Below are 72,089 nucleotides of genomic sequence, written 5' to 3'. Positions count from 1 at the left end.
GAGACTCATGACTGCTTCTTTGTGTTGCTCGTTGAGAATCTTATACATGTCCCTCTTCTCAATAAGCTCCTTGACCTCGGCCCCGAGCTGGTTAACCTTAGCCCGGTACCGGAGAAAAGTCTCATGATGAAGTACCGAGGCCTGTAAAAATATAAAAGACAATAGGCATAAGAGAGATCAAAACTCAGTCTGAAGATGGAAAAGTGTAATGACGCCTTACCCAGTTTAGCGTCTGTTGCGCTTCGTTGAACAAGCACGATGCATCCACCTCATTACTCTTCGCCCTGACTTCTTCGGTTACCAGGCACCGGAGGTAGCTAGCTACTCCAACGGGGGCGGAAAGAACCCGGGCATCCTCTGGGATAGTGATGATAAATGACCGTTTACGGCCGGGGTCCATGCTCGGGGTGGGGAACCGGTTGATTAATTTTAGGCTCGCGTTTGGCCCGCCGACCTCCGAGGATGAGCCTTTCCTTGGCACCTCTAAATAACCCAACCCGGAGAAGTCTTCCAGAGTAGTAGAGTTCATACCTTCAAAAATGGAATGGAGGGGATCATCCGTACCATGGGCCCCTTCGTTGGATCGCTCCTTCATCGCTCAGGCTTTGTCAAACATAGACTCTGTGAATGAAGGCGACCCCAAAATTTCTATGACATCAAGTGGAGCAGAACCGGTATCTCAAGAGATCTCGGCCCCCACCTCTGCACCATCCTCCTGAACCTGGGGGTGTTAGTCTCTATTGTTTTCCCCTTGACTGCCGCCTGCTCTTCGGGGAAAGATAGCTCGCGGTCCACAAAATATCGTTTTCCTCGGGCTCATCCCAGAGCCGAAAAAGCGAGTATGAGTCGGGCTCTCGGGAGCTGGAGCTCTCCTTCGACTTGCGGACTAACCGTCTCCTCGGTTTTTTCTTCTTTGAGATCGGGGAACTTGGAGCCCTCTCTCTCTCTTCTTCTCTCCTGCTGTAGCCCCGAGTTGTCCCGAAGCGGAGGGATCAACTGACAGGTCCTCTCCCCCTACTTAAGGCGTAAGCTCAAAGGTCTTAGGCAAATGTGCAAAAAAAAGAGGGAATGAGAACATGATGTTGAAATGGGGGGCCTACTGTTACTTATTCGGGAAAGAAATCTTACCGTGGGAACGGGCCTCCCAGTGGCCCTTTGAGAGTTTGTGTCACGAGCACTCAGAGTAAGGCATCTATGAGCAAATTCCCTCGATCCACTCCTTGAGCCGATGAATGGCGTTTGGGACTCGAGTAAGGGGTGCATCACCATAAATACCGATGAGGAAAAGGGAATTAAAACGTAAAAACGACATCTAAATGAAAGTGTACTTACGTTATAGATTTCACTTCTCAGGGAATGGCCTAACTTCGGTAGGGATCAGGTCTGTGGTCCTCACCTGGACAAAACGTCCATGCCAGCCCCGGTCCTCACCAATGCTCGAAAATGGGACTTTGCTAGCCCGGTGTACGAGCTTTATCAGTCCCCCCTCCCCCGGAAGATTCGAGGACTGTACATGCAGAGTACATGATCGATGTTGAACAAACAGGAGTCGACTTTGTTCACAAACAATCGTAGGATTATTATGATCCTCTATAGTGACGGATGGATCTAACCGAGGCATATGTCATACCTCCTACATAAGTCCAGTATGACCGGGTCCACCGGTCCCAGTGTGAAGGGGTAAGTTTAAACACTCAAATACCCCTCTGCATGGGTAATAATGTTGTCGTTGGGCCAGGGGATTACTATGTCCTTACCCACCCAGCCACAGTCCTTTCAAACCACAGGAAGGACGGCCTCGGTGATGGAGCAAATGTACCTCGATACCGCCTCGCAACGACCTTGTACCGATGAGGGCTTTTCGACCTAAAAGTCGTCCGCGACTGAATACCCCCCGGGGACAAACATTTTCAAGGGAGGCTCGGCTGCCGGTTCATCAGCAGCCACGCCCAGAGCGGGTCTCTCAAGAAAAACTACGTCGGGAGTGGTCTCCTCGACTTCGATGGTCAGTCGTGAAGAAAAAGAAGCACCTTTTTGGGTAACAGTCTTGGAAGTCTTCGCCATTGATATCTAGAAAAATATTTGAAAGTGTGAAGGAAGATTGGGAGATGAAAGGTAAAAGCTTGATGGAAAATCAAGCACGATGGCTTGGGTAGAAGATAAATAAAAGCTTGCAACTTGTTGAAAAGTCTTGAAGAACGAAGGTAAAAATGTTGGAATATGAAGAAAGGCAGTGGTATCCTGAAGGTTCGAATGTAGAAGTTTGGCCAAAAGTAAAAAATGAACGAAGGATGGAGCATTTATAGAGGCTTTGCGTCATTTCGCATCCAGGGTTTGCCTGTCGATGGTCGACACGCGTTCGAAGTCATTATGATGCGACTGACAGGACGTTTCGGGTTCTTTGTCATTTCTATCACGGCATATTGAAGAAGGAATCGAAAGGCTCATGTCGTTTCTTGTCATTTCCGTAAACTTACCCTCCGAGAAACGAGGACACTATCTGTATACGGGTGAAACTGGGCCAATGGGATACCTCAGTTTCCAATAAGGTGAATGGAGAAAGAGGCATGATGACAAGGGACAGGAATCGAGGCAAGGATCCCCTCGAGCTGAGATCCGGGAAAAGCTCCCGAACCCGGGAGTATCGGGGCCATTACCCCGGGTTCGATTCGAATCCAAAAGGCATCAAAAAGCACTACCAAGCAATCGAGCACGACCAACAATAGGTCGTGATATCTGTGACCAGCCAGATATCACGGCATAGATCTCGGCACGTATCAACAGAAATCCGGTGATTGGTTATATGGATATCTGGCACATATCTCAGCCGGATATCCGTGAACAGTCTTGGAAGTCTTCGTCATTGATATCTGGAAAAAAGTTTGAAAATGTGAAGGAAGATTGGGAAATGAAGGGCAAAAGCTTGATGGAAAATCAAGCACGATGGCTTGGGTAGAAGATAAATAAAAGCTTGCAACTTGTTGAAAAATCTTGAAGAACGAAGGTAAAAATGTTGGAATATAAAGAAAGGTAGTGGTATCCTGAAGGTTCGAAGGTAGAAGTTTGGCCAAAAGTTAAAAATGAACGAAGGAGGGAGTATTTATAGAGGCTTTGCATCGTTTCGCATCCAGGGACTGCCTGCCGATAGCTGACACGCATTTGAAGTCATTATGACGCGACTGACGGGACGTTTCGGGTTCTTTGTCGTTTCTCTCATGGCGTATTGGAGAAGGAATCGAAGGGCTCATGTCGTTTCTCGTCGTTTCCGTAAATTACCCTCCGAGAAACGAAGGGACTATCTGTATACAGGTGAAACCGGGCCAATGGGACGTCTCGATTTCAAATAAGGTGAATGGAGCAAGAGGCGTGATGACAAGGGACCGGAATCGAGGCAAGGATCCCCTCGAGCTGAGATCCGGGCAAAGCGCCCGAATTCGGGAGTATCGGGGTCATGACCCCGGTTTCGATTTGAATACCAAAGGCATTGGAGAGCACTACCAGGCAATCGAACACGACCAACAATAGGCCGTGATATCCGTGACTAGCCGGATATCACGACGTGGATCTTGGCACGTATCGGCAGTAATCCGGTGATTAGTTAAACGAAAGATTTTTACCTTTTATGGAATTATATTTAGAGTAGAACTCCCCTACTATATAAAGGGAGGTCTGATTATTCATTAAGGACACTGTAACACGCATATCAAGGTTATATACTATTATTTTCTTTGTTATTCAAAGTTTTCACTGTTGTTCATCAGTGCTCACTTATTGTGAGTTCGGGATCGAGGGCAGATATTTCATTAAGGCTGTTATTGATTCCGGAACCTCCCCCCTTAAGTGGTTTGACAATTTATTACGTCATCTATCTGTTTAATCTAACGCAATTTATCGTTTGTATTGAATTAATCCGCGTATCCTTAAAACCACTTACAAATTTAATTGTTATCCATTTTTTAGGGTAAACAAATATTCTTTACATTATCATGTTGTGAATTTTTATGCTTATTGGTTCATCTAGCATGTTAGGTTAGACATCATCACGACCTTGATGGGATTTTGGATCGTGACATCTCACCACTACTTTGTCATTAACGATCAATGATACTCACTGATTACTCCCGTATTCATTCAATTTTCCTACACTCTATGTGCAGATAGTGATCCGGATACCAGTGGAGTGCGTGAGTGAGCTTTCAACATTGACTTTAGACTCAACGTTGAGTTGCCAACCTCGTTCGCAGTGGCTTGATGTTTTTATTCTATTTATGTTCTATTTAGACAACTTACGTATCAGTTTTTTGGGCAGATATTGTATTTTTTCTTTTTAGATGCTCCTGATTAGTTTATACCAGGTCTTAAAATTATTTTGGTTTCTTTCGCATTGTATCGGATTTATGAATTTATTTATCTATATTATTCCATTGTTTATATTATTTTATCTATTTTAAAAAGTGATTGTGCTCTTTGGTGTTTTCGTTCGCTCGATCGAGATCTTGGGTGCCAATCACGACTTGGGCAAATTTAGTGGTGACATACATACTATTAGAGGTCTAGCTACGTGGATGAGACGTTATTCTTTTTTTGGGTTATGTATTAAATCTTTTTGACTCAGCATATGTCTAATGATATAGTAGAAACTATGTTTATGGAAATGTTTTGATTTTTTGATGATTTATTTTAAATGTATCATGCATGAAATCAATAGAATGATGTCTGATTTATTCAAGGCTTGTTGACGACATTGGGTGTCATTCACAGCTACACCGAAATTAGGTCATGACATTTGGAGTAGTAGAATAACCTCTAATGAAAAAATCTTAAATATCAGTTTATTTGATGTTCTTTGCCAACTTGAAAATTCAAGCAAAATCCAAAGATTTTAAAATTAATTTTGTTAATACTAATATTTAGGTATAGTAATTAACTCAAAAATATATTTACAACTTACAGTGATTGACCGAGAGAAGCCTTGGTTCAGATAAAGGAGAGAGAATAAGCCCTAGCTCAAAATTTAATTTTTTTTGGAAAATTACCATTTATGTCCTCTCATAAGTAAGTTATTATAAAAATTGGCCAATTTACAAAATATTATCAATATTAACCAAATACCACCAATATTAGCCAATTAGCTATTTGTAGCTAAAAAAGGTCAATTTTTTATTTTTTTGTGTGGGTATTATTGGAATAGATTGGGTACATCTTAAGAAGTTTGAATCTCAGTTTTTGATGATTTGGTAGAGTTTTGAGGTGGTTTGAATTGAAAATTCGAAGTAGAAGATGAACATGAAAAAAGATGATATGTGTATCATTTGTGTATCACATATGTATCATATATGTATCAAATGTGTATCACATGTATATCCATGTATACGCGTATATGAGATACATGCATGATACATGTTTGATATATGTGTCGCAGAAGATTTTTAAACTCGATTTTATCTCCGAACTTTGATACAGTCCAAATCACCTCCAATCTTGCTCAAATTGTGTTTATTGCCTCATCTATATATTTTCAACGAATTCCAACCATACCCCTTGGAAAAAAATCCCTTTTTGCCTAATTCTTTTAATATTTTATATCATTGATAATGAATTTTGACTACAAACTAGTCTAACTCGCCTTCAAACTTCGTCAAATTACCCCAACAGTGCCCATTGAAAAAAAATCTTCTTTTTTTTTTTTTTTATGTTATATATCATTGGTAATTTTTGGATATTTTCGGTAGCATGACTAAAATGACTAGTAGTTGATAAATAGTGTCTTTTTTTGTACATTCCCTGTAAAATTCCCTTTGTTTTTCTCTCCTAGCTAATGTATATTTATACGCTCAGGTGCCTAGGAGGGGAGCTCCCATTGCGAGGTACGCGTGCCCACTTCTAGATTTTTTAGCTTTCTCGTGCGAGGGGCCTCGCTGACCTCTTCTCCTTTCTGCTACACCTGGGACATTCCATGTAACATAGAGTGCGATGCGCAAGCCACAATGAGAGGTCCTGAGAGTTATTAGTGATCTCGTTTATTTCAGTCATGGTATCTCAACTTAAATTATTAGTGAGAGGTCCTTAGAATGGTTTTCTTAACCGATGTCCAAGCACAAAGCTCAATAAGATCTCAATATACATGAAACATCAAAGTTCCCAAATTGCTGTAATTTTTTCCTCCATCCTCTCTTTTGTTATGTAGGAAGGTGACAGTACGATATAGCATTTTATGAAGTTTCTCAAATTTATTACAATATCTGGATCACCATTTAAGACCTAACCAGGTTTTCCACCTGACTTTCAGATTTTTATGCTCTCACCACTGTCATACAAGACATTTATGTTTGGTGCTTCCCTATGATCTCATCAAAACTATTTTTCATAGACACGTGATCATACCCAACTATACCTTGTAAGAAGGACTAAGTGGTCGCTGTAAATATAACCTGGTTCAAGTCCGGAGTCGAATCCCATAGGGAACTAACCTATTTACTACAACCTTAAATAATGCTAATGATAAGCTCAGACAACTTTCAGATGCAATAGTTTTATGAATAATCAGTGGAATTTATTTAGCCAAGGAAAAATGACAATAAAATTAGCACTAATCAAGACTAAAATTGAATTCAAGAGTAAAAGGATATAGGGCTATTGATTTCCCCAATTGCCGGATTAATTCTCAACTCTTTAGCTATAATCTCGCTGTAATACTCTATGAGGATTATGAGTTTCGTGCTACCGTAATTACCTTTCGATCAATTACGATAATTTACTAGAAGCATTCTTTCGAACTACTCTAGTTAACAATTTATGCAACTCAGAATCATCCCACCAAACCTTCGTTATTTCTAACGCCACTTTTAAATTCAAGTAATTAATCTCTTAACTTCCCCAAAAGTGGTGTTGTTCAACAACAATCTAACCAAGTGTTCTTTTTCAAGCAACACAAGGTGAATAGACACAATTAATCGAGGGCCCTTTCAATTAACCACAATACAATAGGTAATTGAACAATCATAGAACAAACACGGCTCAATTATAACAAAATAGAGTCAAGACTTCATCCAATAATTGGTTACATCAACCCTAGATAACAGATTTAGCTACTCATGCTAATGGAAAATAAATCACTAAAATAATTCATAATCAACAAATAGAAGTATCAAGAAGAAGATGAAAACTCTTAGGAATTTTGCCGTCTTCTCCCCCTCGTTCTTGCCTCTAAAATCTTCTAAAAACAGCTCTCTCCCACTTCTGGGCAAGTTTAGGTTTCATATAGGTTTAGGTTAGTCGCCTAGAAAATTACATAATTAACCCTGCGTGTTTAGCTTTCGTCCGCCCGTCCGCGACTGCGGATTCGACCGCGGATCCGGCCTCGGATTTGGACTGCCTCACTGCCTTGAGTTCGCGGCCCACTCCGTAGCCACGCACCTGGAGGGGTCGTTTTGCTTGCTTTTCTTGCTCCTTTTCGACCTGGCTAACCTTCGATTGCCCTTTCACATTCCATGTTGACTCCAAAATACTCGTTAGCTCCCTCCTAGCTCGGAGTAGCTCCTGCAAAGCATCAAATTCTTAATTAGAGCATTTTGTTATCTTTTAGCATTCAAATATCAATAAAGTGCGGCTAAATTAGAGTGTAAATAGTTTCGAAATTGCATGAATATAGCCTACTATCAACACCCCACACTTAAACCATTGCTCTTCCCCGAACAATCAAACCACACTCTAAGAGGCTTAATTTTACTGAGCGACTTCCCTACTCGTCACACCAAGAATATTTCACATAAATTGAGTACATTAGTGCAACATTTACACCTCAAGAGTTGACTCCCTCTAGCCACGCAATGTTCCTAACTGGCTTACTTACTCTATATCAAAGGTCCAGACTTACCTCTCCTTCATGAATCAAGTGCATGCTCACAACAAAAGAGACTCATTTCATAATCAGTAAAATTCACACACACTGAGAAACTTTAAAAGGAACAGAACCCTCAGAAATGACATTCTTGTGCCACAGAAAATGCACTATAGGCTTGCTCGTAGTGTACGACTCTACTAATTGAGCTCACTCAGTCTAGGATCAAATAGGACTTTATTTGGATATAATGTTGGTTATAGGTTGGGTAGGATATATTTGGATATATAATAATGACTATACCTCCCTAAGCACTTTAATACATTTATTTTACAATCAAGTCCACACCTAAGTTAAACCAATATTTTTATTTTTTTTTAACACCACATATACCACCCCCACACTTCTTCTTTGAGCACAATCACCTTAAAAGCCACCAAAGATTTATTACCAATCAACATCATATAGTATTAACAATGTTCTTCTCTTCTTCTTTTTTTTTCAAGTGGCCTTTTCCAACAAGATTTACCTTTCTCCTTATTTCCTAGTTCCACTCAAAAGCTCCATAAACTACCCCACACTTTATCCTTTATAAATTCATAGTATTTTCAGTGCTTACGAGAGGTAAAGGATTCAAAAAGATAGTCAATTCAAACAAGGGATAGGGCTTGTAATGTGGTTGCCAAGGAAACAGGATTACAAGCTCAACAGGGTTAACTATGGTACATAGCAAATAGGTGGGTGGAGTATGTATATATATGGTTCAACAAAGAAATGCCTATATCACTTTCCAGACTAAACAAGACTACCCATTTTGCTTTGCAGACACACAGGGCAAGTTCTAGGTGTTAAATGTCGTGCACAGAATATAACAAGCCTCCCATACACATGGCATATGATTCATTCCAGATTAGATCATCAAACACTCAGATCAGGGTATTTCAGCCAAATTAAGAATATACATTTTAAGGCCTTCTTACAAGAGTCAACAAATGAGCCTAAGCGTCACACTAAAGTAATCGCTATATTCAAGGCATTACGAAATCAAACAAGGGTTCCTATTTTAATTCTGCCCATAGCCCATAAGTTCCTAACTAAAAAAAATAAAAAGCTAACTACACCCGGTTCAAACAAAACCCGCCCTTCATCGCCCTCTTTCGACGCATTAGAATCATCACTATGAGCTGCTCCTGGTGCCACCGGGTCTTTCCCGATGGTCACTTTGTCTGCCCGGAACTTTGCTTCTTTCTTTACCATGCCATCCGCATTTGGGTACTCAGTCACCCTTGCTGCCCGGCACAATCTAGTGATCGGAGAGGGGAAAAAGAACCCATACCTCTTCTGTGTTGAACGGACGAACATCTCAAACTGAAGAACCTCGGCCACATCGAAGTCATGGCCATTCACGAAGCACCATATCAAGGCTGCTCTTGGACCATTTACCTCTGTGGTGTTTTGGGGCGGCAGTAAGCGACTGTTGATGATGTACAACCAGTATTTTCCTTCAAAAGTGAGTGAGGAAGAGTATAGCTTCGATCCCGGCACAACCCACACTACCTCTTTGTCTGGTGCACAGATAGTTCTAAAAAATCTTGTTCCATGTGATGGGTTCTCTCCTGTAAGTATCATAGAAATCCTCCTCCCCATTGAATTCAGGCAATCGATACACTCTCCTGATGGCTTCTAACGAGGAATCCACCCTCGTGTGTCGCACAGTGCATATTCTATCCTTATGTTCGGGGCAGTTAGCATAGAACTCCCGAACAAGCATCAAGTTACCCTCCTCCGGCTCTTCGAAAAAGATGTCCAATTTGTGCCTGATCAACCCCCGATACATATTAGGGCATTCATCCTGGAGGGACGCCCTGTCAATACCCCTTTCCGGTACAGGTTTTTTAGTGGCCTTCAAACTGAAACGGTCTTGGCAGCTCTGGAGACAAAGCTGGTACGATCAAACTGAGCTTCACTGGTCTGTGCCCGTCCCCGAGATGAGCCTCCATGACCACTTGATGAGGCCCCGGTAGTGCGTATCTTCCTTGAGGGTTGCATTTTACCTACAAAATAAATACTACTATCAGTGGGTAGAGGAATATGTGTCCCGATGGCGGTTACTCAGACTTCACTCGTACAATTGGTCACAATTTATCTTCAACACTCATTAAGGCAAATCAACAAACAGGTAGTGTGCATATGTACCCCCAAGTCACCCAAAGACCCAATCAAACCCAACAATGGCTTCCTACAAATCAATCACTTCAAATAGCCTCCATATACCACATATAAACCACAATCCAAATTCCAAACAAAAGTACCTATGATTTTACTACCCTATACAGAAAAGGAAAATAAAATTAAAACAAAAATACTAAGAAAGAGGAATAAAATCATGTACTTGCTTGGAGATCTTGAGAATAACGGAGGTTGGAGATCGGTTGAGTGGAGAAGAGAAGGAAGGAGAAGAGTCTTATGTTAAAAGGAAAATATGGGGGAAAGGAAGGGTTTGGGTTCTTGAGGTTAGGGAGGGCAGAAGAGAAGTGGTGGGGAGTGAAGGGTTTGGGGTGTTGAAGTTAGGGAGGGAAGAAGAGAAGTGGGGGGGGGGAAGTGGGGATGAGGGGTTTGGGTTAAGGAAAAGAAGGGGGTGGGGGATTAAAATAAAAAAACTTACCTGGACAATCCTGGGCTTCCGCGGTCGCGGATTCTGAGCAGAGGGGGTCCAAAAATCAGCAGCCGCGGACGGGGGGCAGAACACAGGCCTAAATCCGCGGCCACGGATCTCTGTCTCCAGCCAATTTTTGTGTTTGCCTCATTTGTTTACCTAGTCTTGGGTTAATTTCGACCCCTGAATCCTTCCGATGCACGTGATCTTTGCCCTGCACACTAGTAGGTCGGTCAAAGTCGTTCAAAATCAATTACAACAAACAAATTAAGAAAAATAATGGGTTGCCTCCCAAAAAGCGCCTAAGTTAACGGCACGACGATTTACAACAAACCATGGGTTGCCTCCTAGGAAGCGCCTGATTTAACATCGCGGCACGACGCATGCTTTCATTATCACTCCTCATTCGTGTACTGGGGCTCTTCCAAAGTTATTACTACTCTATCCCATTTCTCTTCGACCATTCCAAGGTAATGTTTCAATCTTTGCCCATTTACCGTGAACTTGTTTGTCCCATCTTCGGATTCAATATCCACAGCTCCGCTTGAGAACACTTGCACCACTCTCAAGGGTCCTGACCATCTGGACTTCAACTTACCCGGAAATAACCTCAATCTCGAGTTGTATAACAACACTAGATCTCCGGGCTTGAAGTTCCGATCTAAGATGTGCTTATCATGGATCATTTTCATCTTTTCTTTGTATAATCTGGCATTTTCAAAAGCATGGAACCTGAATTCCTCGAGCTCTTATAACTCAGTGACTCTGTTGGTGCCTGCGGTCTCTATATCCAGATTCAGCTACCGCAGTGCCCAAAGTGCTTTATGTTCGAGCTCTACCGGAAGGTGGCATGCATTTCCAAACACCAACTTGTACAGTGACATACCAATTGGAGTTTTGAATGTTGTGCGGTATGCCCATAATGCATCATCCAGCTTCTTCGCCCAATCGGTCCTTGTTGCATTCATTGTCTTTGTCAGGACACTTTTAATTTCTCTATTGGACACTTTAACTTGCCCGCTTGTCTGTGGGTGGTACGGTGTGGCTGCTTTGTGGCGAACTCCATACTTTTCCAACAGACGTGCGAACGCTCTATTGCAAAAATGGGTTCCACCATCACTGATTATAGCTCTCAGGGTGCCAAAACGTGTGAAGATGTTTTTCTTTAGGAAACTTGTTACCCCTTTTACATCATTGGTTGGGAGAGCCACTACTTCGACCCACTTGGAGACATAGTCAACCACTACCAATATATATTTGTTACCATACGAGCTGACGAACGGCCCTATAAAGTCGATCCCCCACATGTTAAAAACCTCCACCTCTTGAATTGTTGTTATCGACATCTCGTGACGGCGAGATATGTTGCATGTCCTTTGGCATTCATCACAACTTTTGACCCAAGCATGGGCATCCTTGAACAGAGTAGGCCAATACAATCCCGATTCCAACACTTTTGTTGTTGTCCGAATTCCTCCAAAGTGTCCACCATATGGTGAAGCATGGCAAGCCTGCAAAACAGAAGGTTGATCTTTCTCGGGGATACACCTCCGGATCATGTTATCTACACATATTTTAAACAATAGAGGTTCGTCCCAATAAAAGGCTCTACATTCGCGAAAGAACTTTTTCTTTTGAATTGAGGAGAGTTCATAAGGTACAATACCGCTTGCTAAATAGTTAGCAATATCAACATACCAGGGCGTCTCCTCCATTGTCACAGCAAGTAGCTGTTCATCCGGGAATGTCTCTGTTATGTATTCAACATCCATTCTCTTTTCAGCTCCTTCCTATCTTGAGAGGTAGTCTATCACTTAATTGTCTGTCCCCTTTCTGTCACGAATTTCCAGATCGAATTCTTGTAGCAAAAGAACCCAGCGAATCAAGCGTGGCTTTGACTCCTTCTTTGCTATCAAGTACCTAATTGTTGCATGGTCAGTATAAAAAATAACTTTTGAACCAATTAAGTACGACCTAAATTTGTTGAAGGAAAACACTATAGCCAGCATTTCCTTTTCCGTTACAGTGTAATTGAGTTGTGCACCGCTGAGCATCCTGCTTGCATAGTAAATCGGGTGCATCATCTTGTCTTTTCGCTGCCCCAAGACTGCTCCTATAGCATAATCACCGGCGTCACACATGAGCTCGAATGGTTGCTCCCAGTTGGGTGCAACAATGATGGGTGTTGTTATCAGTCTCTTCTTCAGCTCCTCAAATGCCAACCTGCAATCATTAGAAAACACAAAGGGCTGATCCATTTCAAGAAGTTTACATAAAGGCTTAGCAATTTTGGAAAAATCTTTTATGAATCGCCTGTAGAACCCGACGTGCCCAAGGAAACTTCTCACTACCTTGACCGAAGTGGGCGGTGGAAATTTCTCAATCACATCAACTTTAGCATGGTCGACCTCAATTCCCTTACTAGACACTCGATGCCCCAAAACTATTCCTTTTTGTACCATAAAATAGCATTTTTCCTAATTCAGCACCAAATTTGTCTCCACACATCTTTTCAGCATTCTTCTTAAATTGTGAAGACAATCTTCGAATGAATCCCCCACCACGGAGAAATCATCCATAAACACCTCCATAATATCCTCCACGATGTCAGTGAAAATGGCTAACATGCACCGCTGGAATGTAGCCGGTGCATTGCAAAGTCCAAAGGGCATTCTCCGAAAGGCAAAGATGCATATGGACAAGTGAAGGATGTTTTCTCTCTGTCTTCCGGGGCTATTGAGATCTGGTTATACCCCGAATATCCATCCAAGAAACAAAAGTGGGACCGCCCAGCTAACCTGTCCAACATCGTCAATGAAAGGCAATGGGAAATGGTCCTTTCGAGTGGCTATGTTCAGTTTCCGATAGTCCATCCAAATCTGCCACCCCGTGACTGTACGAGTCGAGATCAACTCGTTATTCTCATTTTGTATGACCGTCATTCCTCCCTTTTTTGGCACACATTGGACAGGACTGACCCAGTGGCTATTAGAGATGGGGAAGATGATACTCGCATCCAGCCACTTGATCACTTCCTTCTTTACTACTTCCTTCATATTTGGGTTCAGATGTCGTTGATGTTCCCAGGAAGGTTTGTGCCCCTCTTCCAGAAGAATCTTGTGCATGCAAAAGGCTGGGCTGATACCCTGTATGTCTGCCATGGTCTAACCAATAGCAGTCTTACATTCTTGCAATACCTTCAATAGTTGCTCTACCTGCACAGCTAGCAAACCAGATGATATAATAACAGGCAAAGTAGAATTAGGCCCCGGGGGTAAGTTGTGATACCATATCATTGCTCCTTTGGATAGGGTTTTCCCGAACATTTTTAGTAAAACCGACTCGATTTCGTCATCTTCTAAGTCATTTCCCTTGATGGCACACGTGTAGGACATCACGTGCTCATTTGGATTTGTGGTTCCATTATACTTCAAAATTTCGGGCATACGAAACTTTCTTCGGGATTGGCTTCCGTGCCACACTCGAAGGGAAAGACTTTTGGACAAATTTCTTGGAATTCAGACCTTTCAATATTGGGGGCGCTCCTGGGATTTGATCGACTCTAGAGTAATAGGTCTCTACTTTTTTGTCGTTGGCCTCAATTTTCTTCTCCCCCGATTCCACCCGCTTTATCAGTTCCTCAAGACTTTTTATTATTTCGGGGTTGGTCCCGGGCTCAGCTTCACCCCGCCTTTCTGTGGCTTGCTCATTTCTTCGAGTGTTTTTCGGAGATGGTTCGGGCTTAACTCAGCTGGGGGCACAACTTTAATTCTGTAGCTATGCTATCGCCGCCTATTGGGCATGTAACATTTTGAAGATCACCCGCAGATTGATCCCGTCGCCTTCACCTTCGGGCGTACCTCGAGTCGTAGGTCGGGCTCCTCTGCGAACGCTGTTCTCAGGGTCGGTCGACAGGTTGGCATCAATGTCCACATGTGAGTTGGCGTCAACTGGGTCTACAACTGGGACTCTATTGGGTTCAGCAGGGGGCACTTGTTGCTATGCACTAGATTGTTGTTTTTGCTGTGATGGCCAGATTCAGCGTCAACGTTCAAGTGAGCAGACTGAGAGTTTGACATTTTTTGGTTGACCTGAAATTAAAATCTCAAAGAACAAGTGTAAAATAGATTGTGTTATGGATATTTGTATCAAATTACCACTATTATTCTTAGCCCCACGATGGGCGCCAAACTGTTTACCCTTAAAAATGGATAACAATTGAATTTATATGCGGTTTTAAGGATATGTGGACTAATTCAATACAAGTGATTAATAATGTTAGATGAGCAAATTAAAGATAGAATAAATAGCCAAATCAGTAGTAGTATCAAGTCCAGGCTCGGTTATGAGCTTAACAATTAGCCTGCCATCGGTTCGGAGCCAAATACTTATGATAAACTATGAGCAAAATTAAGGACTTGGAATCACTTTTAGGAGCAAGAAAAACAAATATTATATTGCTTTGATATGCATGTTACAATGTGTCTACTGAATAATAATCTTTCCCTTTATATAGTAAGGGAGTTTTACCCTAGGTACAATTCTAAAAAAGGTAAAAAATCTTCCTTTTCGCTAATCATTGATCTGCTGCCGATACACACCGTGATATCCGGTTGGGCACGGATATCACATCCCTTTATTAATCGTGCGCGGTCGTTTGGTAATGCTTTTCGAGGTCTTGGAACTCATGTGCGGTTGTTTGGTTTGGTTTTCTATTAACTCTTCCGTTTGCCTTTCCAGGGACTAAACTTTCCCAAGAAGCTACATGCTTCACAAACATCATATGTAGTAACTATTTATTACTACATACTCATTAGGTAATCAACAAATTAAATTACTGGGTTGTTACTATAGGTAATTCAAAAAAGAAACAACCTCAACCCTGCTTGATGGTGTGTTTTCATGCTCCCTTTTTTGGAGAAAGTCTGATCCCTCTTGATAGAGCCATTCTGGTATGCATCAAATTTACCTCTTGTACGTGTAAGGTCCGATCCAATAGAGTGGAGAGCACCAAAAGTGGATAAATCTCTATGGTTCTTTCCTAGTATCCATAAAATAATATTAGATTTTATGATTTAATCTTGGTGATATGTATTGAAGTAACTAAAAATAAACATTATCAAAATACAAACAATTGGAATTACCTGATTCATGCATGTGCACATACTAACCATTTATCATAGTTAAAGAATGAGTTAAAACAATGGAAGTGCAAGACACTGTTAAACTTATATCTAATTTAAGACTATTACCATAACATCTTTTGCAAACTCCAGAGATGGAGTACAGATGAAGCTCAAACTGAACTTTAATAGTGAGATTCTAGAAGATTCTATAAGATAGAAAAAAAAAAGGAGAAGAGGAGCTATGTTATTTCGTAAAGTGAAAGCCCAAGTTCTTTTTATTACTTTATAATATTATATATACTAGACCTATGCACATGTGTGACTATGCTAGCTGTCAACAAATAATCAACAACTAATTCCTAATAGCCTTGAAAAGATTTGAGACCCTGCTAACTCTAACTAACTATTTTTGTGTGTAATACAAATGGATATATGTCCAGATTTATATTTGGAGGTACGTAGGTTAATTTGGTGCATTTTGGCAAAAAATGGAAAGTTAAAAGTTTGGAAGGTTGAGAAGTTTGACCGGGAGTTGACTTTGTTGATATCGGGCTTAGATTGCGATTCCGAGAGTTGGATTAGCTCCGTTATGTCATCTGGGACTTGCATGCAAAAGTGAAGGTTATTCCGGGTTGATTTGATATGATTCGACACGAGTTGTAGAAGTTGAAAGTTCATAAGTTCATTAAGTTCGAATTGAGGTGCGATTCATAGTTTTGATGTTGTTTGATGTGATTTGTGTCATGACCCAAAATCCAACTAGTCGTGATGGAACCTAACCCAACCCGCTAGGTAAGCCAATTAACAGCTATCCAATCTAATGAGATTTGTTGAGATAAATGAATGATAAAATAATTGAACCTTTATATATTTACCAAGGACTGGTAGTACAAATCATGAGCTTCTGAGATTTAGAATTTACAAAGCTGATATGAATTAAAGTACATCACATGTTTGAAATATACATGAACCGATTAATATTTTAAAACTACCAAGATCAAGAGGCAGCTATGACCGGAACGCATGTACATCTTCAAATCCAGCTCCCACTGTGCATATCAACATCAACATCCAACATCTGCACGCAAGGTGCAGAAGTGCAGTATGAGTACAACTGACCACATATACTCAATAAGTAACAAACCTAACCTTAGGTTGAAAGTAGTGACGAGCTGGGACAAAGGTCAGAGTCCGACACCAATAAACAGTAACAGTTCGTAACAAAATAATAACAATAGTACAAGAAATAACCATAGATATGATGCTCAGCTCGTTCACATTTACGGAAAATAGTCATGCTTTTCAAGTATAACAGTAAAACTCAAATCTTTTACCGAAATCACCAAAACATGAATAAGTTTGTAAAATTGTAATTTTTCTCAAAACTTTCAATAGGTAAATGTTTCATTTTCAAATGGCATGAGGAAAATACATGTCTATGCCTACATGTCAATGTGTATGTGAAGTCATGAATGACGCAATATCGTACAGCGTGAGGAAAATGCATCTATATACCTGTATGTCAAGTGTGTATGTCGAATGCAATGCAACTCAGTGAAAAACCCATATGCATACTCTCAGAGTATCAATTCACTCAGTCCGCCCAGTCACTTACTCCTCCCAATCACTAAGTCTTCACAGCATCTCAGTCCTCACAGTCACTCAGTCCTCCCAATCATCGGCACTCGCACTCGGCACTCGCACTCAGTAGGTACCTGCGCTCATTGTGGGTGTACAGACTCCGGAGAGGATCATTCAACCCAAGCTCTATGATAAGCCAATCATGGCATTAATCAATAAACATGTTACGGCATGCAGCCCGACCCGATAAATATCATTCACAAACAGGCCCTCGGCCTCATTCAGTCATCAATCTCTCCAGTCTCTCGGGCTCACAATGTCATGAAAAAACAAATCAGTTATCTACTAAAAAATAGGCTGGATAATAAATTTTTTAAAAACGGGTCAAATATGTATAAGAACCATATTATTCATTTAGATAATGGATAACCAATGAGTTTAACTTTTACATTTGTAAAGTCTCAAATTGGAGGTTCCTTAAGTTTGGAAGACTAGGAATTCTTCCAAAAATGATCATATTCAAAAATGCATGGATAATATGATTACTTAAGTTTGGGACAAGGGCGGCTCAATGGTAAAGCCACTCAAGCAAATGCTTGAGGCCCCACATCTAGGGGGGCCCCAAAATTTTCTGATACTGTATTATATAGTTATATCTGTATTTGATGATTTTTAAAAAAAATAAATCAGTATATAAAAAAAAGTATATTTTTCATAAATAAGGGAACTATGAGACCAATAGAGATAATTTGGGAATAAGAATAGTTACTTAAGTGTGAATATATGTCTTGCCTCCTTTATATATTATCATTATTATCACATGGCCCACGTTACTTTTATTACTTTCTCTTTAAACTGATTTTTACTTAATCTTTTATATTCCTTTCCAAACTTATAAGTCCACTGTCTCATAAATATTCTGTCAAATATGATAGTAGAAAGTAATTGCAAACTCTTTTTTTGTCAAGCTTTCCCGGAATTGCACCAAAACTATTGAAACGGCAAAAGTAATATATCAAGTTATCCATGACTATTTGTTAAACCAGGTTCAATTGTTCTATACTTTTCTTATTACTTTGCATCTAAATTTTTTTTTATATCTTTTGTTTGTAAGTATATTTATTAGCTTTTTAAATTTATTAGAATTTCAATATGTCAACAAGAAAATATGAATCCCCATATTTAAAAAGGCCAAAAAAAGGAGAGAAGAATTGAAACTTTAATACAATCCCAAAAAATAGGAAGAATTTATGGTAGATAAACAAATCATTAATATAATTGAGGTAGAAGAGAATTAAATCCAAGAAGAAGAAGAAGTTGGTGAGAGTTTAACAAAGATCTTTTAGAAAATTAGGAAATCCTAAAAGAATTAAATAATAATCCCAGAAAGTAGAAATATATATAATCCTAGTTAAGAAATCGATTATAAATAAATTATTAAAAATTACATCTCAAAAAGCTAGAAAAATTAACTTCAAAATAAAATTTTATTAAATGAATTTTTAAATATGAAAAACTTAGGGCCCCTCGTTGAAGTTTGGCTTTAGGCCCCGGATACCGCTGAGCCGCCCCTGGTTTGGGAGACTAGAAATTCTCCCAAAAGTGATCATATTCAAAAAGGCATGGATAATATGGTTACCCATATTATCCGCCGGTTAACCCGTTTTTTATTCGTATTAAATATGGGTCAGGTCGGATAATTTATCCGTTTTTTCATTACACGTTTTCGACCCGAGCCATATCCGCCCCGCTCCGCCCGTTTGCCACTTCTAGATACAACGTTCCTTGAATATCAAAGCACTTGAGGCTAGGAAATACTTTAGTGACCGTCGCGATGGCATTTCTGATTTGTTTAGCGTTACTCGTTGTCGTTGATCCAGGTTTAATTATTCTATGATTTTCGAGAGTTTCCAAAAGATCGAACCTGTCTTTCAATTTTATGGTTAGATTAAAATATTGTTCTTGATTGTAGCTTGAAGCACAACAAGTTCCATGCTTAATATATTGATCTTTCCAGAAACTCTGGCCTTGCTTACAGGCCACTTCGGAGGTAAGTAAATCTGGCCAGCGTTCATACAGCTTATTTTTTATGTAAAAAGATGGTGGCCATTGTAAAACGAACAGCAGGTAGTCGAAAGCATAAACTGGGGAAAGAGCAAAAAGCATAATGAGGATTACTAACATGTTCTGCGATTTCAACATTTTCTAGTTCGAGCAACTCAGTTTCATCTCTTTCTTCCTAGGATAATATATAATTGTCGTCATGGCCTCGTTAGTTATGGGTTTGAAATGTCTGTCCGTTCTTCTTTTGATAATTACGAATTAACCCAACTAATTTCTTCATATCATCAAATTAAGAAAGGGAAATGTTCAAATCTACTCTTAAAATATTCGATTTGTTTTAAAGTTCTTGCCATTTACCTTTCAGTCCATGAAAATCAAATATCATTAATTTCGTCCCATATTTGCACCTTCCTCTAATTGTTGTCCGACTTGGCTCTAACATTTGCCGCGGTAGAGCCATGCAGACCACCGAAAGATCTAAATTATCCATAAGCTATCAAAATGGGTTATATATACCCTCTTCAATAATTCAAAGCACGCCACTGAATAATTGAAAATGTTCAATTATACTCTTGAAGAATTGTAACGGCCCAAATATACCCTCATGTGGCTTTCACCGTAACAACCAAATGTGGAATTTTTCCACTGTAGAAATCATTTGTGGGAGCATATTCGAGACAAAAGATAATAGTAGGGTTCATGGAGCAAAAGGTAAACCGAAGGCAAACGTAATACATATTATAACATTAGGAGTATATTTGGACATTTTTCCTATTAAGCATCATGGATTCGAAAATGGGATTTTTTTAATCATTGTTTACCCCTAAATCGGATAACAATTAAATTTGTACGCGGTTTTAAGGATACGTGGTTTGATTCAAGATAAATAATCAAGAATATTAGATAAACGAGTTAAAGCCAAAATAAACAATCGAACCAGTTGTAATATTATGGCCTAGCTCGAACTTAGATTAAACAGTGACCTCGTCCTCGATTGGACCCTTGATTCACCTGGAGGTCCCGAAGAAGGATGTGCCATCAGGAGAGGGCGGGCCGAGGTCGAGCCCAAAACTAGTGAAGCAATTTTTTGCTCCGAGCGTGGACCCCGAGCGCAGGAGAACGGTTGTTGTTACAATCATGGAGGACGCCCAGGTCCTGTCTGCTCCGGTGGGCATAGCCAGCTACCTTCGATGCCCGGTGACCGAGGAGGACCAGGCAAATATGAACGAAGTGGGTACGTCGAGTCTCTTCAACGAGGTGCAACAGGCACTGAACCAGGTAAGGAGTCAGCCCTTTGTACCCTTTTGTGAATCTCACTTTGGTTTTTGTTGTGCTCTACTAACTTCATAGTTTTTCAGGCTTCAATTCTTCATCATAAAAGCTTCATCCGGTACCGTTTGAAGAATAGCCAGCTCGAGTTCGAGCTCAAAGAGCAGGTCCGGAAGAAGGACTTGTACATGGCTCATAGTGAGCAGCAGGACGAGGCCCTCAAAAACCTCCCGATTCTCCAGGCCGAGCCGGAAAAAGCCCAGAAGGAGGCCTCGACCATGAAGCGGGAACATGCTGACCTGGTTTAGAAGGTAAAGATCTTTGAGGCTAAAAATGACCAGCTAGTCGTGGTGACTAACAACACAACTTCGCAGGTCCAAGAGAAGATAGATCTGATCGACCAGCTTCGGGCTGAGATGGATGAGGTCAAGGCCACGACCGAAGTGTGGAAGGGCAGAATGGACCTGCTGGATTCGGAGAAAGAAGCTGCAAAAGCGGAGCTAGCATCGGTCGAGAGCCAACTCCGGGTGGTGAAGGACGAAGCCGATAAGTGGTCTCGACTAAATGATGATCTTCAGGCACAGCTGAGCTCGGCTGTCACGGAACGGGATGCTCTCGGGCAAGAATATGCCACACTGAGGTCCAAATTGGATGCAACCTCTTCTGATGCCGAGGAAATATTGGCCCAGTATAAGGCTGATGTGGTGGTAGCCGATACCCGCTTAAAGACGAAGACTGAGTACATAAAGCGGCTATCCCGGAGAGAGACCCTCGAAGAGATCCATGCCCGAGGTTTTGACCTATCGCCTGAGATTGAGGAAGCTAGGAGACTCGAGGCCGAGGCAAAGGAGCTCTACGAGCCTGAGGGTCCCGAAGGCTCCGAGGGTTCCGAGGGCTACGACGGTTCTGGCGACGAGTCGGGTCCCGGTGAAGACCAGGCGTAGATACCTTAGTACTTTTCCAGTTTTTCCTTATGTATATTTTTTTTTTGTTTTGAGGCCATTCTATCGTGCCTTTGTAAATATATTTTGGAGTACATAAAATTTTTTCCTTTCTGGAAATACCGTGTCTTTCCTTTTCCAGCATCTACTTGCAATTTTCTATTTGCGTATTATTTTTAATGTGTTAGCATAAAATCAGATGTAATTCTGGAGCATCCATTTTTCAGAGGTCAGAACGGAGCCAGACTTCGATGCAACTTTGGTTTACTTATGGCTTCGAACCCTCATTAAAACCAAAGGTTTTTAAGATGCTTAAGTATTTTTAGATGATATTTTTGCCGAGGGTAACCTTTTAGTAGGTTTCGATTTTTCGTAAGGGCCTTACTTTCTAGTTACGGACATCGGACATTTCCGAGCCATTTTTAGGATGGCCATAACCTTTCATATTTGGGAACCGCCTAGTGGGTTTGGTGCCTCTGGGATTCGGTAGCCCAGGTCGTCCGAATTTCATCGGGCGACAGTCCTCGAGTAGGGGTAGCCCATGGGCTTGATTGTCCTTGAGCAGGGGTTGCCCGTGGGCTTTAGGACCAGGATCAAAGAAGAAAAATGCGCAGTAACAAAGTGTAAGGGAAGTAGAAATTTCTTTCATTGCTTATATGCAAGGTACATGATAGAAGGCATATAAAACTTGTGCCGTGGCTAGAGTGGACTATGTGAGCACGGTTCATATGAGCGTTTGACCATTACAATGAATCCTAACCACCAAACCTTAGCTTTTAGCACATAAAATTTCTTTTTCCCTTGCTAAAGATCTTAATCCGAGGGTAATGGCCCCCAGTATTTGAGGTCAAACTCGTGAGGGCTCAGATACTGTCAATTTGATGCAAACGATCATCGATTCTGGTTTATAACCTGTCTTCAAATCTAAAGTAGCACGATTTACTATTGTCTCATTAAAAACCTTGCCGAGAAACCCACTTCGGGACAAAACCAGTTCAAGGAAAAAAGAGTGCAACACGTGTTTTCAGGCCTAATAGCCACATCCATCCTTAGCTGATTACCTGCATACGTTAGTCCGAATTATAACACAATTAAAAAGGAATTGAGTTCATACCTTAGCAGTAGTACCGCTTTAAGTGTGTCACGTTCCAATTGTTTGGTAGTTGTACATCGTTTCCCGCTTCGAGTTTATATGAGCCTTTGCCAGTTATTCTGAGAACTCAATACGATCCTTCCCAATTTGGGCCCAATTTCCCTTTGTTCGGGTTCCTGGTGTGTAGTGTTACCTTTATCAACACCAAGTCCCCGACTTGAAAGTGTCAGAGGCTGGCTCTTCGATTGTAATACCTTTCTATTTGCTACTTCTGGGTGTCCAACCGGACCAGGGCAGCCTCTTGCCTTTCATCCAATAGTTCCAGGCTCGTGATCATGGCCTAGCCGTTTGGCTCTTCAGTCGCATACTGGAACCTGAGGCTCGGTTCTCCCACCTTGATTGGTATTAAGGCTTCAGCTCCGTAGAACAAAGAAAACGGGGTGGCCCCGATGCTCAATTTCGAAGTCGTACGGTATGCCCACAGTACTTCGGGCAGGATCTCCTCCTATTTCCCTTTTGAACCGGTCAACCTCGCATGTATAGTATCTTCCCTATGTGTTTTGATAATCATGATGCCTTGATGGATTGGATAGCTTGTTATGACGCCTATGCTCGTTTTCTTGACTATTGTTCACTTTGTGCTTAATGCTTAATATCTTGTGGCTCCATGAATACTTGCATTATTTGATAGTCGGAATAAGACCTTCCTTAGTGAGTCATGTGACATATGTGTAGTGAGGTTTTGTGTAGTCCATATTATTGTAATTGAGTCTAGAACTTGCCCGATATGTGAGTTGAAGTAAAATTTTAGGTGATGCTCGGTTTGAAAAATGATTTTAGGCTTTCTTTGACCTTTTTGAGCCTAGTGCTTATCTCAAATAAAAATCTATCCCTATTAAACCCTTTTGAGCCTATAGACATTTATTTGGTACCCACATTACGAGTCGATACCCTTTTGTTCTTAATTGACATTATTTTGATCCTGTTACCTCTGAAAGCATTTTAATTATGAGATGAGCGCAAAGTAAGTTGGAAATTTGGTTGGCTTTCGAGTGGAACCAATAAAAAAAGAAATGTGCACTTGTTTTGTAAAATAATACACCACTAGCGGAATTTGAGAGGAAAAAAAGAAGAAAGAAAATTCTAAAAAAAAGAAAGGAAAAATATAGGTGAATAAATTATTGTCTTGTTATTGCTAGTGAGGTATAAAGTGAAGTAGTGCTTAAAGAAAGAGAATAATTTTGGGGAGTGATTTTATTTGTGAAAGTGAAGTGGATTGAAGAATTTGCGCTTTAAGTTTATTATGTGATGTGTTAAAGTGCTTAGGAGGGTGAACCACTATTTCCTATATATATTCTACCCGTCCCTTAGCCCACATTACAACCACTATAAAATCTTAATTGATTTTAGATCGAGTGAGCCTACAATAGTGGAGATTTGCATTATGGGCAAGCCTATGGTACTTTTTGCATGCATGAGACTTCTTTATGAGAGCGAGAGATTTTCTTTGATATATGTGAGTCCTTAAACTATATTTGATCATGAGATTCAAATGTGTGGATTCAACTTACTCTCTTGTTCTTGTTGTGAGGGCACATGGTTTCACGAGGGATATGTAACGTTATTAGATTTCTCTGTGATGTTGGGTAATCAAGCCATGAGTGCATTGTGACATTGAGTTAGCTTTTGAGGCTAGGATTGTTATAAGCACGTTGTCTTTGTTGTGAATATTTTTGAAGAATGACATAAGTAAAGGGAAATATAAGTGATTGCATATGCTATTGCTATCAACCATGGTCAAAGGTTGACATGGATTGGGTACCTTATATGTGTGCGTTTTTGATAATCAGCAAATGACTTGATAGAAATTGAACGCATGTAATTACCACACTTTATCGATATTTGAATGCTAAAAGATAACAAAATGCTCTAATTAAGAAATTGATGCTTTGCAGGAGCTACTCCGAGCTAGGAGGGAGCTAACTAGTGTTTTAGAGTCAACGTGGAATGTGAAAGGGCAATCGAAGGTTAGCCCGGTCGAAAAGGAGCGAGAAAAGCAAGCAAAACGACCCCTCCAGGTGCGCGGCTGCGGAGTGGGCTGCGAACTCAAGGCAGTGAGGCAGTCCAAATCCGCGGCTGGATCAACGGTCGAATCTGCGGCCGCAGACGGGCGGATGAAAGCCAAACATGCAAGGTTAATTATGTAATTTCCTAGGCGACTAACCTAAACCTATATGAAACCTAAACTCGCCAGAAGTGGGAGAGAGCTATTTTTAGAAGATTTTAGAGGCAAGAACGAGGGGGAGAAGACGGAAAAATTCCTAAGAGTTTTCATCTTCTTCTTGATACTTCTATTTATTGATTATGAATTATTTTAGTGATTTGTTTTTCATTAGCATGAGTAGCTAAATCTGTTATCTAGGTTTGATGGAACCAATTTTTGAATGAAATCTTGACTCTATTTTGTTATAATTGAGCTGTGTTTGTTCTATGATTGTTCAATTACGTATTGTATTGTGGTTAATTGAAAGGGCCCTCGATTAATCGTGTCTATTCACCTTGTATTGCTTGATAAAGAACACTTGGTTAGATTGTTGTTGAACAACACCACTTTTGGGGAAGTTAAGAGATTAATTACTTGAATTTAAAAGTGGGGTTAGAAATAACGAAGCTTTGGTGGGATGATTCTGAGTTGCATAAATTGTTAACTAGAGTAGTTCGAGAGAATGCTTTTAGTAAATTATCGTAATTGATCGAAAGGTAATTACGGTAGCCCGAAACTCATAATCCTCATAGAGTATTACAGCGAGATTATAACTAAAGAGTTGAGAATTAATCGGGCAATTGGGGAAATCAATAGCCCTAGATCCTTTTACCCTTGAATTCAATTTTAGTCTTGATTATTGCTAATTTTATTATCATTTTTCCTTGGCTAAATAAATTCCACTGATTATTCATAAAACTATTGCATCTGGAAGTTGTCTGAGCTTATCATTAGCATTATTTAAGGTTGTAGTAAATAGGTTAGTTCCCTGTGGGATTCGACTCCGGACTTAAACCGGGTTATATTTACAGTGACCGCTTAGTCCTTCTTACAAGGCATAGTTGGGCGTGATCAAATTTTGGCGCCGTTGCCGGGGAACTAACAGTGTTATTTATTACAACTCAGAAGAATTGCTAGGATTCTTAGTTTGGATATATTTCTTACGGTGTTTAAATTTATCTTTTATTCAAATTCTCACTTTTGAATTCTCCTGTGACTCAGGTGTATGCCTAGAAGCTCTTCGAGGGCTGGTGAACTTTTTGAAGGACTTTCACACCCCGAGAAAGCATTCAGGGCATTAAATCGAGCAAACAAGAAGAACAAACAGTTACAACAAAATCACACACTCGAAATTGAAATGGACAACGTGGACGATGTCAACGAAAACAATCGGAATAATCGGGTTGACCCAAATAATGGAGTGGTGGCACCTCTTGTGCCAGAAGATGCTCTATATGACTGGGCACAACCAACTGTTGATAACTTAGCCACCGCCATTTGTATACCTCAGATACAAGCGGAGACATTCCAGATCACCAACAACATGCTGCATCTATTGCAAAATAAGGGACTGTTCTCCGGGTCATACATTGAAGACCCACAACAACATCTGAAGAACTTCCTATCAATATGTGTGACCCAAAGACAGCCGAATGTGACTCCTGAAGCCATCAAGCTATTACTGTTTCCATTCTCTGTGACTGAGAGGCTCAAACTTGGCTGAATTCACTCCCAATAAACTCCATTGCCACTTGGGAAGAATTAGTCAAACAGTTCTTAAACAAGTTTTATCCTGCCAACAAGAATGCAAGGCAAATTGATGAGATATTGCAGTTCAGGCAAAAACCAACTGAGTCCTTGCAAGAAACCTGGGAGAGGTTCAAGGGTATGCTAGTGAAGTGTCCATACCATAGCATTCCAGATCAGATGCTGGGACAGAGATTCTACATGGGTTTAGCAGATAGTTTAGAGGCCAATGTAGACGCTTCAGCTGGGGGTGCATTTTTGAGCAAGACATTCACAGAGTGCAAGGTTCTTCTTGACAAGATGGCTCAAAATTCAGGCTGGATGGCTAGAGGTACGACACTTACACCAACAGTGCATTCTGTTGCTCTTGACCCAAACAATTCCCATGCAGAGAACATAATCGCTCTCATGACTCCGATGAGCATACTAACAAAGAAAATTGATGAGATAGGTATAAAGCAAGTGCACATTGTTGATACAACGAATGGAGGATTGTGCACTCCTTGCATAAACCAGTCATATGTGTGCTCGTGGAGTGGAGAGAATGACAATCAAGGCTTCAGAGAAGACATGAATTATGTCAATAATTTTGGAAGTCAGAGGCAAGGTGGGCAACAATGGGGACCAACACCAAACCAGCAGTACAGACCCAACCTGCCACAACACAACCCCAATTATAGAGGCGTACGACCACAAGGTCAAGTTGTGCCTTATTAAAGGCAACAGGGCTATAATCAGCAGCACCAGTAACAGTTGGCCTACCAACCACCTCATCAACAATAGGACAACAATATGGTAGAAGTCAGGGGTATGCTGCAACAACTCATTGGAACAAATGGTAAGATGCAAGAAAAGTTAGCAGCACATGATTCAGCAATCAAAGGCATTGAAACTCAACTGGGACAGCTGTCTATGGCCTTGAACAATCGCCCCTAAGGAACATTGCCTGCAGATACAAATATTAACCTAAAGGAACAGAACCCAAATCAGCTAATGGCAGTGAGTCTCAGGAATGGAAGAGATTTAGACAAAGAGCAAGAAGTTGCTCAATTTAGGAGAGAGACTACGCCAACTACTCCAGTTACATTAGAGGCAGATGTGTTAGCAGAGCTCACCGAGGTTGTAATTGAACAAGCACAAGTTGACAAGGGTAAGGAGAAGGACGGTGAACAAGTCTCAGAACAGGTGGCACCTCTTGTGCCAGAAGCTTCCAACAAAGAAAAGACATCAAGTAATGGACAGAGATTGATTCCTGCACCATTCCCTCAGAGAATAGCAAAACAAAAGAAAGATGATCAATACATGAAATTCATGGAATGCTTCGATAGATTCAATTGAATATTCCACTTATGGATGCTTTGAGGGAAATGCCAGGGTATGCAAAAATGATGAAGGACCTGATGTCGCAGAAATTTGACTTCCAGGACCTGTCCACTGTAACTCTGACACAGACCTGCAGCGCGGTAGTGATAAGACCTATGGCCCAAAATGTGTCTGATCCATGTAGCTTAACTATCCTATGCACTATTGGGAGTTATGCTGTTGCTAAAGCATTGTGTGACTTGGGAGCCAGCATAAACTTGATGCCCTTGGCAATCTATACGAAACTGGGCATTGGCAGAGCTAGGCCGACCTCAATGTTGCTACAACTGGCTGATGGCACAGTCAAAAGACCGACAGGAATTCTTGATGATGTGCTAGTGCAAGTGGGGAAATTTATATTTCCTGCAGACTTTGTTATTCTTGATTGTCAGGTAGATGAAGAGATACCCATCATTCTGGGAAGGCCATTCTTAGCCACTGGGAGAGCATTAATTGATTGTGAGACTGGAGAGTTGAAAATGAGGATGAACAATGAAGAAATAATATGCAACGTTCAACAATCTATGAGGAGACCCAGTGAATTTGCAAACTGCTCACTAGTGGAGGCCGTAGATGTGATACTGCAAGAAGAGGACGAGACCCTTAATGTCAAGGATCTACTAGAAGCCTGCTTGATGAATTTGGAAGAGATGGACGGTGAAGGGTTGGCAGAGTGGGTCATGGCTCTCGAAGGTCAAGAATTCCGGAAAAGGGAACCTTAGTTCGAGTCCCTACGCTTAGAAGAGAGAGCAACACCACCTGCAAAACCATCAATAGAGGAGCCACTACAGCTGGACCTGAAACCGCTTCCAGCCCACCTCATGTACGCTTCATTATTAATCTATGAAGTTAAAGAGGAGAGAAAATGTGAGAGAAGTTATTTTGGTTCGGGACTCAAGGCCGAGCTCCAAGTTGACGTAGTCATCACCACAAAATATATTCAAGTATCGTTCTTGTGCTTCATCTTAGATCCATAATTGAGGGAAAGCATCGCAGTCATCCTCGGTAATTTCGTTGCTGACTTCCTCACCACCGCCAATCTACAAGTGTCTTTTCTATAATGTGTTTTGGAGCTACAGAGACTAATAATTTCATATCACCAGATGAAGTAAACACCCCGAATGACTTAACTTATGACCTGAAATTGGAAACGGAAGACAAAATATGGAAAATTTTGAAGAGCTCAAAAGAGCAGTGGAGATTGTAGAATTAAAAGTGTGACCACTTAGGTCTACGTTGCCACTGCTCTTTTGAGCTCTTCAAAATTTTCCAAATTTTCCATGCTCGTGCCCACAACATTGTGGCGCTCGACTCCACTGTCCCTTTCCTCAGCTGCTTCTCTCAAGTCATAGGCGACACTTTATGTGATTCACTTCAACCCATCGACTTCAAGGTCTATTCTTATCCCACGCCACAATTTCCTAATTACCTTATCTTGCACCCTTTTTCCCTCTTACCATGTATAGATACTGAGGTACTAGTAGTCTTAACGTTACTCAAAGAAGATAGAAGTAAGAATACAAAAAGATGCAAGAATAACATGTTAATTTGGGTTATATACTTTCTCTATTATTTAATATGTCTACTTGGCTTATATATTGTATTAGTGGCAATAAAACAAAATGTTAGACTAACTGTTAATTTTATAGAGAAAACATCATCGTAATGTTTACAATATGAATAGTTGTACAAATTTAATTTCTTGAAAGTTGTTAAAGTAGCAAAGAGTAGTATCAGTAAAATAGTGTCAAACATTCCAGGATGTTCAAAATGAAAAAAGTGGCATATAAATTTTGATGGTTGAAGTAACTGTGTTTATACTTTATAGTTTATAATAGAAACCGAGGAGGATTTGTTGTTCCGTAAAAAAGTAATAACTTTCTTGTGTCTTTGAAAGAGAAATCTTAATGATGAATTTTGTGTCCGTCTCATCTAGAAGCTTAAGCTATTAGAAAACCGTCCGCTTTCATAGAACAATATCGTGGCAACGTAGACCTAAGTGGTCACACGTCTTCAACACTTAGTTTTCCGTGTACTTTGCTTGGGATGATATCGAACATGACCGGATCCCTGAGTTTTCACGCAACAATTATGTTCTTATTGTACGTTTCCATTTTTAAATGTGATATGTCTTGGTTCTATGCTGTACTTTTCCTCCTTTACTCTTTGATCTATCAGAATAACATAGAGATAAATAAAAATAAAAGTTCCCTCGCATCCTTTTTAGGAGTGTGGTTGTGCTATAAATCATTACTTCATATTGTCTGGCCAAGGACAAGCCAAAGGTGTTCTTTGTTGAGGTTTTATTTTAAGATGTAATATTCTTAAAATGAGGGTGAATGGGAAATGGAGGGAAAATGAAATTTTGAGTAAAATTTTAAGTTTCCCCTCTTAACAATGAGACATTGTCCCATATTGGAAGTGGAAGACATTTTTGGTGGGTATATATATAATTGCTCTTCTTGTAGCTCTTAAAGAGTTAAGAAGAAAGCAAGCCTCGCGCCGTCGTCGTCGTCGCTCTGCTCGGCTTCGGCTACGGCTACGGCTACGGCTTCGGCTACGGCTTCGGCTTCGGCTTCGGCTTCGGCTTCGGCTTCGGCTTCGGATTTGGTCAAATGATTGATTGATTAATTTTTTGGACCAAATTTATTTGTTAATAGTAAATATTAACGTAAGATTATCCGTATTTGTAAACGGATATTTTCCAATCCGTGTATTGATAATTTGGCAGCCGGATAATGGTCTTCCCACCATGAAGTGCTTGCTCCACAAACATGAAGTGCTTGCTCCACAAACATGTAATGCTTGCTCCACCATGAAGGGTGGACGTTTGGTCTTGCACTCCTTCTTGGCTGCTATATATATGAGCAGCAAATGTTGAAGAAAGATACTCAACTCAACATACAATTCGCTCAACAAATTGGCTATACATTGCATTCCTTCCTCTCAGAACTTCCATACGTTTTTCTGAGTATATACTCCTTCGTTCTGCATTGTTTTTAACTTCAAACAAAGCAACTGTAAGTGTGATTTGCTACCGAACTTTGTGTTCGCCGAAACACTGGGGTTTGAAGTACCGCTACACCAGTGTGTTATTTGTTCTATCCTGGGAGGAAATAATCCATTACCTTGGGTACTAGGAGGGGATTAAATTCCTTAAGGAAACACTGTGAATTCAGTGGGCTCGAATTTATTATTATTGTTTCATTACGTTAACTTATATTTTACAGAATTAATATTTACAAATACAGCAATATTGACCGGGAATAACAATCTTAAGGAATTTAATATTTATTTCTGTACTTGTGTTATTCTTATTATTTTGCAAACTAAAACCTTTGTGGTTTGTGTACTCCCGTTTTGGAGAGTTAAGCCTTCGTGGCGTTTTGTTGGATATTAAAATCTACGTGATTTTTACTCCAGTTTGAAAACGTGTATTAAACGTTTGTTTGTGTCATTCTTTTACAGAAAAGATGATGACTGAAAATGAAAACCAAGCTGTTCCGATGACGACTGCCAACGCAACGACAAGCCGAACACCGGCGTTGGCACCGGCAGAAAAACCCGGAAAATTTTCCGGGATTGATTTCAAATGCTGGCAGCAGAAGATGTTCTTCTACTTAACTACGTTATGTCTACAGAAGTTCATCAAGGAAGATGTTCCTGATCTGCCGGATAAAACTCCAGATAATGAACGCTTTCTCGTGATTGAAGCGTGGAAGCATTCTGATTTTTTATGCAAGAATTATATTCTTAGCGGACTGGATGATAATCTGTATAATGTATACAGTAGCATGGAGACATCCAAAGAATTGTGGAATGCGCTTGAAAAGAAATATAAGACTGAAGATGCCGGGATGAAGAAATTCGTTACCGCAAAATTTCTGGACTACAAAATGATAGATAGCAAGTCTGTTATTACTCAAGTCCAGGAATTGCAAGTGATTATTCATGATCTACTTGCTGAAGGTCTTGTAATCAACGAAGCATTCCAAGTAGCAGCAATGATTAAGAAGTTGCCTCCGTTGTGGAAGGACTTCAAAAATTATTTGAAACACAAACGAAAGGAAATGTCCCTTGAAGATCTCATTGTTCGATTGAGAATCGAAGAGGACAATAAAGCTGCTGAAAGGAGAGGCCGTGGAAATTCAACAATAATGGGAGCAAATATTGTTGAAGCTAACAAAAAGAGGAAGAAGGCTTCTGGTCCGAAATACAACCCAAGCAAGAAGCGGTTCAGTGGAAACTGCTACAACTGTGGGAAAACCGGACACAAATCTACGGAGTGTCGTGCTCCGAAAAAAGACAAGAAAAGGGGTCAAGCAAACATGGTAGTAAACCATGATGATGTTGATAACTTGTGTGCCATGCTCTCTGAATGTAACTTGGTGGAAAATCCTAAACTGTGGTGGTTTGATTCAGGAGCCACTCGCCATGTTTGTGCAGTTAGAGAGGCTTTTGCTACCTATGCTCTTGCTGAACCCGGAGAGACAGTTTATATGGGAAATGCTTCAACAGCAAAAGTTGAAGGATATGGGAAGGTATTTCTAAAAATGACTTCTGGCAAGGTCATGACTTTGAACAATGTCCTTCATGTTCCCGAAATGAGAAAGAATTTAGTCTCTACTGGACTTCTTGTTAAGCACGGTTTTAAGTGCGTTTTTGTATCCAACAAGGTTGTAATTAGTAAGAATGAAATATTTGTGGGAAAAGGTTACCTCACCGAGGGCCTTTTCAACCTAAATATAATGGTTGTTGAAAATAATAATAATATTTCAGCTTCTTCTTACTTACTTGAGTCAAATGATTTATGGCATGTACGTTTGGGTCATGTCAATTATAAAACCTTGCGAAAAATGATTAACTTGGAAGTACTGCCCAAGTTTGAATGCGAAAAATCAAAATGTCAAATATGTGTGGAATCTAAGTATGTTAAACATCCTTATAAGTCAGTTGAAAGGAATTCAAATCCTTTAGACTTAATTCACACAGATATTTGTGACATGAAGTCAATACCATCTCGCGGTGGAAAGAAGTATTTCATAACTTTTATTGACGATGGTACTCGATATTGCTATGTTTACTTACTGAATAGTAAAGATGAAGCAATAGACGCATTCAGGCAATACAAAAATGAAGTTGAAACGTAACTTAACAAGAAAGTAAAAATGATAAGAAGTGATAGGGGTGGTGAATATGAATCTCCTTTTGAAGAAATATGTTTAGAATATGGAATTATTCATCAAACAACAACCCCTTACACGCCCCAATCTAATGGGATTGCGGAAAGAAAGAATCGCACATTAAAGGAGATGATGAATGCGTTGTTGATAAGTTCTGGTTTGCCACAGAACTTGTGGGGGGAAGCCATTCTTACGGCTAATCGAATATTAAATCGAGTGCCCCATAGCAAAACACAATCCATTCCTTATGAACAATGGAAAGGAAGGAAGCCCAACTTGAATTATTTTAAAGTGTGGGGGTGTTTGGCAAAAGTGCAAGTTCCTAAACCCAAAAGGGTAAAGATAGGACCGAAAATCGTTGATTGTGTTTTCATAGGATATGCGACAAATAGTAAAGCATATCGATTTCTGGTTCATAAATCAGAAAATCCCGACATTCATAATAATACGGTTATAGAATCAGATAATGCTGAGTTTTTTGAAAATATATATCCGTATAAAAAGGAATGTGAGTCGTTTGGTGAAGGATCTAAACGACCTCGGGAAGAAACAAAAGAAAGTACATGTAATCAGGAGAATCCAAGACGTAGTAAACGTCAAAGAACGTCTACTTCATTTGGACCAGATTTTGTGACTTTCTTATTGGAGAATGAGCCTCAAACATTTAAAGAAGCTATGACTTCTTCGGAATCATTGTTTTGGAAAGAGGCAGTCAATAGTGAAATAGAATCCATATTGAACAACCATACATGGAAATTGGTTGATCTTCCTCCTGGAAATAAACCTTTGGGTTCTAAATGGATTTTTAAGAGAAAAATCAAAGATGATGGCACTATTGATAAATTCAAGGCAAGGCTCGTAGTCAAAGGGTATAGACAACGAGAAGGTCTAGACTACTTTGATACATACTCTCCAGTTACAAGAATTACGTCCATATGGATGTTAGTAGCATTAGCTGCAGTGTATGGTCTTGAAATTTATCAAATGGATGTTAAGACGGCCTTCTTAAATGGAGAGTTGGAGGAAGAAATTTACATGGAACAACCTGAAGGGTTTGTGGTTCCAGGTAAAGAAAAGAAGGTATGTAGACTTGTTAAGTCTCTTTACGGACTAAAACAAGCACCCAAACAATGGCATGCGAAATTTGACCAAACAATGTTGTCAAATGGTTTTAAGATAAATGAATGTGATAAATGCGTGTACATTAAAAATGTTCCAAATCACATAGTCATTGTTTGCCTATATGTGGATGATATGTTGATAATGAGTAATGACATTGCCAACATAAATGCTACTAAGCGTATGCTCAATAGCAAGTTTGATATGAAAGACTTGGGAGTTGCTGATTTAATTCTGGGAATTAAGATCAATAAGACTCCTCAAGGTCTGGCATTGTCACAATCTCATTATATTAAGACAGTACTTGAAAAATTCAAGCACTTGGGCTTTAAAGTTGCAAAGACTCCAATTGACGTGAATCTTGCATTAGCAAAGAACAAAGGCCAAAGCATATCACAATTGGATTATGCTCGTGTATTGGGATGCTTAATGTATATCATGAATTGTACACGACCAGACATAGCTTGTGCTATAAGTAAACTGAGTCGATATACGAGCAATCCAGGCCAATCTCATTGGATGGCAATGAAACGAGTTTTGGGATATTTAGAACATACCCAGAACTTTGAATTGCACTACAGTAATTTCCCTGCGGTGATTGAGGGATACTGTGATGCAAATTGGATCACCGGTTCAACTGATTCTAAGTCCACGAGTGGATATGTATTCACTATTGGTGGAGGAGCGGTATCTTGGAAGTCGTCCAAACAAACATGTATTGCCCGCTCTACAATGGAGGCTGAATTCATAGCCTTAGATAAAGCCGGTGAAGAAGCTGAATGGCTCCGGAATTTCTTGGAAGACATTCCATTTTGGCCCAAACCGTTGGCACCAATATGCATACATTGTGATAGTCAAGCGGCAATTGGAAGGGCTGGGAGCGTCATGTATAACGGTAAATCTCGTCATATACGACGAAGACATAAAACCGTTAGGCAATTACTCTCTAGAGGAATTATCACAATTGACTATGTAAAGTCAAGTGATAATGTGTCGGATCCACTTACAAAAGGCCTAACTAGAGAGGTAGTTGAGAAATTATCAAGGGGAATGGGGCTATGGCCGAGAACAAGTCATTGTGGCGGTAACTCTACCTAGAAGACTGGAGATCCCAAGATCTAGGTTCAAAGAGATCAAACAAAGTCATTAATGACGGTTCAACATTGTCAAATAAAATTTTAGTCCATTCTCGTGATGAGACAATGTTCAGTACCAAGGATAAAGCATTAAGGCTTTTTAATGATTTCTAAATTTGATACGGGGTATATCAAATAGTGTATCTACAGGATGACACGTTTAGGAATCACCTATTTAAGTGTGAAGTGTGAGCCGCTTCAAGGAGAACTTTGTAAGGCCAGTTCTCTACGCACTTATGAAACCAGGCGGTGTTCATGGCTGAAACGAACACAACAATGAGAACCAAAGACGGTTAAGGGTTGATTGTGTGACTTATGGTTGTCTAGGTATACACCAAAGATCGACGGTTCAAAGATATCAAATCTACCGATTGACCGAGTATATCCGACATAAGTTTACTACGGAAAGTTCAAAGGGAAACCTACTTATCCAGATGCAATTAATCCTTGCTTGTAAATCACACAGTTTTTTTCATGCATACTTCCGTGATATAGCCATTCCCCATTCATGTGGGGGATTGTTGAGGTTTTATTTTAAGATGTAATATTCTTAAAATGAGGGTGAATGGGAAATGGAGGGAAAATGAAATTTTGAGTAAAATTTTAAGTTTTCCCCTCTTAACAATGAGACATTGTCCCATATTGGAAGTGGAAGACATTTTTGGTGGGTATATATATAATTGCTCTTCTTGTAGCTCTTAAAGAGTTAAGAAGAAAGCAAGCCTCGCGCCGTCGTCGTCGTCGCTCGCTCGGCTCGGCTTCGGCTACGGCTACGGCTTCGGCTTCGGCTTCGGCTTCGGCTTCGGCTTCGGATTTGGATTTGAATTTGGATTTGGATTTGGTCAAATGATCGATTGATTGATTAATTTTTTGGACCAAATTTATTTGTTAATAGTAAATATTAACGTAAGATTATCAGTATTTGTAAACGGATATTTTCCAATCCGTGTATTGATAATTTGGCAGCCGGATAATTTCCCACCATGAAGTGCTTGCTCCACAAACATGAAGTGCTTGCTCCACAAACATGTAATGCTTGCTCCACCATGAAGGGTGGACGTTTGGTCTTGCACTCCTTCTTGGCTGCTATATATATGAGCAGCAAATGTTGAAGAAAGATACTCAACTCAACATACAATTCGCTCAACAAATTGGCTATACATTGCATTCCTTCCTCTCAGAACTTCCATACGTTTTTCTGAGTATATACTCCTTCGTTCTGCATTGTTTTTAACTTCAAACAAAGCAACTGTAAGTGTGATTTGCTACCGAACTTTGTGTTCGCCGAAACACTGGGGTTTGAAGTACCGCTACACCAGTGTGTTATTCGTTCTATCCTGGGAGGAAATAATCCATTACCTTGGGTACTAGGAGGGGATTAAATTCCTTAAGGAAACACTGTGAATTCAGTGGGCTCGAATTTATTATTATTGTTTCATTACGTTAACTTATATTTTGCAGAATTAATATTTACAAATACAGCAATATTGACCGGGAATAACATTCTTGTCATTTGCTCTTTTTACTTATTCATGTGGCTTTCTGTTAGCTTGTCATGATCATGGATCCAGTTCTTAAACATTATCCTTTTGCTATTTCGCCATTCTTCTTAAAGTACTGTCTGTTTCTTTCAGAGAGGCCTAAATGAAATTTGTGAACTGTATGGCTCAAGCTTATCCTTGGATGCTGTTGAAGAATCTTGTCGACGCTTTGGGTTGGAGGCGAGTGCTGCTATTTGCTTCAAAGCTGCAAGAATTGTTATCTTACTTATTGACGACGGAATTAAGTTGAACAAAAAGCTTGACATCCAATGGCACGAAACTCTGGTACCAACAGTTGGTAGAATACTACAAGTTGAGCATGTCGCCGAAAAGATTCTTGAGAAGGTAATGAAAGAATTTATATTGCACAATATTTCTGCAAACAAGTACATGAGATATATCACTACAACATATTAGGCCTTTAACAGCGCCGAAAAAGGTGCGTCCTTTGATAAAATCTGAATTTGTAGGCTGCATATAGAACAAAAGATCTATCTGTTAATATCATTTGGCGTAAGGGAGTGAAAGCTTATTCTTTTGCCATGCAATATCTCTAGAAACTTTTTCCTTTGTTGGATTTTTAGCATCTTTCTCCTCTGCTATTCTATTGCAGGGTCCAAATGGAACGTTGTGGACACTGGGTTCATTCATGGAGGCTTTCACTAAGGAATTGAAGTCATATCCTTTGGAATTTTGGTCAATATGTATCAGAGTTTATGTTTCTTTCGATTAATAATAAGTTAAGGTTCCAAAAGTTGTTCCTGACTGTTTCATACAGAAGCTGAGAAAGTTGTTGCCTTTAAAAGTATTGTTGCACATCATAGTGGACTTTCCGTTAATACTGAAGTCACTCAAAAGGAGGCTGAGGAGAGCCTGAACGACGTTTTATGTGGTGAGTCTTGCAAGATTTGGGGTTCTTATGCACCGTGATTGTGAATAATTATAATAGTTTCTGTATTTCCAGCTAGGAAGCCAATCAGAATCTCAAACAAGAGCTTTGTTGATTATATCTTCATGCATGCTTTGGAGGTGGCTCAAAATTTTGACTTGCCAATGCAGATAGACACAGAGTAAAAAAATACATATAGGGGACTTAATTTTCTTCCTATCTTCCCTCTATTTGACTAGGTTTAGAGTCTTTGAGCTTCGTGTTACATGTAAAATTTTCTTATATAAGATTAAAGTTTAAATGACAGACAACAGTAATTTGGTTTTTTAAGTATCTTCCTAGTCCCTCAAGAGTACATGGTTTTATCTTTTTCATTACAGTTTTGGGGACAAGGATTTGGATCTGAGGCCAGCCAATCCCCTTAATCTTCGCAATCTTCTCGAGGATAAGAGATTCACTAATAATCGAATAGTGCTTTTACATGCATCATTCCCCTTCATAAAGGAAGCTTCATATCTTGCTTCCGTGTACCCTCAAGTATGTTTTTCTCTATCTAAAACTATTAATAACATGTATCTCTGATGATAAGACACAACTTTTAATTGGGGTATTTGGTGTGACCTGCGACATTGGAGAGTTCTCCACATACATATGATGAAGATTGTATGTTTGTTTGTCTCCCTAACAGGGTAAATTTCTGATATATTACAGGTCTATCTTGATTTTGGGTTGGCAATACCTAAACTTAGCTTCCAAGCGATGGTAACCTCACTGAAAGAAATTCTAGAGCTCGCTCCAATGAATAAGGTTTTTCATGTACTTAGAAAAGCATAAAATTATGACCAAGTCTTGCTCAAATTATTTACCGAAGCATAAAACTATGACCAAGTCTTGGCTCAAATTATTTACCGAAGTCCTAATAGCCCATCTTTTCACTTCAGCCTAAGCATTTCCAAAATCTTATATTGACTACTTCTTCATCACTTTAATTACTGCACCATTTAAACAGTGAACATTTCCCCTGTAATGTTTAAATATCGTCAGGTCATGATCAACACGGGTGGCATCGCATTTGCTGAAAGATTTTATTTAGGTATGTCCTCAGATGTTCTTATCTTTATTAATGGGATAATGAAATGGTAAGTTTGTACATATTGCTTTCTCTAAAGATAATACGAAAAAGTTTTGCTTCTGCTGGTAATCTTAAGTATCCTTTTTATATAACTGGAAAGCTGAGAAGCACAAACACTTGTAATAACAGGATGTCATGTCCTTGTAGCACAGTTATTGTCCAAAAAACTCTAGTTGGAGCTTGGACAATAGAGAATACATGTTTGATATGCTTTTAACCTCATAATTTATTCTGGTGTTGCTTACCCAACATTTTTTCCCTAGCTTATCCTTTCCACATGTCCATTTTCCATGCTTCCTAGTGGATAGTTTTATGCCTTTCAAGTTTGAATTTGTACTATTATTAGTCAATATACTAAATAATAAGATAAATGAGGATGTTGCTTCATGGGGGTGTGGTGGCAATTTTTCACTTTGATCAAGCATATAGTTCGTTTAGAATCTTTGCAGAAAAGAAAATCATTGCCAAACAATAAACATCCAGCTTGAATAGCACGTTAGTTAAGTAATTTATTCCTATATTTTCTTCTCTGTACTTTGTAATAACTATAATCTTGACTTGGTTCTCTCTGTAGGTGCGAAGAAAGCACGTGAAGTGGTGTTCAAAGTTCTATGGGATGCATGCATCGATGGTGATCTTTCAATTACAGAAGCTCTTGCAGCTGTCAATGATATATTTGCCCAAAATGCAAAGCAATTCTACAAGCTTGATGCTTCTTCAAGATATTCCGATGTAGAATCTCAGTCTTTATCATCTTCCCAAAAGGAAGAGTTAAATGGCCCATTGACGGATGTTAAACTTGTTCGCCTTATGTGGTTAGATTTCTCTGCGCAACATAGATGTCGTGTAAGCTTTACTTTATGTGTTTACCTCTCTACCTTACAGTTATGAATTGTTTAATGATAAGCTTTCCAAAGCGTGCAACTTTCAGAAAATACAGGAGTTTGAATAGTGTACAACAAAGTTCTTGTCTATCAACAACAAAAGATACCTTTATTGGGGAATTAGCTTAAAGTATATCGTGATGTACTTGTGCGTACTGCGTACAACATTCATGCATCACGTCAAAAGCCTGTGCTTAGTGTTCTTGCATAAGGTATTTGGAGGAGCACATGCGACTAACTCACTGTTATCTAATCGATGAGGTTTTTTTCTTTTGATAGGTAGTTGAGGAAGAAACTTGGACTTTCTGTGCTTTTGTGTGTTAACAAGTTGACAAATACGTGCTTTATTCCATGCCAACAGAAGAGAGGAGTTTTAACCTTATACAATGAATTGTCTATTACACATAATTAACTAGATATTGTTCTTGAGTGGTAAGTTTAGCATGTCGTAATGGTTAATTAATCTCACGAGCTCGACTATGGTAATTCATATCAAAACAAATCCAGCCAGACTAAGATCTTGATCCGGAAATTGCTTATCAGGCTTAAGAAAGACATTAGGAATAAGTATGTGATCGTACATTTTCTGAAATGTTTTCCACCGAGGCTAGATCTTTTGACAAGATGCCAACAACATAACCTGTGTCTCTTCCTGTTATATTTGGAGGATAGGGTCTTTGCACCAGGTCGCAATAGCCTAGTCACAAATGACTAGTATTATACTGCAGTTTTATCCAACCGACTTAGTTACCTTCAGATGGTTGTATACACTGTCATGTTAGCTTCATTCTTTTTTAGTCGGCCTTCATTAACAATAGAAATGAATTTTAGGAGTTATTATAGGAGTTATTCCATTGGTTTATAGTTTATTTGCTATAATGACCGTGTAGAAATATGGCGTTTTCTATTTTTCCTTCTTTTCCTCTCACAAGCCAATTGATTGGCAAAGGTCCATATGCTAGCCTAGGCAAGTAGGATTGAAGTTCAAAGATGTGAACTTACTAGATTCATATGTCGGATGGTTAAATTCTAAGTTGCTAAGATTCGGGTGTGGGTGTCCGATACTTGTGCAGATCTAGAGGTCCAGATCATCTAAATTTTAAGATTTGAGGATACAAATATGGGTGCAGGGATTCGGCTAAAAATAATTCAAATGTTTAAAAATAGAGTTATAAAACATCTAAATTATGAGACATGTGTGGAAAACTTACAAGGTATTCAGAGAAGGAGAAAATATTGATCAAGGGGAAAATCCGAGCAGGAGATAAAAGGTAAATGACTAAATTAAAAATTTCTATATATAAGATATTCCATTTTCTTCAATTTCAGTCTAGCTTTTGTTTTGATTTCAAGAATCATTGTATCTGTCCCGAATTTCTTCCATCAATTTTGGTCAAAGTACCCAAAATCAGTTGATCAGATCCTGTACGGATTCCACATCCCCATCGACACCCACATCGCGTCGACACGATTACGGCACCGAAATTGAAGAGTTCGAGCAACTTAGGTTAAATTACAACCAGAATGGAGCTAAATCTAGGAGAGATCCCGGTTCTTTTGTTGGATTAAAGCTCTCGCACTAATTATAGAATTTCAATAGAAGTATCAAGAAACAGGTGAATGGTTGTTTTACTATAAAAATAGAAAAACAGATTACTACACAGTACTGCTATTTTATGTTATCTCAAGTCGGAAGTTGTCTTCTGGTGAAAATAAATATGATTTGTCTTTTGGGAAAGTTTTAGAAATTTATTTTTGTAAAACATCAATGGTCATATATAAGATATTGTGATTCAACAAGCTTTCCTATATTCTCTGTTCTTCAAAAGTAATGGGTATAGTGAAGAGTCCCACATGGGTGCTTTAAGAGATGGGTGGTCCTCTTTAAATGGCTTGGGCAATCGTCACCTCATGAACTAAATTTTGGGGGTTGATTTAGGAATAATGTCCATTTAACATGGTGTAAGTGCAGGACCCATCCCAGTTGTCGTTTCCCCATGTTGGTCCCCCATATTAAATTGTCCACGCTTCAGATGTCCAGTCCCGTGCATGATGGGATTGTGAAGGGTCCCATGTCGGTGCTTTAACAGATGGGTGGTCTCCTTAATATAGCTTGGGCAATCTTCACTTCATGACCTAGCTTTTGGGGTTGAGTTAGGCCTACGGTCCATTTAACATATACTCCTGCAATTACTATGTCCAACCATGAAAGTGTTGTTGACTTCTCGTGTCAATACAGATTTTTAGTTTAAAAGGCCTATACAAAGAATAATCGAATGAGTTATTTTCAACTTTTGGTTGGTAGATTCTGTGTCCTATGTCAATTTATAGAGTTATTATTACATTATTTCAATGTTCCTCCTTGGCTATGATTTTACTGCCTTACTGATTATTATGACTATTTTGATGGCTATCATAACATGAAAGTTGAGATGAAGTAATCCTTATGCAAATTATTTCCATTGACAACTCTCTGCTATTGCATGTGATGTTTAATCAAGGTCAAGTACAACAAGTTTCATTTGTTCATCTAGTTTCAGGATTTGTAATTACTGTTATGGCATGATGTTGGATATTAATTGGCATTTCCCTGCTTTGGTCAAAAGTTGATTGAATTTGTTTATTTCTTGCGCATCACTTACAGGTTGTTCTGCAACATCGCTTCTACAGTTCTGTGAAAAATCATGGTCTTGGCTTAACTGTTGAATGTATACGATTGAGTTCAACATCTGATAATCTCTCCGAGGAACATTCGCTCCCTCCCTCGGGTGAGGTCAGAGTTGTTCCGGACTTATCAACCAAATGCAGACTCCCCTGGTACTAGTTGCAAATCTATGTATTATTTCTTGAAATATTTAAGGTTTTCTAATCTATCCTTTTGAATTTAAGCATAAGATTTAGCTTCAGTATGTTGTATGTTATCTTTTGTTAAATAGTTGTATAAATAATCCTAGTCCCATATGTATTAGGAATAGAACATGTACTATATATAGGGCTCACTGTATCATTGTTAATAAATCAATAAAATATTTTTCCGTGTATTATTTCTCACATGGTATCAGAGCGCGAGTGAGATACATCCGGGAAAGTGGGACAGTTGCCGTGCGTCAAATTCCGGCAGCTTTCTAGGGCTAATTTGCGCAAGATCAGTCTCTGTTAGTGTTGTGTGAAAACCAACACCACCACAGGGTCCCCAAGGCTTCCGCGACCAAATCCCAAAAAGAATTTCCGGCAACCGACTCCTCACTCGCTCTCACACGCCGATCAGATGTCAGGTTTTTCGGCGAGATCTACTTCAAGTGCCGGCGCGTGTGGAGCCTTTTCCGGTCACCTTTTGAAAAAATTTCTTTGGAACAGTGCGGTCGCCTCCCTTTTCCGAGCCTACCCATACTATTTTATTTTTATTCCGATCACTTTGAAAATTTTCTGGCAACTACAGTAGTTTTCCGACAGGTACAATATTTTTCCGGACGACACTCACATGGAGAATCCATGGAAAGGAAATGTCAGGTCTAGTCACTGTGAGATAATTTAATTCACCAACCAGCCACATATATCTTCCAGGATCGCTAAGCGGCTCCCCCTGTCCTGGCAGAAGTTTAGAATTCGGATCCATCGGAGTGTCAACATATCTATAGCCTGTCATTCCTGTCCGCTCAAGAAAGTTTAAGGCATACTTTCGTTGTGAGATCACAATACCTGAGCTAGACTGAGCGACCTCAATACCCAAAAAAGTACAGGCAGACATGAAGGAATTTGAGAAGTTGATGCCAGTTTCTGCTAGTCTTGAAAAGCAACAAGAGCAGCGACAAAAAATGTTTCTAGTTATTACACTCGCTGGGCTTCCTAATGACCTTGATTTAGTGTTTGACAAGATTTTGGCTAGTCCGACCGTTCCTACAGTTGATGAACTATTCTCTCGATTACTTCGCCTTGCTGCAGCACCCAATCACATAATGATCTCATCACAGACAGCTGACACCTATGTTGTTGTATCCCAGACAGTGGAAAATCTGGTATCTTACGCTATGGAGAATATACGAGGAGGAGGTCGTTTTGGAAGGTCTCGACCCAAGTGTTCTTATTGTAATAGGTTTGGACACACCCGTGAGGTGTGTTACTCTTTGCATGGTTGACCACCTAAAAATGCTCATGTTGCTCAAACAGAGACTGCAGATAACCATAGGTTTTCTTTATCTGAATGGGAATATAGTGAGTTCCTTTAGTATCGAGCAAGTAAGCAGACACCTCCACAAGTAGCCTCTATTGCTCAGATTGATACTTCTGTTGCTGGTAATTTCTTTGCTTGTATTTCCCGGTCTACTATTCTTGGACCGTGGGTCATAGACTCAGGCGCCTCTGATCATATTTCTGGTAATAAGTCACTTTTGTCAAATATTGTTTATTCACAGTCTCTTCCCTGTTTTACTTTCCAATGGAGTCCAAAACAAAAGCAAAAGGAGTTGGACAAGCTAATCCCTTATCCTCTGTCACTTTAGATTTTGTTCTTTATTGTCACGCCCCAAAATCGAGGAGCGCGATCGGCGTTCAATCGAGTGAACCCGACCGAGCAAGCCTGTTAGATTTCATTCTACCCAAACTCATCCACGAATAAAGATAATACATATTATCATTAATTAGACGAAAATGTGTTCATGTCTACAATACCAATTCATTTCCAATAGTTTCATCATTTTTAAAGTCTCAGATGGACAAGTAATACAACCACAACATAACATAATTTGTCTTTTTCCAGCACCAATACACAACCCACACTATGTCTACGGAGCCTCTATAGATAAAGAAGAGTATAATGATAATACCGGTAATAAGGCCCCGGCTATACCTCAAACAGAATACACAAAGTACAAAAGATTCATGACCTCGGGATGAAGTGGGGCTCACCAAGTCAGCTGGGAAGAAGGTGTACTGCTATCACTGATCAATATCTCCTGCTGTGGAACCACCTCACTTGAGCTTCCTAACACTCTAAATGTTCCGGAATTCTTAGCAACTTCAATCTATCGTAGAAATATAACAAATTGAATCAAAATTAGGAAGATGATTATGGTTCGAGCTTATTTGAGTATTTTATCAAACACTAAGTGTGCATTAAGGTTCCAAGATTCTTTTATGGAGAATTCCATCATCCCACAACCCAATCTTTACCATTTTTAGCTCAACCATCTTCCTACACCCTTTGATAACACATGCATATAAAATAAACAACTCTCATGCCCAAAAATTATCTTTCTAGTTACCCATTTCCAGAAAATTTCGAAATTAGGGTTTAGGGTGTAGAATCTTACCTCTAGGATGAAGACCTAGTAAGCTTCCCTTCTTAATCTTCCAAAACTTGAGCAAGAATTGAAGAGCACCTTCTCACTCTAGGGCACTCTCTCTCACTCTAGAATATCAAATTATGTCTCAAAAATAGCCCAAAGAGTGTATTTAACGAAATAGGGTCGGGTTTTAAAAACCCAAAAATAGAGCTCCGGAACAAGGTATGTGATCGCAGTCCGCATATCGGTCGCATAATTGGTTACAAAATAGCCAAAAGAATTGTTTGTGTATGCGGTCACTATGCGGTCCGCATAACTGTTATGCGGTCGCATAATGCACCGCATAACAGTTATGCGATCGCATAGTCGACCACATAGTTGCTTCCAACTGACCCAATTAACTGCCTCACTCTGCGGCCATTATGCGGTTTGCAGAGTGGTTCTGCAGTCGCATAATGGACCGCAGAAATGCACTTTTTCGCCAAAAAAATTTCTTTACTTTCTGGTGTATTGTTCAACCCAAAAAGTCCGAGCCGCGGCGAGAAGAATTTCTACAACCCTCAAAACACTTAAGCCTAGTCCGACACCATGAAACATTATTTTCTTTGCAAACTTTACCGGGCTTTACACTTAAGTATTTCAAAATTTTTTGGGGTGTTACATTTATGTCCCTTGTTGTCCTTTTAATCTTTCATCGGTTAGTCGGTTGACTCATTCCCTCCATTGTGGTATATACTTTATTGATGACTCTTTTGTTATGCAGGACCGCAGTACGGGACAGACGATTGGCACAAGGCCTTTACTACCTTGACTGACTCCAATCCTTCCATAACATATCCAGTTATAGATTTCCCACACCTAATTCACAAACGTTTAGGACATCCAAGTTTATCCAAGCTTCAAAAGATGATGCCTAGTCTATCTAGTTTGTCTATATTAAATTGTGAGTCGTGTCAACTCTAGAAACATACCCGAGCCACCTTTTTGCGTAATGTTGAGAGTAGTGCAGGGTCTGTTTTTTCTTTAGTTCATTTTGATATATGGGGTCCTAGTAAAGTCAGTTCAGCCTTAGGGTTTCGTTATTTTATTAGTTTCATAGATGATTACTCAATATGTACTTGGATTTTCATAATGAAAGATCGTTCTAAGTTGTTTTCTATATTTTAGAGTTTTTGTGCTGAAATAAAAAATCAGTTTGGTGTTTCTATTGACGTCTTTCGTAGTGATTATGCCTTAGAATATTTATCCTCCCAGTTTCAACCGTTTATGACTTCTCAAGAAATTATTCATCTAACATCTTGTCCGTATACCCCTCAGCAGAATGTGGCAGCAGAGAGAAAGAATAGATACCTCATTGAGACTGCTCGCACACTTCTAATTGAGTTTCATGTTCCACTGTGTTTTTGGGTGATGCAGTTCTCACAGCTTGTTATCTGATTAATCGGATGCCTTCATCTTCCATCCATAGTCAGACTCCGTATTCGGTATTGTTTCCTCAGTCACCCTTATACTATCTTCCCCTTGTATGTTTGGGAGCACATATTTCGTTCATAACTTTGCTCATGGAAAAGATAAATTAGCTCCCCGTGCTCTCAAGTGTGTCTTCCTTGATTATTCTCGTGTTCAAAAGGGATATCGTTACTACTCATCTGATCTTCGTAGGTACCTTATGTCAGCCGATGTCATATTTTTTGAGTCTCGACCTTACTTTACCTCTTCTGAACACCTTGATATATCAAAGGTCTTACTTATACCAACTCTTGAGGAGTTTACTATAACTCCTTCTACATCTTCCGCCACAAAAGTCTTACCCATACTGACCATTGAGAAATCTAGTGTTGCTCCTCCTAGATCCTCGGCCAGAGGAATACCACTTTTGACTTATCATCGGCGTCCACATCCAGCATCAGGCCCAGCTGATTCACGTCCTGCACCTGATCCTGCTCTTACTACAGACTTGTCTCATCCTAGTCAACCTATTGCACTTCGGAAAGGTATATGTACCACACATAATACTAATCCCCATTATGTCAGTTTAAGTTATCATTGTCTGTCATTACCCTATTATGCGTTTGTATCTTTTTTGTCCTCTATTTCCATCTCTAAGTCTACAAGTGAAGCATTGTCTCATCCAGGATGGCGACATGTTATGATTGACAGGATGTCTTCTTTACATATGGGATGTCTGTTGTTCGCCATTGGCCTCACTATCAGTTGGACATTAAGAATGCTTTTCTTAAAGTGATCTTGAGGATGAAGTTTATATGGAGCAACCACCTAGTTTTGTTGCTTAGGGGGAGTCTAGTGGTTTTGTATGTCGCCTGCGCCGGTCACTTTATTGTGTAAAGCAGTCTCCTCGAGCCTGGTTTGGTAAGTTCAGCACAGTTATCCAAGAGTTTAGCATGACTCGTAGTGAAGCTGATCACTCTGTGTTTTATCAGCATTCTGCTTCAAATCTCTGTATTTATCTGGTGGTTTTTGTTGACGATATTATTATTACCGGCAATGATCAGTGGTATTATTAAGTTGAAGCAACATCTCTTTCAACACTTTTAGACTAAGGATCTAGGAAGATTAAAGTATTTTCTGGGTATTGAGATCGCTTAGTCTAGCTCAAGTATTGTGATCTAACAACGAAAGTTCGCCTTAGACATTCTTGAGTAGACATGAATGACAGGTTGTATACCTGTTGACACTCTGATGGATCTGAATTCTAAACTTCACCAGGACAAGGGAAGCCGCTTAGTGATCCTGCAAGATATAGGCGGCTAGTTGGTCAATTAAATTACCTCACAGTGACTAGACCTGACATTTCCTTTTCAGTGAGTGTTGTAAGTTAGTTTATGGATTCTCCCAGTGATAGTCATTGAGATGCAGTCGTCCGCATTTTTCGCTATGTAAAGTCAGCTCCAAGCAAAGGGTTATTGTTTGAGGATCGAGGCCGTGAGCAGATAGTTGGGTACTAAGATGCTGATAGGGCGGGATCACCTTCTGATAGACGTTCTACGTCTGGATATTGTGTTTTGGTAGGAGGTAATTTTGTGTCTTGGAAGAGCAATAAATAGAATGTCGAGCGATGGTTATGGCAATATGTGAACTAGTTTGGATCAAACAGCTGCTCAAGGAGTTGAAATTTGGTGAAATCAGCCAGATAAAACTTGTGTGTGATAATCACCCTTCATATTGCGTCAAATCCGGTGTTCCATGATAGAACTAAACACATTGAGATTGACTAGGTGCACTCTTTCAATTTTGTAAACACAGTAAAGAACTCTTTCAATTTTGTTAAATATTCTCTTACCTAGATCTAGGGAGGGCAGAACTTGAATAGGTGCACTTGCAAATTCCTGGGGAGAGGATATGTGGTAACGGGTTTTGAAAAGAATTCGATATTTTCAGTTTCATTAATGCTGTTGCTAGTTAAAGATCAGCTTCTTTCTTACAAGCTTTAATCTCAGTTTCTACTTCTCACACCGTGCACCTTCCAATGACAACTCCCATTAATTCTCTCACATCCACAATAAATTGATCATCCTTATTTCTTAGATGCAATAGTGGAAGCATATGGTGAGGGATTGTTGATATCTACTGTTCTCACTCTAGACTTTACCTTTGTGTACTCTGGATTTCTCGTTGTAAATCTTGGATATTAAGTTGCAACTCATTTTAACACTCTCCATCAAAATCAACTTCAGTTGTCGCTGCAATCATTCCAAGCAATTCCTGAAATTTTGTAAATATCATAATGTTTAAACTCTTGCTGAAAATATCTACAACTTGCTATTTTATCGTAATTAGCTTCTTTCCTATTTTTCTTTATCTCGATGAGAGTGAAAATGTACTTTCAAGTGCCACTACATCGTTCATTACTTTATCTAAGTACCTCCTGATCTGCATAACCATGTATTTTTTCTACAACCATTTTTCTACTTGGTGTTCTGTTTCTCTTATGGAAAGTGAAACTATTAGCCATCTTTTTACTAAACCATAAACTGCTGTTTACCCGACTTTTACTACAACATAAACTGCGGTTTACCTGACTCTAAACTCATTTTTCTGTAATTGATCTTTGAGTGTCATTTGGTTGATGGTATAATGGATAATAATCGAAGGATAAGATGCAGGTTCTTTTATTCCACATTGGTTGAATTTTTGATTATGGGATTAGTAATCCCAGGATTTTTGTTGGCAAATTTTGGACTCAGGTATTTACCCTGAGTGACCTCTGATTATTAACAATGATGAACCTCAAAAGAGAGAGTACAAGTAAGGAGGCCTAGGCCTTACATTACAAATTTTAGTGAGGTAAAGCACCTCTACTACTAGCTAGCATGTAAAAAATAAGAACTTGAATGAACTAAGTACTTTCTGATCATCAGAGAGTTTTTAACACACTTTGTGATGATATTACAAATGATAATGATACCAAAATGGTAAGCCCCTTCTTCTTTGCACTTATGAAAACTTCAAGAATTTGCAGTCTTGTAGCATTTTTGATTCTTCTTCCTCTTGTCCTCTTCCTCAAATCTATCAAATATCTCCTGATAATTCATTAATTCTTCTGGATCTATTGGACCTTATTGAAGTGGTGGTATAACCTGCTATGTTTGTTTTGCAAGTTTCATTGGTTGCCTTGTAGCAATCTCCTCAGTCACTTTGCATCCCAACTATGCTTTCTACCAAGATATTTCTTTTTATTTTTGTTGGATGCACTTCTTTGTTGCCCAGGAGAGATATCTCCATCTCTAACTACATTTGTTCTACTCTAACTACATTTGCAGAACATCTATCCAACGTGTCTTTTTCCTCATATACGTCCTCTCCTATTTCAACACCAAATGCTTCTGTTGGGTTAGGTCCTGACACTAAAGCACCTGGTTCAAGCCATTTTGCCACCACACCAATAGTCTTTTTATTGGTCACCACTTTGCTAGGTGTGGAAGAAGTCACTAAAGCTTCAACAAGTTCCCTATCATGTACGGAAATATTTGAAGCAATCTGCAACTGCTTGCTTGATGTTAGAGTAGAAGAGCTTGTCCTAGCTATTAAAGGAACAAAGGCAGGTGCTGTAGGACTTGAGCTACTTCTCCTAGGAGGTGAGTTAGCCTGCTCATCCTCTTCATCTACCATATCAGCCCATGTAGGAGCAACTGTCTCACCTTGTTGATCCTTGGAAACAAACCCTGCATCAATGGAATTTGCTTGATAGATCCCATCTTTAACAAAAAGAGCATCAAAAGTGTTTGGACAACTAATGTCCTTTGAGGCATTAGGTCCAACACTTGGATCCTTCACAGTATGCAGGTCTTTATAACGACTTGGATAACCAATTCCAATAGCTTCAGCTTTCTTGCGTGTTACCACATTCCAATCACCATCACTGCCCCCATCACCTCCTTTGCCCAATTCCTTTGCATTCAGCATAGCCATTGAGCCATCGACAGTTCTAATAGTATAGCTAGTAGTTAAGAGTAAATCCTCAGCAGTACCAGGTAAATTGGGATATGTAGTTTGTGGAGAAAAATAAAAAATTAAGAACCTGTCTCCACCCCTCCAAGTTCAAAATTAGGCTGTCCAGGCACACGTACAGTAGCTTGAACACCTATATCCAATTCCTGAGTAACATTCTTTTCTGCTGCAACATCCTGTGCAACTGTATCAGCAACTATCACTGCTTTATCATGGTCAAAAGGCCTGTTATCATTAGATCTTTGAGCATCATCTACGTTAGTCTCATCTTCAACTGTATCACCATGCACAACTTGCAGCACATTTGTATCTTGTACAAGTGTATTCATACCAGTATTGTCAAAGGCGCGCTTAAGCCCTAAAGCGAGGCTCAAAACACGTTGAGCGCTTCGCCTCGCTTTGTGGGCACTTTAGTGTCACATCAAAGCTCTAAAGCATACTTGTCCTTGCCAATGAGTGTAATCCTGAAAAGGCGACCTTAAACAATTGATATTTCACTTTATCGTGAATTGTTTTTTCAATTTCTTTGTCTATATATTTATTATTCATGCTTATAATGATTAGTCTTGGACTACATGCATATTTTTACTTTTTCTAGCGTTGCGCCTTTTTTCATTAAATCCCACACTTTATTTGTACTTTGCGCTTAAAGCCCCAACGGACCTTAGTACTTTTTTGTGCTTTTCGTCTTTGATAACACTGATTCGTACCAGTTTCAGATGGATTTGGTGGCACCATTTCAAGCTGCTTCAAACCACCATCTTGAACCTCTTTCACCTTCTTCAAATTCTCACCATTACAACTTTTAGCATTAATCTTTGTCTTCCTTTTTTCATCCAAAAATAGTTCTCAAATCACCTTGGTATTTCTTCATATTGGTTCCTTCATTCAAAGTTTCTCCATGATTGTGAACCCCTAAGGTTTCGTTTTCCAGTTGATTATCTTCTCTCTTATTCTTCTGTCATTAAACGACAAGAAACATCCTCATGACCTTGGCGTTTACAAAAAGTGCGATTAGTGGGAGATTATATAATACAAACTCTTTTTTATATGCCCGATATTCTTACCAGATTGTTCATCAATAAATTGTAGCCTTATGCGCTTGGGGTGTTTGTCCAGGTGATCAAGAACTACCTTAAACCTAGCTGTGCTAGGTCTTGTTTTTGCTTGTGTGGCTTTATCTATGGCAATCGCTATTAAGTAGTTAGTCATGTATAGTGTCCCACATCTGGAAGTAGATGCCTATTATTATGTAATCAATGTATATAAATAGGCGTTGTACAACACTTTAATTAAGCAATAATATTTTCTCCTGTGCTTTCTCACATGGTATCAGAGCATTAGTGAGAAAATATAAAATAGACTGAAAACATACAAAGACACTTAAAGTTGACACAATTTTTCATTTAGACACCTAAACTTAGGGGTGTTCCTATTAAGTACTTACACTACTTGAAACTTGTTCCAATTAGGCACTTCTTGCTGAGTTGGCACATAGAGTGAGTTTCACCCACTATAGGCGCGTGAAGAGCCCAAAAAACAGATTGTTTGTTTTTTTTTTCTTTCTTTCTTCTTCTTTCTTCTTCTTCTTTTCTCTCCACCATAACTTCCACTATTTCCTCCCCCACTTTCACTATTTTTGTGCCTCCACCATTGATTTAGCTCGAAAGTTTGAACCAACAATCATCCCAGTTGATTGAAACTGAAGTGAGACCGTGTTCTTCATTTCAAATCGAAACACCATTAATGGGGTCTTTAAGAAAGCTTTAAGGTTTAAAATGGGTTACTTGATTTGATGAAAATTTGAGAAATTAATATTAGGGTTTTCTTTGGGTCTTCGAGGGAAATCTTTAGCTGAAGTTATAACAAATTTGGAGGAGTTGCTCTTGAAATTTTGGATTAGAATTGTGGTTGGAACAAGAACACACATGAAGATAGTGAAGAACACCAAGAACACTATTTTCTATAACATCAATGTGTTTTTTTTGTTTTATTGTTTTATTAATAATGTGTCCTTTTCTGATTGGGTGTAAATTAAGGTTTTTTTTTCTATTTGAGAATATTATTTTTATTTTGTTTACTAAATAGATTTTAAAATAGTTCTTTTTTTTAACTCAAAAATGATATATGTCCCTTTTTGCCACGTCCGCAGCGAGTGCATTGCACACACTTTATAAGTTTGGCTAATTGTGAAGGAAGTGCCTAATTGGAACAAGTTTCGGGTAGTGTAAGTACTTAATAGGAACACTCCTAAGCTTAGGTGTCTAAATGAAAAATTGTGCCAACTTTAAGTGTCTCCATATGTATTCAGCCTATAAAATATGTATTTGGTTTACACTAAATAAGATGGGACAAACTTTTATTTTCAATTTTAACCTTGGATGTTTTAAATGACTGAAAAACCTTGGAGAAGGACATCTTTTTCATGTTGGTGTTTTATCACGGAATTAGTTATCCCGAGATTGTTATTCCACCCTTAATGTGGGATATAAATAGTACCACAATTGTGATATAACTAATTACGAACTTATCTAAACCCTAACGGTCTCTGCTCTGTTCCTAGGGCACATCCTATGATGATTTGAGCCTTCTCCATGGCGGAAACGAGCTCTCCCTAGCTTCACATCTAAACCCTCGTCACAACCTGTAACCAAAATCATACTAAAACATATTCAACCTATAGTCAACCCACGTTGCAGTTTACTTTCAAGGAACTGGAGGAGTATGCAATCGAGGAAGGACTTCAACAGGCTGTTATGATGAAACTATCTTATGGTGCGCCTGATTTGAAAGATCTTTGAGCCTTGATTACAAAAGAACTTGAGATTAAAGGTCATTGCTTGATAGGCCTCCATGCAAATCGACACTATTGATTCGTTGTGATCTTTACAAGGATACTTTGTACACCGGGCTGCCCTTTTCTCTCAAAACAGGTTGGCTATCTATAACATAATGGTGAGCAACATCAGTTTTGTACTTTTCCATGGACTCAAAATTTCAACCCTAAAGAAGAAACTTCAAAATTGTGGTACGAGTGTCGTTTCCAGATGTGCTAACAAACTTCTTTGCTAGGAAACCTTTGTTGTCTATTGCATCGGTTGTGGATAAGCCAATTGTGAAAAAGCACGGGAGAAAAGATTATTGCTTAATTAAAGTGTTTTACGACGCCTATTTATATACAGTGATTACATAATAATAGGTATCTACTTCCCAATGTCGGATACTACATGACTAAGTACTTAACACTTCCCCTCAAGCCGGTGCATATAAATCATATGTATCGAACTTGTTATAGATGTAACTAATACGAGAACTAGTAAGAGACTTAGTGAAATATCTGCTAGCTGATCATTCGACTTTACAAACTTTGTAACAATATCTCCTGAGAGTATCTTTTCTCTGATAAAGTGACAGTCAATCTCAATGTATTTAGTCCTCTCATGGAACACCGGATTTGACGCAACATGAATAGCAGCTTGATTATCACACACCGGTTCCATCTTGCTGATTTCTCCGAACTTCAACTCCTTGACCAACTGCTTGACCCAAATTAGCTCACACGTTGCCATAGCCATGGCCCGATATTCAGCTTCGGCGCGAGATCGAGCAATTACATTCTGTTTCTTGCTCTTCCAAGATAACAAATTACATCCTACTATAACACAATACCTAGACGTAGAACGTCTATCAGAAGGTGATCCTACCCAATCAGCATCTATGTACCCAACAATCGGCTCGTGGCCTCGATCCTCGAATAGTAACCCTTTGCCTGGAGCTGACTTTATATACTGAAGAATGTGAACAGCTGCATCCCAGTGACTATCACAGGGAGAATCCATAAACTGACTTACAACACTCACCGGAAAAGAAATGTTAGGTCTAGTCACTGTGATGTAATTCAATTTGCCAACCAACCTCCTATATCTTGTAGGATCTCTAAGAGGCTCCCACTGACCAGGCAAAAGCTTAGCAATCGGATCCATAGGAGTGTCAATAGGTCTGCAGCCCATTATTCTAGTCTTCTCAAGAATGTCTAAGGCATATTTCCGCTGTGAAATAACAATATCTGAGCTAGACTGAGCGACCTCAATACCTAGAAAATACTTCAATATGCCCAGATCCTTAGTATGGAAGTGCTGAAAGAGATGTTGTTTCAGATTAGTAATGCCATCCTGATCATTGCCAGTAATAACAATATCATCAACATAAACCACTAGATAAATACACAGATTAGGAGCAGAATGCCGATAAAACACAGAGTGATCAGCTTCACTACGAATCATGCCGAACTCCTGAATAACTATGTTGAACTTACCAAACAAAGCTCGAGGGGACTATTCAAACCATATAGTGACCTGCGAAATCGGCATACAAGACCACTAGACTCCCCTTGAGCAACAAAACCAGGTGGTTGCTCCATATAAACTTCTTCATCAAGATCACCGTGGAGAAAAGCATTCTTAATGTCTAACTAATAAAGAGGCCAATGACGTATAGTAGCCATGAATAAAAAAAGACGAACATATGGTACTTTAGCCACGGGAGAAAAAGTGCCACTATAATCAAGCCCAAAAATCTGAGTGTATCCTTAAGCCGATCAACCTAGCCATCCGGGCCGACCTTGACTGCATAAATCCAACGACAACCAACACTAAACTTACCTGAAGGAAGAGTAACAAGCTCCCAAGTGCCACTCACATGTAAAGCAGACATATCATCAATCATAGCATGTCGCCATCCTAGATGAGATAGTGTATCACCTGTAGACTTAGGGATAGAAACAGTGGACAAAGATGATATAAAAGCATAATGAGGTGATGACAGATGATGATAAATTAAATTGACATAATGGGGATTAGGATTAAGTGTGGATCGTACACCTTTGCGGAGTGCAATTGGTTGACTAAGAGGAGACAAGTCCGCAGTAGGTGCATAATCTGATGCAGGACACGAATCACCTGGGCATGATGTTGGACGTGGACGACGATGATAAGTCAAGAATGGTGGAGCTGCAGAAGGTTGAACTTGACTAGGTGGTGGAACTGGAGCTATAGGTGGTGGAGCTACAACTGGAGCTGTAGGTGGTGGAGCTAGAGTTGTAGAGGAAGATGAATGGGATATAGTGACTAAATCTCCAAAAGATAAAACTGGTAGCACCTCAGAAATATCTAAGTGATTACCTGGACCTATGAAGTATGACGGGGTTTCAAAGAAGGTAACATCAGCAGACATAAGGTACCGCTGGAGATCAAAAGAATAGCATCGATACCCCTTATGCGTTCTCGAGTAACCAAGAAATACGCACTGAAAAGCGAAGTAGTAAAACATAACATTGTCACTAGCTACCCTAGACAAAAACCATACGTGGCCAGTCCCACAATGGTACGAAGTAAGTCAAGACTCAACTACATCCTAACCTACAACTCTAATACTCGACCTCCACATCTTCCTATCAAGTGTCATGTCCTCGAAAATCTGGAGCCTCGCCATATCCTGTCTGATCACCTCTCCCAAATACTTCTTAGGCTGCCCTCTACCTCTTCTCATGCCCTCCACAACCAGCCGCTCACACCTCCGTACCGGAGCATTTGGGCTTCTCCTTTGAACATGTCCGAACCATCTAAGCCTCGCTTCCCGCATCTTGTCATCAACGGGATATTCCGTATATCCCATTTTTAGCTCAATGAAGTTGAAGCTACCTCCAAAAAATTAAAGATTCTTTTTGGATATTAGCTCAAAATATTCTACTTGCTAAGTCCAATTTACTAGCTAGAGGCATTAATGTTAAAGCAGGGTGTCATTTTTGTGGCTTGACGGAAAATAGTGAACATGTATTCCTTGAACGTGGGGGGTGGAGGGTGGGGGGGAGGTTTGCGTGGAATGGCAGTATGAGTAGGATGTGGAAGGCATTAGTATGACTAGGTTTCTTAGTCGCGTTGTTAATGACTCTGATTCTCTGAAGGATCCGCAGACCTGTGAAGTCCTTTGGAAAATTTGGGCCATGAGATCTGAGTTTGTTTGGAATGGTAAACTTCTTCTTCTTACTTATGTGCTATCCAAAGCTCTGAAATTATTAAGAGTATGGTAGTTTGCCATGACTATAAGGAGGTTGAAAGATCTGGTGAGTGCTTCCACTCAGTTTGTGGGCCACTTCTTGGTCTAAGCCTCCACATGGGATTTAGAAATGCAATATAGATACAACTTGTCTTCCTTACTTCAGGTTGCTGTCAGTGACATGCTCTATCCATATACAAGACAACTAGACTCCCCTTGAGCGACAAAACCAGGTGGTTGCTCCATCTAAATTTCATTCTTAAGATCACCGTGGAGAAAAACATCCTTAATGTCCAATTTATAAAGAGGCCAATGACGAACAACCATGAATAGAAAAGGCGGACGTATGCTATTTTAGCCACATGAGAGAAAATATCATTGTAATCAAATCCAAATATCTGAGTATACCCTTTGGCAGCAAGGCAGGACTTAAGCTGATCAATTTGGCCATCCGGGCCAAATTTGACTGCATGAACCCAGAAACACCCAACATTAGACTTACCTCAAGGAAGAGGGGTGAGCTCCCAAGTACCACTCGCATGCAAAGCAGACATCTCATCGGTCATTGCCCATTGTCATCCTGGATGAGATATAGTGCTTCACATGTAGACTTTTGGATGAAAATCTACAAAAACAAAGGACAAACATGTACAAAAGTTTAATGGGATGATGACAGATGATAATAACTTAAACCGACTTAATAATGATTAGGATTAAGTGTGGATCGTATACCTTTCCGAAGTGTAATCGATGGACTAGGAGAAGACAAGTACGCAATAGGTGCAGAATCTGATGTAGGACCTGAATCATCCGGGCCTGACGCTAGACGTGGACAACGATGATAAGTCAAGAGTGATGGTCCCGTGGCTGGGGATGTAGGAGGAGCAGTAGTAGTCTCCTCAAAAGTAGGTGTTGGTAAGACCTCAAATATACCAAGACGATCAAAAGAATTAAAGTAAGATCAAGACTCAAACAATGTGACATCAGTTGACATAAGAAGATCAGGTGAGTAACAACAATGTCCCTTTTGAACCCGAGAATAACCAAGGAAGACATACTTGAGAGCACGAGGTGCTAATATCTTTCTAGGAGCTAAGTTATGAACAAAATATGTGCTCTCCAAAACACGAGGAGGAAGAAACTATAAGGGTGACTTAGGGAACAATATTGAATGTGGAATTTGATTCTCGATGGAAGATGAAGGCATCCGTTTAATCAAATAATAAGCTGTGAGAACTGCATCGCCCAAAAAACGCAACGAAACATGGGACTGAATAAGAAGTGTGTGAGCAATCTCAATGAGGTGCCTATTCTTTTTCTGTGCTACCCTATTTTGCTGAAAATTATATGGACAAGATGTCTGAGGAATAATTCCTTGAGAAGTCACAAACTACTGAAACTGCAAGGATAAGTATTCTAAGGCATTACTATTACGAAATGTGCAAATAGAAACACTAAATTGATTTTTTATTTCAGTATAAGAATTCTGGAATATAGAAAATAACTTAGAACGATATTTCATTAAAAAGAAAGTACTTCTTGAATAACCTCGATCCTTGAACATTAGTCCTTTGTGGTCCTAATAATACACAATATCCAGACGTAGAACGTTTATTAAAAGGCGATCCTACCGAATCAGTATCTGTGTACCCCACAATCTGCTCATGACCTCGATCCTCGAACAATAGTCCTTTGCCTGGTGCTGATTTTATATATCGAAGAATTCGGACAACTGCATCCCAATGACTATCTCAGGAAAAATCCATAAACTGACTTACAACATTCACAGGAAAGGAAATATCAGGTCTGGTCACTATGAGGTAACTCAACTTACCAACGAGTCGCCTATATCTTGCAGGATTGCTAAGAGGCTCCCTCTGTCCTTGCAGAAGTTTAGCATTCAGATCCATAAGAGTGTCAGTGGGTCTACAACCTGTCACTTCTGTCTTCTCAAAAATGTCTAAGCATACTTCTGCTGTGAAATAACACTACCAGAGCTAGATTGAGCGACCTCAGTACCTAGAAATTACTTCAATCTGCCCAGATCCTTGGTCTGGAAGTGCTGAAAGAGACGTTGCTTCAAACTAGTAATACCATCCTGATCATTCCCGGTAATAGCTATATCATCAATATACACCACCAAATATATTCACAAATTTTGTGCAGAATGTTGATAAAATACTGAATGATCAGCTTCACCATGCATCATGCCAAACTCCTGAACAACTGTGCTAAACTTACCAAACCATGCTCGAGGTGATTATTTCAAACCATAGAGTGACCGGTGCAACCGACATACAAGGCCACTAGACTCCCCTGAGCAACAACATCAGGTGGTTGCTCCATATAAACTTCATCCTCAAGGTTACTGTGGAGAAAATGATTCTTAATATCCAACTGATAGAGAGGCCAATGGCGAACAATAATCATGGATAGAAAAAGGCGGACATATGCCATTTTAGCCACGGGAGAGAAAGTATCACTGTAATCAAGTCCAAATATCTGAGTATAACCTTTGGGATCGAGGCTGGCTTTGAGGATTCCATGCAATTTAAGCACATGATCAACAAATATAGTAGCAACACGAGAAGCATCATCACTCTTATGACAAGTTATATAATTAGCCATCATGGAAAATCTATCAATAACCACAAAGATGCAATCTCTATCTTTCCTAGTCGTAGGCAAGCCCAGATTTGTTAGTTGGCTTTCTTAAGGAGTTAATGCCGATATGCGACTTCCTGTAACCTTACACTGTGATAGTAAAACTGCAATTGAGATAGTTGCAAATCCTATAGTTCATGAACAAACAAAACATATAGAGATTGATTATCGTTTTATACTGAAAACAAATTATCAATGAGTAGTCAGGACTGAGCAAATACTTCTAAGTTGAAACAGGTAGATTTACTAACAAAGGCACTGGGAATGGTCCAGCATGAAGTTCTTTTTACATGCTGGAAGCGATCAACTTGGTCTCTCTCCCCAGATATAGGGAGCGTTGAAGAATAAATGATAATGTCTCAAGTTAGTTAGGTGATTTTTTTCCCGTTAATTAAATGAATATTACGGGTTACATCAGTTGAAGGTTATAATCACTTAGAGGTTCTTTTATTACTTGCCATTTTCTGGAGACATGGGTATATATGAAACCTTTTGAACAAGGTTCAATACAATCAACTGAGCTGGTTCCGGATTCCCAAATTTCCTCAGGTTCTCTACTTTACTCTTTCAGCTAAACATTACAACTTAGAAACGTCCATTGTTAATCTTGTGAAATCTCATTCTTGACGACTTGCAGGGCGGACAGAAAATAGCATCAAACTAAATTATTTTGTAGTTGAGTAGTTTAAAGTTGAATACTCTCTGATGTCCAACTCTTTCATTGTTCTATTTTGTCTATGATTATGGACCTTGGTGTGGCGACTGTTCATTTAGGTCATCAAGTTTCTGTGTAACTTTAAACAATTTTGTCGTTTCCAGATTTCACATATTTGCAATCACGTTTGTGTGCACCCTTTGGTCCAGGGCAAGAAACCAGGAAATGGTCTTGGTTGACATGTTAACTGAACCTGGTAAAGCATGGCAATATTGTCCAAGAGATGTGCTTCGTAGATTCTCTAAGATGTTAGAAGACGAATTCGGCTTGGTATGTTATTAATGTCTATTGCTCAAGAGGTTTTTTTTTAAGCAAATTATACTACTAGGCGGGCTGCCTAGTAGCTATTTTTATTAATAATAAAAAGAAAAAAACCACAAAGGAAGAGTACAAGTAAGGGGGGCAAAAGCTAAAGTAGTGTTGTCTCTATGCCTTGGCTATATAATCATCCCTATGCACCTTCATTGCCTTATGATGGCAGCCTCATGATGTGGCTGCCGGCAAAGTCTCACGAAGGCGAATGATCTCATAGCTGTTTGGATTATTCCCAAAGGCATAGGACATATAGCAAACACTTACTGAGCTAGATGTTACCTTACAATTCCTATTGAGCCATGAACAAGAGTTGAAAGATATTATTTATCTTATTCTTATCTATATATTCAGGTCATGAATATAGGCATTGAAGTTGAATTTCACCTTTTGAAGAGAGTGTTAAAGTATGTCAGGAAAGTTTCCCTGATATTTTATATTTGGAGTTTCTCTTCAATGATATATCTGTGTTTGGAGTTTCTAATCTGTAATTTATAACACAAAAAAGAAAAAATAAAATTGTACAAGTATGAAAAAGAAACATGGGTTGCAATTGACAGGACCTCTTACTGCTCTACAGCAGCAATAGATATTGCATCATCAGTGCTTGAAGAGGCTGTCGCTTCTTTGCAGTGCTTGAACATTATAGTCGAACAGGTTAGTGTCCATTTCCTTGAATGTTGGCTATTTTGCAGAGAGTACTGCAGCTATTAGGAAATTTTAGAGTGCATTCTCTTTTAAGTTGCATGGATAATTGACTATCATTTGAAGATCAATCAATCAATCAAACCCAGTGAAATCTCACAAGTGGGGTATGAAAAAGGTAGTGTGTATGCACATCTTACCCCTACCCTGTGGAGGTAGAGAGGTTGTTTCCGAAAGACCATCGGCTCGAGAGGAAGAATAGAAAACAATCAAATATCAACAGTAAAAGCCAGAAAAATGATAACAACAATGTAAGAACCAGAAAAATAGATGGAAGAAAGCAATAACACTAGCCATAGCAACAAGCAGTAACCACGACAAGATCCGAGAAAATCGAAGAGGAAGATAGTAAGGAAACAACCATAATACTAGCAATCTAAGAATCGTGACAAGATACTAACAAACTAGCCCTAAACAACCCAATATGGATCAGAAAAATGCCCGACTACCTACTACCCTTTTATTCTAATTCTCGTCCTCCACACCCTGCTATCAAGGGCCTTGTTCTCAGTAAGTTGAAGTCGCGCCATGTCCTGCCTGATCACCTCTCCCCAATACTTTTTAGATCGTTCTTTACCTCTTCTCAATCCCGCCAAAGCCAACTGTCCAAACCTCCTTACTGGGCATCTAGGCTTCTCCTCTTCACTTGCCCGAACCATCTTAGCCTCGCTTCTCGCATCTTGTCCTCTATGGAGGCCACACCCACCTACGCCTGAATATTCTCATTCCTAACTTTATCCAACCAGTGTGCCCGCACATCCATCTCAACATCCTCATTTCAGCTAAGTTCATCTTCTGGATATGGGAGTTCTTGACTGGCCAGCACTCTGCACCATACAACATAGTCGGTCTAACCACCGCTTTGTAGAATTTATCTTTAAGTTTTGGTGGCACATTCTTATCACACAAGACGCCGGATGCTAACCTCCATTTCATCCACCCTGCCCCTATACGGTATTTGATATTCTCATCAATCTCCCCATTCCCTTAGATAACTGACGATCGTTTAAAGAATTGTTTGGAATTAGGATATGGATAACAATCCTGATATAAAATGTGAATTAAGATAAGGATAACAATGCTGAGATAAAATGTGTTATCGTAGTGTTTGATTTAATTAAAATTTTGATCCTTCTTTATTTAAGCTCAATTCAAGTAAATCACGGCTTTGGTATTATGTTTTTATCACATTCAATGTGGGACAACAATCCCAGATTAGCTGACCTGGATAAAATGACCAAATATCAAATATGCTCTTCTAAATTTCCTTTCCCAAAGTCTTTTAAGAAGGCGAAGGTTAAAGTTGAAGATCAAATTTATCCAAGTTTATATCGTGTAAAACAAAACACATGTTTTATATTATATGTTGTATACCCCAATGTTTTTTTTTTTTGGTAATTTTGTATATCCCATTGTTAGTTCAATAAACCAACCATCTATCAAAAACTTATATACACTAAATAATCCCATTATTATTTAATTTTGTACTAGAATCTCCATATTATAGCCCCAGTATAACTTGTTGGTGAACCAAATGATCACTATGAGTATAACTCAATTAAGGATTTGATGCAACAACGTTAATTAGTACTCACTCTGGTCCTAAACCAACGTTAATTAGAACCCTATTTCTTTTTAGTAGTTTGTTAAAACCTAAGTTTAAAAACAATTTAATTGAAGCTTCTCATTTTACACTTGATGACAAATTTTTATAGCGACAACAAATATTATGATAAGTTTAAGACTGCAATTTTCATAAATATTGTAGCCATACAGATTTTCAACATGTTATAGCCCTACAAATGTTGTTCTCGCTACATCCTAATTTATGTAATTCAGTTTGGATTTCAAGATTCAAACGTCTTAATTTTGCCCGCAAATTCAGACATAGAATCTTTAAGTTTTTTGAGATAAATTTTACATATTTGGAAACTACATAAAAAGTACTAACAATTCAAAATATTTAAAAAGCATATGAAAAGATCGCGGTTAAAGAAAAACTTGTTTGACTCTCGAAATCCGAACCGCATATTATAAATTGGACAAAGTGAGTAGCATATTTAAGACTACAAGTCTCAAAACTCTTTCTCTCTTTCTTTTTTAAACTTAGTGTTGATTAACATGATTTAAGGAGATTTGGTTTAGGAGTGTTGATTAACATGATTTCAGGAGATTTGATTATATTTAGGAGTTCTGATTTTATTTTGATTTAATTTGATTTGATTTGGTAGCTGGAATGATTGTATAGATTTATTTTATTTTCCTTAATTAGCATTAGGAGCTTTGTATAAATTCCCTTGCCCATGGGATGTAAACACACATAGAAATACAAGAAGCCTTTTCTTCTTCTCAAAATCTACATGGTATCAGAGCCATTGCTGCCTTTTTGAGGTGAGTGATCTCTCTCGCAGTACTAGGGTTCCGTTTTTATCAAAGAGGTCGAGTTTTTCTCTTTCTTGGTGGCTTTTCGCAACACAAACTCCTTCTGGTTAGTTTTGTTTTTGAAATTTTCTTTTCTATTAGGGTCGCTGGAACATTCCGAGCCTATCCCTACCAGTTTTGATTTTTCTGTTCACCGGAGCTAAGGTTCGCTCGAGACAGATTTGGTTTCCAGCGAGGCAGATTATTTTTGAGCAATTTTCTTCAGATTTCCTTCTGATTGGGCAAGACAGAAATATGTAGACATTCAAGGAGACGGTTTCTGGAGAAATCTTGTCTTCGGATAAAATTCAGCTTCTCCGTCGCCTCCTAGCCAAACTTGACTCCGCCAATGTTTCCACATCCAATCATGTGAATCATGTACTGCCTTTGTTGCTCACCTTAATTCTTGGATTGTTGATTCTGGTGCAAATAGACACATGATAGGCTCTTCTAAAGGCATTCAAAACTATTCTCCGTGCCCCAAAGTAGATAATGTTAAAATAACCAATGGTTTTTTAACACCTATCTCTTGAACATGTTCTGTCATTTGTACTCCTAATATTAAACTATCATTCGTGCTCATTTCCCTTAGTTCCCTGTCAATCTTTTATCTGTTAGTGCCATCACCAAAGCTCTAAACTGTAAAATTCAGTTCTTTCCCGATCATTGTGTTTTTTAGGGAAAAGGATTGGCAGTTGTAGATTACGTGTTGACTTGTATATATTAGATGGAATTCAAAAATATGGTCAAGCCTTTTTTGGAGAAAGTAAGAATGTCAACCAAGAAATAATACAGCGTAAGGATATCAACCAAGAAATAATACAGCGGCATAGACGGTTAGGACATCCATCATTCTTTGTTTTGAAGAATCTATATCCCGATTTATTTTCAAGGACTCGATTTGAATCTTTGTTCTGTGATGTGTGTGAATATGCCAAGCATACTAAAAACTATTATCCTGTGAGTAATAATAGAAGCACAACTCCATTAATGACTATTCATTATGATTTATGGGGTCCTACCCAAACTGTTTCTTTGTCTGATAATCGATAGTTTGTTACTTTCATTGATTGTTGCACTAGGATGACTTGGGTATATTTGTTAAAAGCCAAAAGTGAAGTTTTCTCTTGTTTTCAGTCATTTCATAAGATGATTTGTACTCTGGTTGATGCCAAAATAAAAATTTTGAGAACTGATAATGGCAGCGAATACATGGATAAAAGATTTGGTGCTTATTTGAAGTCCAATGGGATAGTCCATCAGACTAGTTATCCTTACATTAGTGCAAAAAATAGGGCCACTGAAAGAAAAATAGGCATCTGTTAGAAGTAGCAAGATCTCTTATGCTTACTATGTATCTACCAAAACCTTACTGGGGGATGCTATTCTAGCGGCTGCCTATCTTATTAACAGAATGCCACTTAAACCCTTCAATTTTCAAAGTCATCTGGAAACATTAAAGGGTAAGAATGAATATATTGTTGCTCTAAAGGTCTTTGGGTGTGTTTGCTTTGTCCACACTAGAAATTCTAGGAAACTTGATCCTAGAGCTATAAAGTTTATTTTCCTTGGGTATTCTCCGACACATAAAGGTTACAAATGTTATCATCCTCCCTCTAGGAGATCTTTTGTTAGCATGAATGTTACCTTTCGAGAATCTGAGCCCTATTTCAGTATTACCTCATCACCTCTTCAGGAGGAGAGCAGTAAGGAGGAAGAGGTGAATCTACCTAGTTCCATTACTGGACTTCTTGATGACACTTTCATAGGGGAAAGTGAAATTGGAGAAAGAATTCAGGGGGAGACTATTGGGCATTTGGATAGGCCTGATTTGAAAACTTACTCAAGGAGAAATAAAGCAGAAGAAGCCATCATGCAATCTAGCGAAGCTGAACCTTCTTCTACTGGTGAGTTATCTGCATTTCCTAATGAGTTAGATGTGCCTATTGCTCACAGAAAACGAGTCAGATCTTGCACCACCAAACATCCTTTATCTAACTTTGTCTCCTACAATTCTGTCTCCCTCCTATAGAGCCTTTGCCTTGTATATTTCTTCTGTGTCTATTCCCCAGAATTGGAGGAAAGCTTTTGCAGATCCTAAATGGAAGCAAGTTATGATTGAAGAAATGAAGGACTTATAAAAAAATAAGACTTGGGAACTTGTCACTTCACCACCAAACAAGAAGTTGGTTGGCTGCAAATGGGTCTTCACGGTGAAGCACAAAGCTGATGGCTCAATTGAAAGATTTAAAGCAAGATTGGTGGCTTAGGGATTCACTCAGACTTATGGAGTGGATTATCAAGAGACATTTGCTCCTGTTGCTAAGATGAACACTATTAAAATTCTTTTATCTTGTGCAGCTAATCTTGATTCGGACTTGCAACAGTTTGATGTAAAGAATGCATTTCTTCATGGAGATTTAGAAGAAGAGGTGTATATGGAGATTCCTCCTGGATTTGATACTGCACAGAGTCAAGGAAAGCTATGCAGATTGAAGAAAGCCTTATATATACTGAAGCAAACACCCGGAGCTTGGTTTGATAGATTCAACAAAGCAATGATCTCCTTCGGTTACCAACAAAACAATGCTGATCACACCCTCTTCATAAGACATCAAACGGGTAAATTCACTCATCTCATAGTTTATGTTGATGACATAGTTATGACAAGAGATGACAAAGAGGAGATGACCCGATTGAAGAAGTTGTTGGCACATGAATTTAAGATAAGGATCTAGGAAAATTGTAGTACTTCTTGGGAATTGAGGTTGCTAGATCCAAAAGAGGAATCTTTATTTCTCAAAGGAAGTATATTATGGATCTCTTGAAAGAAACTGGTATGACAGGCTGCAGACCCGCAGAATCGCCAATTGAAAGCAATCACAAGTTACAAAGTGGAGTTGGAGAATCAGTTGATAAGGAGCGATATTAGAGGTTGGTCGGAAGACTCATTTATCTCTCCCACACTAGACCAACCATAGCCTATTCAGTTAGCTTGGTGAGTCAGTTCATGCATGATCCCCAAATCCTCATATGCAAGATATCTTTCACATTTTGCTGTATCTGAAGTCTGCTCCAGGGAAAGGTCTACTTTTCTCCAAACATGATCACCTCCAAATAGAAGCCTTTACAGGCGCGGATTGGGCTAGATCTATAGATGACAGAAGATCAACATCCGATTACTGTACGCTCGTTGGAGGAAACTTGGTTACTTGGAGAAACAAGAAGCAAAGTATAGTTGCTAGATCAAGTGCGGAGGCAGAATATAGAGCTATGGCCCAGGGTGTTAGCGAACTACTTTGGCTACAAAATCTACTACAGGAATTGAGACTATCTGAAAAAGAAAAACTTTCCTTGTACTGTGACAATAAGGCTGCCATCGGTATGGACACCTAACCTATGTATTAAATGTGTCTATTAAGTACCTCATACAAATGTGGCACAAGGGGTGATTCTCACTTGCCACTACGTGCGTGAATCACTTAATTATTTTTCTCTCTCTCTTCCCTAATTTCCTCAAACGATCCCCTCCATCATCATCTCAATTGTTTTTCCTCTTTATGTATGAGGGACCTTACGAGATTATTCTTTGGCCCAAATACACAGGCAACCCATCATGAATTTTTATTTAGACACCTCAACTGAGGCAGCAACTTATTAGACACCTAACCTATGTAATAAATGTGTCTATTAAGCACCTCATACAAATGGGGCATAAGGGGCGATTCTCACTTGCCACTACGCGTGTGAATCACTCAATTGTTTTTCTCTCTCTTCCCTAATTTCTTCAACAGAACCCCTCCATCATCATCTTCCCCTTCATGACTACTCACTAGTCATCTATTACACTATGAACTGAGAAATAATAGTGAAATAGAGTAGGTGAATTGTGACTTGTTATTTTCTCTTTTGTTGAAGAAAGAACTAAAAAGAAAGGTTCTTCCTTGAACAATTTTTGTGCCAGAGAAAATGGATTAGAGCTACTCGATCCCTTCAGCTCTTTAAAAGAATGAAATCAGGTTTGGAATCTGTATCTCCGTCGAAAACTACGAAATAAATCCTTTGCATGATTTCTGTGTGCTACTTGATGAATACCACCGATAGCTCACCAGCTTTTGAAGGCGACACTGACCGGCAAAACACCATCCCCATTTTTTTTATCCTTACTTTTATCTGCCCATTGCTCATAAGATTAGTCAAAAAATTCAAGTTGATGCAAGACCCTTCTTACAAAAACTGGGGACAAAAATACATAACACAAACTGTCAACCCCCAATAGCCCATGTGCTGATAAGGCCAGTTTAAAGACAGAACAAGTTTATGCTAACATCTGTTATGGATCCCTTTGCCTCATTTTTAAAATACTGAAAAAATAAAAAAAGCTATCAAATTGAAATTCCTTTGTTTCGGAAGCATGAGAATTATTTCATCCTTTAATTTATGTTTTATGGAAGAAGATGATACATGGGTGGGAGATGATGAGGGGAGGGTGTGCTGGAGAAGGGGCATTTTCTGGCACTTAGTGACAGCCCCGACAATGCCTCAGTGGTGGCGGTGTTAGTGGCGAGGAAAGAATATGATGAAAAGAAGGGTTATGAAATATTTTCCTATTTTGTCTTTTTTTTTTCAAATTTCTGACATGTCTCTTTTTGTTTTGGCTGATATGTAATCTTTTTATTGGTTGTACTTGCCATGTCAAAGAGTTGTAAGAAAGTGAGATTCATGCATTTAGTGCTGGTTTGGAATTGTAAAATTTGTGTTTAATACAATAACAACAACAACAACAACATACCCAATATTATCTCACACCGTGGGGTCTGGGGAGAGTAGTGTGTACGCAAGCCTTACCCCTACCTTGTGAGGGTAGAAAGGTTGTTTCCAATAGACCCTCGGCTCAGGAAAGCATAAGCACCAGACAAGAAGAGACAATACCAAAATGCCATATAAAAGCAGAATAAAAACAACAAGACAGTAAGGTGATCAACAATGAAAGAAAACAACGGTTAGTCATAAAAACCTACTACCAACAGAAAGCGAGACTGTGTGCCAATACTACTGTTATGAACACTCTAGATTACCTACTCTACTACCCTAATCCTCGATCTTCATACCTTTCTATCAAGGGTTATGTCCTCGGTCAGCTGAAGTTACGCCATGTCTTGCCTAATCACCTCTCCCCACCTCTTCTTCGGCCTACCTCTACCTCTCCGTAAATCCTCCAATGTCAACCTCTCACACCTCCTCACCGGGGCGTTTGTGTTCCTCCTCATCACACGATCAAACCACTTAAGCCGTGCTTCCCGCATCTTATCCTCAATAGAGGTCACACCCACCTTGTCGCGAATAACCTCGTTTCTGATCCTATCTAACTTGTGTGCCCACACATCCATCCGAACACCCTCATCTCTGCTACCTTTATTTTCTGGACATGAGCGATCTTGACTTGCTAACACTCAGCGTCTCCGCCCCATACAACACCGTTGGTCTGACCACCACTCTGTAGAACTTACTCTTAAGTTTCTGTGGTACCTTCTTGTCATACAAAACACCGGAAGCGAGTCTCCATTTTATCCATCCCACCCCAATACGATGTGCAACATCTTCATCAATCTCCCCATCTCCCTGAATAATAGACCCGGTGTTACAACCCAAATTCGCATACCATAGATCACGCCGTAAGTTAGTCGACGTAAATCCAAGAAGAGATTATCTTTGAGATGATAAGAAGTTAATCCTATTGGTCTTAAACGACGATACAAGGGTGTATAAGAGTGGTTAACAAGTATTTGAAGTTAAACGAATCAAGGATGTTGTAACCCGTATTTTCGGGTAACACTAGAGGTGATTAATTGTCCCAAGAGGTCTTGTTTTAATTTATTTGAATCATATAATATCCGCATCATAAGTCTTGAAGTCAAGCGAGTTATGAAACAAAAGTCGATAAAAGTTGTCGCAACTTAGGTTTATAATTTTACTTAAATTTTAGGTCAAATGTTACTGCATTTTTCTCCCAATGTGCTTGGAATTATGGGGTGATCTACCTATCAAATTGAATATCTATGAGTTTAGTTTCCAACGTATTAAACGGTTCATCGATACGATCTCAGAATAGAGAGATATTCGCGTTTTCGCGAGAGTGCGCCAAGCTGCTCTCTATGGGGCCCACAAAGGCGGTTTAAGACATATGGACATATATAAGATACCTCAACCCCGTTTTAAGTCATTATTTTTCAGTATATTCAGACCTTATAACCCTAAAAACAGTCTCTCAAGGTTCTCTCATGATCCAAGACCCAAACAAAGGGCAAACAACACAAATCAAATGTCGGGAATCCCGTGGCGCTAGTAAGTTTCTTGTTCTTCTTGTTGTTGCTGATTTTTGTGTTGTTCCAGCTCGTGTGGGAGGTTGTTTTAAGTGTTTTATGTCCTGTAAATACACCTTCAAGTTTTTAATATCAACCCTAGGTGATTTCAAGTCTTCTAAAGTAATTCTAGTGCCGAAAAACCTGAATTAATTGCTAGTTTCGCTTCCTTGTTCTTGTGGCAGAATTGAAGGGATATTTCGTGGAAAATTAAGGTTAAATTGGAGTTGTTATTTCTGTTTAAAGGTAAGGAACCTCTTACTCTATATATATTTAAGATTATCCAAGTTGCAGCTAAGTCGTTGAAGCTAGAACTTGTGAAATATATATCGAAAGGCTTGGTAGTAATGTTGTTGGTTGGTGGACTGTTTTGGAGGCTCAATATGATTATTAATGATGTTGTTTGGGCTGTTTGGTGATTGTATTGACTTGTGGGAAGTCATATAAATAGGGGAGGTGCTGTCCGTTTCATCGTAAAATAGGTTGTGGTCGATACATAATAGTTACGACGCTTAAACGATAATGATAGTGTCATTTGTCTTATTATAGACTAAGGAGTCATGACATTTGCATAGCTTGAGGTTGGGCAGTATATACAAGGTATGTGAGGCTATCCCCTTCATTCTTTTGCACGACTCCGATTGTACATAATGTAATGAACGAGCTCCCAAAGATACTCTACTCTTAGAAGCTAGCAGTACTTACATTGCTGCCCTTCTTATGAAACGATTGATATTAATGTTACTTCTCTTATTCTTATATTATCAATGTTGTTGGTAGTTCCTGATTCTTATAAGATTCTTGATGAAGAGTTAATCCTAATAACGTGTACGAAGGATACCAACCTTATGTCACTCCGAAAGGTTCAAAATGTGATTCCAATGAGTCCAGCATGCATCATATATATGTATCTATTTTACTCTACCGAGCCGCGCTATAGTCGGCCGGGTACGGCACCTATTGTGCAACCACTGATCAGTTGGGTTTTACCGAGCTCCACGTGGCCGGGTACGATTCTACCGAGCCCTATGATGGCCGGGTACGTTTTACCGAGCCTATTATGGCCGGGTACGATATGATGATGGTGATGCCCACAAAGGCGTATGTTTTAAAAGTTTATGTATATATATGTATGTATCATGTATTTCATGTCAGTAGCCCTCAGAGGTACCCAGATATCACAGGTTGTATATTCTCTATCCCTGTTTACATTACTGTTCTTACTTATGCTTTCTTGCCTCACATACTCAGTACTTTATTCGTACTGACGTCCTTTTTATTTGTGGACGCTGCATGTCGTGCTGCAGGTCCTGATAGACAGGTAGACGTAGCTCCCCCACCACAGTAGGCTGTCCAGTTCAGCGGTTATTGGCGAGATCCCTTCTCCGGACTTGCCGTGGTCTTGGTATGCATTTTTGTTATAGACATTATGGGTATGTCGGGGCCCTGTTCCGGCAATGTTGTAGCACTTATGTTCCTTTAGAGGCTCATAGACAGGTGTCGACTTATGTATGGTTTAGAATGCCTTTTCGGCTGATTTTTGTTGTATAGTCTTTCATGGCATCATGATAGCTCGTACCTTATATATAGTTTCTTGACAGTCTTGTCGTCCCATGTTATGTATGTTCATGACATTATCTTTCATTGTTGGATGTTCATGATCCATGTCTACTATTTATATTGATCTTGTCGGCCCTTAAAGATAATAAGGAAGGTTAGATAAAATGTACGTTGGTGCTCGGCAAGTATGGCCCGGGTGCTAGTCATGACCCTCCAGTTGGGTCGTGACAAACTTGGTATCAGAGCAAGTCTGTCCTAGGGGATGTCTATGAGCCGTGTCTAGTAGAGTTTTGATTATGGATGTGTAGCGCGCCACATTTATAATCAGGAGGCTACGTGACATCTAGGGTTGTTACCTTCTTCCTGAATCTAGATCGTGCGTAGAGTTGAGTAGTAAGTGTTCATATCTAATATTCACCTTGTTTTCTTTCAGCGATGCCTTCGACTAGGAAGCAAGCAATTAGTAAACGGCTTGATACAGCTGTGGGAGAGGGTAACATTCAGGTGCCTCCAGCCAGAGCAGGCCAAAGTGAGGCTCAGAGTGAGATGCCGTCTCATACCTCTCCGTCTCCTCCAGAGGATATTAGGAGGCACCCAGTACATCCAGTTCCTCCGTCTGGCACTACAGACCATGATATGCGCAGTGCGGTGCAATTGTTGACTAGCTTGGTAGCTGCTCAGGCTCAGAGGCAGAATACCGGTGCTGCTGATAAACCGGTTAGTGCGAGAGTTCGTGATTTTATTAATCTAGACCCTCCAGTGTTTACCGGATCAGACCCCAAGGAGGACCCACAAACATTTATTGATCAGATTCATCGTACATTGCGGGTTATGCATGCTAGTGATACGGAGGCAGTAGAGTTGGCTTCTTATCGGTTACGGGATTTAGCGATTTTCTGGTATGATAGTTGGGAGAGATCTAGGGGTCCGAACGCTCCT

At 39.4% G+C, this 72,089-nt stretch overlaps 2 protein-coding genes across 2 annotated transcripts; one reads left to right on the top strand and one right to left on the bottom strand.

The window, feature by feature from the left end:
* Nucleotides 1-18,919: 18,919 nt before the first annotated feature.
* On the bottom strand, nucleotides 18,920-19,405 carry LOC104114352 (ribonuclease S-7-like). The gene has a single exon (XM_009624778.3). It carries the CDS (start codon nucleotides 19,403-19,405, stop codon nucleotides 18,920-18,922), a length of 486 nt encoding a protein of 161 aa, XP_009623073.1.
* Nucleotides 19,406-28,951: 9,546 nt separating this feature from the next.
* Nucleotides 28,952-64,554, top strand: LOC104114351 (protein fluG-like). The gene is made up of 13 exons (XM_070201685.1): nucleotides 28,952-29,196; nucleotides 36,795-37,046; nucleotides 37,315-37,593; nucleotides 37,666-37,771; nucleotides 37,971-38,127; nucleotides 38,302-38,397; nucleotides 38,635-38,683; nucleotides 39,297-39,568; nucleotides 42,251-42,423; nucleotides 59,940-60,060; nucleotides 60,457-60,509; nucleotides 60,663-60,759; nucleotides 64,366-64,554. The coding sequence occupies exons 4-13, from the start codon at nucleotides 37,716-37,718 to the stop codon at nucleotides 64,552-64,554; spliced, it is 1,263 nt and encodes a 420-aa protein (XP_070057786.1). The 5' UTR covers nucleotides 28,952-29,196; nucleotides 36,795-37,046; nucleotides 37,315-37,593; nucleotides 37,666-37,715.
* Nucleotides 64,555-72,089: the final 7,535 nt, after the last annotated feature.

The sequence above is a fragment of the Nicotiana tomentosiformis genome, chromosome 1, assembly GCF_000390325.3.
Source record: "Nicotiana tomentosiformis chromosome 1, ASM39032v3, whole genome shotgun sequence".
Taxonomy (NCBI): Eukaryota; Viridiplantae; Streptophyta; class Magnoliopsida; order Solanales; family Solanaceae; genus Nicotiana; species Nicotiana tomentosiformis.
This window is presented reverse-complemented; position numbering and strand designations above follow the sequence as displayed.

Coding starts and splice junctions, on each gene's coding strand:
- LOC104114352 (XM_009624778.3), bottom strand. CDS start 19,405: ATGTTGAAATCGCAGAACATGTTAGTAATCCTCATTATGCTTTTTGCT.
- LOC104114351 (XM_070201685.1), top strand. CDS start 37,716: ATGCATGCTTTGGAGGTGGCTCAAAATTTTGACTTGCCAATGCAGATA. Junction 38,684..39,296: donor TGCTGAAAGATTTTATTTAG/GTATGTCCTCAG, acceptor TTCTCTCTGTAG/GTGCGAAGAAAGCACGTGAA. Junction 39,569..42,250: donor CTGCGCAACATAGATGTCGT/GTAAGCTTTACT, acceptor CATCACTTACAG/GTTGTTCTGCAACATCGCTT.